Source organism: Ranitomeya imitator, chromosome 5, assembly GCF_032444005.1.
Source record: "Ranitomeya imitator isolate aRanImi1 chromosome 5, aRanImi1.pri, whole genome shotgun sequence".
NCBI classification, from domain to species: Eukaryota; Metazoa; Chordata; class Amphibia; order Anura; family Dendrobatidae; genus Ranitomeya; species Ranitomeya imitator.
In genome coordinates this window covers 682194856-682266944 of record NC_091286.1, presented here as the reverse complement: position 1 = coordinate 682266944, position 72089 = coordinate 682194856, and the positions used below count along the sequence as shown (strand labels likewise).

Below are 72089 nucleotides of genomic sequence, written 5' to 3'. Positions count from 1 at the left end.
AGCTGAGGAATCGTGTTGTCAGCTGCTTTTTATCGCACAAAGAATGCCATAAAAAAAAAAGTGGGATTTTTTTTTTCCACCTTTCTTGGAATTTTTTCGGTATATTATTTGGTAAAATGAATGATGTCAATTAAAACCACAACTCGTTCCGCAAAAAAATGAGCCATCGTATGGCTATGGGGACGAAAAAATATAAAAGTTATGGCTGGGCCCTGGGCTCTTGGAAGATAAAAAATGAAAAAGAAAAAAAAAAAAAACCCCAAAAGTAGCCCGGTCATGAAGGGGTTAAAAATCCAAGTGTGAACTGTGACTATGATGAGCAGTTACCATAGTCATCTGCTATCTACACTTCCCACTAACCAGCGCCACCTGCTGGCAGCAGACGGTGTCTAACGAAAATAAATAAGGAACTTGATACAGTGTATCCACCATACGCATGCGCAGTCTGGCTTCTTACGCTTCGCTGTGATGTCCATGCGCACGCGCAGTGCAGCGTGATACACTGTATAGCCACTGGTGAGAAGTGTGCGCAGGCGCAGTTAGGGCGGGGAAGGAGAGAGGAGCGGACAGTGACAGCGGCTGAGGCTGTGGCCTGGTGCTGCCCCCGGGGATGAGCACCGCTGCCCGTGTGTAGGGAGGAGCCGCTCTGCCCGCAGCATGGAGTTCGCTGAGCTCATCAAGACGCCCAGGGTGGACAAGGTGCTGCTGCACAGACCCTTCCACCCGACAGTGGGCGGCACCCTGTGTCTGACGGGTCACCACCTGATCCTGAGCTCCCGGCAGGACAACAGTGAGGAGCTGTGGCTGCTGCACTCCAACATCGACTCCATAGAGAAGAGGTCCACTCATTATTAGCTGCCATCTGTGGCTGTATTCATTTCTTTCCCTCCGTCCTTCTTTATTTCCGTCTGTCATTCTTTCCGTCCGTCCGTCCGTCCTTTTCTTTCCATCCGTCCTTTTCTTTCTGTCCGTCCGTCCTTTTCTTTCCGTCCGTCCGTCCGTCCTTTTCTTTCCGTCCGTCCGTCCGTCCTTTTCTTTCCGTCCGTCTGTCCTTCTTTCTTTATGTCCGTCTGTCCTTTCTTTACAACCGTCTGTCCTTCTTTCTTTACGCCTGTCTGTCCGCCTTTATTTCTGTCTTTCTGTCCGTCCATCCATCCGTCTTTCTTTCCGTCCATCCTTCTATCTGTCCGCCTTTCTGTCCGTCTTTCTTTCTTCCTGTCGGTCCTTCTTTCTATCCATTGTTCCATCCTGTCCGGTCTATACAGTACATACATCTTATATATTTGGCTACAACTTAGGGCAGAGAAACTGCAGCCGTATCTTCCAGTCATTCCAGAAAACACAATATTCAGTCTCAAAGGTGGGATCCCGAGCACCTTACTCCGCACCACCACGTCCATATACCCTCATGGGACCTATATACCCCGTCCCCCAGTATATGAGGCTATGTGTGCGCCCTGTTAGTGGCTCATCACCCACTGCTGAGATAAGTTTGTCTTAATAGGAAGCTCTGGTTTTCTAATGGATTCTGGTTGTGGCTGCTCTCCAGGGCTGCAATATGGTCACATCGTACATCCATCCATGTTGGACATCGGGGGCTGGCACTCCATACTTTATCCACTACCACTCCCATCATTCTGGATCCACTGATATGGTGTCTGGTATAGTAAAGCTGATTTTATTTTATTTTTTTCCATTTTCAGGTTTATTGGGTCTTCTGGAACCATAACTATAAAATGTAAGGACCTGCGTATAATCCAGCTGGAGATCACGGGCATGGACGAGAGCCTGAACGTCGCCAGCTCCATAGAGGTGAGTCCTCCATCCTCCCTCATTATTGCGTCAATCATCGTTTTAATGGGTGATAACTAGTGATAAGTGAAGGTGCTCGGTTAAGGTGTTATCTGAGCATGCTCGGGTGCTCGAATAGTATGTTGGAATCCCCGCGGCTGCATTATCAGCCACCGCGCATGCAAGGATGGCCTGTTTGTTAGTCTCCCTGCATGTGTTGCAGCTGTCGGTCTCGAGACCTGCAGCCGCGGGGACTCGATCCCGCTATTTGAGCATTCCGAAGATATTTGGTTAGCACCAGCACATGCTCGCCTCTCGCTCCTCTCTCCTCAGGCCTTATCCACGCTGGACTCCATCACGCTGATGTATCCTTTCTTCTACCGTCCGATGTTCGAGGTCACCGAGGACGGCTGGAGCTCCTTCCGTCCTGAACAGGAGTTCGAGCTCCTCGCTGTAGAGGTGAGCCTTCTCCTCTCTCCTCCATTTACCCTGTATGTGTCGCTCGTGTTACATTGTATCAGCCCGGAATCTTCATGTTTAGACTGGATACAATGGGACAAACCCTCCGCTGTGAGAAGTACTAGGTCTGTACGGGGTCTACAGCTTCTGGGTGTCAATGATTTGTTCCAATTCAGATATATTGAAGATGTGAGACTTGGAAAATTCGTTAACTTCCTAATTTTATTTTTCGAAGATACAACAATTAAAGGGATATTTCCCTCCTGGAAGAAAAAAAATGGTTGTGATTTGCCATCAGTACAAGATCGTTCTGTTTCTGACACCAGGGACCCCGTCGATCAGATATTAGCAGCTTCCAGGTTATGTACGGTGTATGGCGCCAAAACAGGACAGCGCCGTACACTGTGTAGTGGCTGCGATCGAGTACTGCAGCTCAGCTTCTCTTGAAGTCAATAGGAGCTGAGCTGCGGTGCCTGAGAACGGCCACTGCCCAGTGTACAGAGATGCAATGTTCTGGCTCCTACATCTGGTCTCCAGGAGCTGAGCCCGTTCCATACACGTCAGTTTCCGCTGTGCTATACAGCCAGCACCTGCCTCTAACTTCAGCGATCGGAACAATTTAACCACTTAAATGCCACTGTCAATCCCTGACAGCGGCACGTTCTGGCCCCCCCGTAGCTTTGGTCCCGCTTTCTAAGTGATCAAAGGGTGCCAATAGCTTACAATGGTAGTTGGGGCTTACTTGAATTTGTCACGTACCCACGTCTCAGCACATGACTTGGGGTTGTGCCTGCAAAGGTTAATCTATCTCCTCTCACTCAGTCCAGCATTCAACCTCTGTCCTATGCTGTAATGGGAGCATAAATCACACACCGACACAGGCCACACACCCCGCTCATACTCGCTGCCACCACTCACCGAACACACGGGCGATGAGTCCCGGAAATATTACTGCTACTATATGCCAATCATAAGGATCACACACTTTAAGGCTACGGATTCTTTTAGAGCATACAAGGTTCAGACTTATTAAAGTTTTAAGCTTTAATAGAAAAGGTACAGTGCTTACAATAAAAAGGGTATAAAAATATGGGAATAAAAAGTGACATACAAATATGCAAAAACAGTGATAAAATAAAGGGATAAACTTACAGAAATGTCGAACTTTGCATTCTGGTATTCTGCCCCCTGAGGGTGGGGAAAATATGGAATGGCTCACATCAGCTTTCCAGGCTGCCCTCACATGCGAACATCTTTCTTTGTGTGTAGGCCTAATTTATGGAGTCAACCTGGAGGTCAAATTTCTAGACCAGCCACTCATGTTAATATTATAATTGGTGGTTTGTGACTGGACCATGTCCACTCCACCAATGAATATATTATTTTCTCTGAAACTTTGTGTAACTTTTCTCATAGATCGATAGTGTCAGGCTGTAATTGGCATTTCTCTTCAAAAGAGCCAGAAGGTGTGAAATGTTTCCACTTCGTGGTTCTTAGCAAGATCCCCTGGAGAGATTGGAGACAGGAGACTGCCTTCTCAGGATAACATATGCTGTGACCCCTGTGAGAACTGCAGTCTCAGGACAGATGTTAAATTACTTCTAGTCATACATCCATACATATACATATTTCACTACTCTTGTCCCTATTACTGCCATTTTGGTACTCCCATGAAGCTGGGCTTCATAGCACATCATCATTTTCTTTTCTATGTAGGATCTCTATTGGAGGTTGTTCCAAACATCTTGGAGACCTGACCCCAGATCTTCTGTGTGTGAGGCTTGTGCGGATCCTTCTGTCTCTGTGATGTGATCCCAGACAGACTGGACGATGTGAGGTCAGGGCTCTGCGGGACATTAAATGTAGACATCGAATTTCCCAGTAAAAACATGGCAATAGGTTAATTGGAATTCTGCCTGATCAGCTCGTTTCTAGTCACAATTCTTCCAATAAGGCGACTTCTCTGAACAGTCGATGTGTGTAGTTGGTCCCATTGATTACTGCCAGTCCTGAACTGATGGCACTGCTGGACATCTTCTGATTTAGAAGGGAAGTAACATTGTGTCTTTCATCTGCTGCACTAAGTTTACTTATGCCTCTTTCACACTTCCGTCTTTGAGCTCCCGTCGAAATACGTAGTTGAGAAAACAGGATCCCGCAAAAAGATTTGCAGAGAGAGATCCTGCGGAATTTGACGGCCCGTCGTTTGGAAAAAAACATTCAAAGAAACGTTTTTAGTCTGCAGTGGAAGTCTCTCCCTCTCCCTCTCTCTCGCCAAGTGACAAGAAGTGATGAATGCGACTTTGAACCCTCAAGTGTTTCACTAAAATTTATAACGCAGAGCCGTGAAAATAAAAATTAACGGAGTAGTACACACCGTTGTAGGAAATCTCCAGTTTTTTTTGGTAATTTCTCACATGGAATAGCCTTTATTTCTAAGAACAAGAATAGACTGTCGAGTGTCATATGAAAGTTCTATTTTTCTGGCCATTTTAATGGTTTAACGGAACCAACAAGTGTAATGCTCCAGATTTTCAACTAGCTCAAAAGAAGGTCAGGTTTATAGGTTCTCTAATCAGCCAAACTGTTTTCAGCTGTGCTAACATACTTACACAAGGGTTTCCAAGGGTATTCTAACCATCCATTAGCCTTCTTACACAGTTAGCAAACACAAAGTACCATAAGAACATAAGAATTTTTTTACTATAATTCAATTTATTCAGAACATTCAAGAAAATGACATAAAAAGGTTAGAAGCATACAGAGGAAAATGGTGAAAAACCTTTAACCCCTTCATGACCAGAGTTTTTTTTTTTTTTGTTTTGCGTTTTCGTTTTCCCCTCCCCTCCTTCCCAGAGCCATAACTTTTTTATTTTTCCGTCAATATGGCCATGTGAGGGCTTATTTTTTTTTTTGTGGGATGAGTTGTACTTTTGAACGACACCATTGGTTTTACCAAGTCGTGTACTAGAAAGCGGGAAAAAAATTCCAAGTGCGGTGAAATTGCAAAAAAAGTGCAATCCCACACTAGTTTTTTTTTGTTGTGTTTTTTTTTTTTTTTTTTTATTACCGTATATACTCGAGTATAAGCTGAGATTTTCAGCCCAAATTTTTGGGCTGAAAGTGCCCCTCTCGGCTTATACTCGAGTCAAGGTGGGTGGCAGGGTCGGCGGGTGAGGGCGCTGAGGCATACTTACCTGCTTCCAGCGATCCTGACGCTCCCCCTGCCGTCCCACGGTCTTCGGTGCTGCAGTTCTTCCTCTATCAGCGGTCACGTGGGACCGCTCATTAGAGAAATGAATAGGCGGCTCCACCTGCCATAGGGGTGGAGCCACATAGTCATTTCTCTAGTCAGCGGTGCCGGTGACCGCTGACAGGAAGAGCTGCGGCACCGAAGACCGTGTGACAGGCAGAGGGAGCCGGACGCCGGGACCAGGTAAGTATCACATATTTACCTGTCCCCGTTCCAGCCGCCGGGCGCCGCTCCATCTTCCTGGTGTCTCTGCGCTCTGACTGTTCAGGTCAGAGGGCGCGATGACGCATACAGTGTGCGCGGCGCCCTCTGCCTGATCAGTCAGTGCAGAGACGCCGGGACCGGACGCTGGGAGCTACAAGCAAGAGAGGTGAGTATGTGGTTTTTTGTTTTTTTTTACTGTAGCAGCAGCAGCGACAATGGCAGAGCTTTCTATAGGGCAATAATGAACGTGCAGAGCACTATATGGGGCAGAGCTATAGGGCAATAATGAACGGTACAGAGCACTGTATGGGGCACAGCTATAGGGCAATAATGAACGGTGCAGAGCACTATATGGGGCAGAGCTATAGGGCAATAATGAACGTGCAGAGCACTATATGGGGCAGAGCTATAGGGCAATAATGAACGGTGCAGAGCACTATATGGGGCACAGCTATAGGGCAATATGAACGGTGCAGAGCACTATATGGGGCAGAGCTATAGGGCAATAATGAACGGTGCAGAGCACTATATGGGGCACAGCTATAGGGCAATAATGAACGGTGCAGAGCACTATATGGGGCAGAGCTATAGGGCAATAATGAACGGTACAGAGCACTGTATGGGGCAGAGCTATAGGGCAATAATGAACAGTGCAGAGCACTATATGGGGCAGAGCTATAGGGCAATAATGAACGGTACAGAGCACTGTATGGGGCACAGCTATAGGGCAATAATGAACGGTACAGAGCACTATATGGGGCAGAGCTATAGGGCAATAATGAACAGTGCAGAGCACTATATGGCACAGCTATGGGGAAATAATGAACGGTGCAGAGCACTGTATGGGGCACAGCTATAGGGCAATAATGAACGGTACAGAGCACTATATGGGGCAGAGCTATAGGGCAATAATGAACGGTGCAGAGCACTATATGGCACAGCTATGGGGAAATAATGAACGGTGCAGAGCACTATATGGGGCACAGCTATAGGGCAATAATGAACAGTGCAGAGCACTATATGGCACAGCTATGGGGAAATAATGAACGGTACAGAGCACTGTATGGGACACAGCTATAGGGCAATAATGAACGGTACAGAGCACTATATGGCACAGCTATTGGGAAATAATGAACGGTACAGGGCACTATATGGGGCAGAGCTATAGGGCAATAATGAACAGTGCAGAGCACTATATGGCACAGCTATGGGGAAATAATGAACGGTGCAGAGCACTATATGGGGCAGAGCTATAGGGCAATAATGAACGGTACAGAGCACTATATGGCACAGCTATGGGGAAATAATGAACGGTACAGGGCACTATATGGGGCAGAGCTATAGGGCAATAATGAACGGTACAGAGCACTATATGGCACAGCTATGGGGAAATAATGAACGGTGCAGAGCACTATATGGCACAGCTATGGGGAAATAATGAACGGTGCAGAGCACTATATGGCACAGCTATGGGGAAATAATGAACGGTGCAGAGCACTATATGGCACAGCTATGGGGAAATAATGAGCGGTGCAGAGCACTATATGGGGCAGAGCTATAGGGCAATAATAAACGGTGCAGAGCACTATATGGCACAGCTATGGGGAAATAATGAACGGTGTAGAGCACTATATGGGGCACAGCTATGGAGAAATAATGAGCGGTGCAGAGCACTATATGGGGCAGAGCTATAGGGCAATAATAAACGGTGCAGAGCACTATATGGCACAGCTATGGGGAAATAATGAACGGTGTAGAGCACTATATGGGGCACAGCTATGGGGAAATAATGAACGGTGTAGAGCACTATATGGGGCACAGCTATGGAGAAATAATGAGCGGTGCAGAGCACTATATGGGGCAGAGCTATAGGGCAATAATAAACGGTGCAGAGCACTATATGGCACAGCTATGGGGAAATAATGAACGGTGTAGAGCACTATATGGGGCACAGCTATGGGGAAATAATGAACGGTGTAGAGCACTATATGGGGCACAGCTATAGGGCAATAATGAACGGTGCAGAGCACTATATGGCACAGCTATAGGGCAATAATGAACGGTGCAGAGCACTATATGGCACAGCTATAGGGCAATAATGAACGGTGCAGAGCACTATATGGGGCACAGCTATGGGGAAATAATGAACGGTGCAGAGCACTATATGGGGCACAGCTATAGGGCAATAATGAACGGTACAGAGCACTATATGGGGCAGAGCTGTAGGGCAATAATGAACAGTGCAGAGCACTATATGGCACAGCTATGGGGAAATAATGAACGGTGCAGAGCACTATATGGCACAGCTATGGGGAAATAATGATCTATTTTTATTATTGAAATTCACCGTTAAATGCTGCATTTCCACCCTAGGCTTATACTCGAGTCAATACGTTTTCCCAGTTTTTTGTGGCAAAATTAGGGGGGTCGGCTTATACTCGGGTCGGCTTATACTCGAGTATATACGGTAGGTTCACTAAATGCTAAAACTGAGCTGCCATTATGATTCTCCAGGTCATTACGAGTTCATAGACACCAAACATGTCTTAGTTCTTTTTTATCTAAGTGGTGAAAAAAAAATTCCAAACTTTGGTAAAAAATTGAGGGCTAATTTTTTGCGTGCTGAGCTGACGTTTTTAATGATACCATTTTGGTGCAGATATGTTCTTTTGATCGCTCGTTATTGCATTTTAATGCAATGTTGCGGAGACCAATAAAACTTAATTCTGGCGTGTTGACTTTTTTATTGCTACGCCATTTAGCAATCAGGTTAATCCTATTTTTTTATTGATGTATGTAGGAGGTCCATGTATTATATATGTGTGTGTGTGTATATATATATATATATATATATATATATATATATATATATATATATACGGTGTATATATATATATATTACACACACTGTATATGATTCATTTTTTCACCATTTTCCTTTGTGATTCTCCCCATTTTTATTATCACTTTTTAAATGTTCTGAATAAATTGAATTATAGTGAAGTAAAAAAAAAAAAAAAAAAAAATTCTGAGTGGCTATTTATTCTTTGTAGGTTCCTTTTTAATTGATCTACTGTTTTTTCGGTGTGGTATTAAGGGGGCGGATTACAGCCCTGTCTGTATATTGGCGCTTACAGTTGTTTTACAGCAGGGTTACATTATGGGGAACACTTGGCATCCAGGACTCCTGGGAAGATGAGACGTTGGATATTAACCAATGTGATGGAGGCGGACCTCCCCTGTATTAATGGTGGGATGTCCTGGGTGTGTAGGACCCTGGGGGCGGCTTCTGTTACTTTACCGTGTTTCTTTCCCTTCTCTCTCTCATGTCACATTCATCCGTCAGACTGAAGATTGGAGACTGAGTGACGTGAACCAAGACTTTTCCGTCTGTCCGTCCTACCCCTCCGTTGTCATTGTACCGAAGTCCATTGACGATGAGTCTCTTCGTAAGGTGGCGGCGTTCCGTCAGGGCGGGAGATTCCCAGTGCTGAGCTATTATCACAGGAAGAATGGGATGGTGAGTACACCAGTCTGTATTACCCCTACAGAACTGTACTGATCCAGAGTGACATCCTGTATTATACCCCAGAGCTGCGCTCGCTATTCTGCAGTCACTGTGTACATACATTACATTACTGATCCTGAGTTACATCCTGTATTATACCCCAGAGCTGCACTCACTATTCTGCTGGTGCAGTCACTGTGTACATACATTACATTACTGATCCTGAGTTACCTCCTGTATTATACCCCAGAGCTGCACTCACTATTCTGCTGGTGCAGTCACTGTGCACATACATTACATTACTGATCCTGAGTTACATCCTGTATTATACCCCAGAGCTGCACTCACTATTCTGCTGGTGCAGTCACTGTGTACATACATTATATTACTGATCCTGAGTTACATCCTGTATTATACCCCAGAGCTGCACTCACTATTCTGCTGGTGGGGTCATTATCTGTTCTCCAGGAGACAGGGGTCTCTGTTATCTGTGGGGGGCTCCTGTACATATAATGTGCCCACATTCTGACATTATGAGCAGATCTTTTCAGGTGTCAGTCATGCATCGAGCACCTGTCAATCAGTGACATCTTGTACTTGCGCCGTCCAATGAGAAGACCCAAGAGAACGAGTCTCCCCATCAGTCCGTCAGGATGAGGGTTACGTAGTGGAAGGAGCAGGGTTCCCATCAGCACAGAGTATTTCAGGAGAGGAGAGCGCTGATCTTTTGGGCGCTGTCCGGTTATTAAATTACATAGTAGACGATGCGGGGTCCCCAGCAGAACAGAGTATTTTAGCAGAGTAGTGCACAGATCTTGCGAGCAGTCACTGCAGCGCAGAGTATTTCAGCAGAGGAGTATTTTGGTTTTTGTGGAAGTATTGACTTACGCTGGTGAGGACTAGGAACGTATGACTTGATGCCTGGAAAGGTCCTCCTGCAGCACAGAGTATTTCAGCACCGAGGTGGGTGTGGTCAGTGATATGTGAGGACTGGGCTGCATGTGACAGGGTCTTCCAGCAGCACAGAGTATTTCAGGATAAGCGTGTGCTGATTGAGTAGGTCACTGACCTGTCCCCTAAGCAGGGGGCAGAGTCTTGGAATAGGGGGCTGATCCTCTGCTGGCACTCGTCCCCGGCTGTGTATGTGGGGCGCCCCGACCCTGACGAGTGCTGCCGTCCCCTCCCCCGACCCTGACGAGTGCTGTCGTCCCCGACCCTGACGAGTGCTGTCGTCCCCCCCCCCCGACCCTGACGAGTGCTGTCGTCCCCTCCCCCGACCCTGACGAGTGCTGCCGTCCCCTCCCCTGACGAGTGCTGCCGTCCCCTCCCCCGACCCTGACGAGTGCTGCCGTCCCCTCCCCTGACGAGTGCTGCCGTCCCCTCCCCCGACGAGTGCTGCCGTCCCCGACCCTGACGAGTGCTGCCGTCCCCTCCCCCGACCCTGACGAGTGCTGTCGTCCCCGCCCCTGACGAGTGCTGTCGTCCCCTCCCCCGCCCCTGACGAGTGCTGTCGTCCCCTCCCCGACCCTGACGAGTGCTGTCGTCCCCTCCCCCGACCCTGACGAGTGCTGCCGTCCCCTCCCCTGACGAGTGCTGCCGTCCCCTCCCCTGACGAGTGCTGCCGTCCCCTCCCCCGACCCTGACGAGTGCTGTCGTCCCCTCCCCCGCCCCTGACGAGTGCTGTCGTCCCCTCCCCCGCCCCTGACGAGTGCTGTCGTCCCCTCCCCCGACCCTGACGAGTGCTGTCGTCCCCTACCCCGACCCTGACGAGTGCTGCCGTCCCCTCCCCTGACGAGTGCTGCCGTCCCCTCCCCTGACGAGTGCTGCCGTCCCCTCCCCCGACGAGTGCTGCCGTCCCCTCCCCCGCGGCGGTTGTCAGCCGGGCTCCTTGTGAATGCACTGATTGTGGAGTGAACTGTCCCCGCCACAGATCAGACCATCAATCCCTGCCCCCGCCCGCACCGCTCCGTCGGCTCTGCTGCACAGCGGCCTTTTTCTGCTGTCTCCCTCACCAGACAATGGCCGACCGCTCCATGTGGCCGAGACTAAATCTTTTCTCGGTGGACTGAGATTTTACATTTTCTTTTACTAATTTATTGGAAAATGTTATCTCTTCCTGGTAAATTTTTTGGGGCGACAGCCATCTGGTCCCACGCCCCTCTGCCGTCCTGGGAATAGAGATCCCTACAAACCAGGCAGAACGATGCTTCTACTCCAGTCACATCCAGAGCTGCATTTCTCTCCCGTCTGGTGCTATAGCAGGTGTTATACGTAGAGAATAATGCAGCACCATTAACCCCTTCCTGCTGTGGCCAATTTAGATTTTTGCGATGGGAAGAAATTTTCACGTGGGATCAAATGGCGAAAAAAAAGGAGTTCAGTTGGGTTTGTTTTGCAACTTTCATTGTGCAGTAAAAGTGACCGGGCGACTTTAGTTATTTATTAATATTTTGAGTTATAATTTTTTTTTAAGTTCAGTAGGTGCCTTGGTGCCATGAGAACCTGTTGCAAAGGGGGATGTGGGGTGACAGCTTCCCTCCCCCCTTCCAATTTCTTAAACAGAATCCGTCAGCAGGGTTTTTGTAATCTGACAGTGATGTATCACTTATATGGCTGCTTGATATAGGTTAATCTGCTGCAGATCTAGCAGTGCTCAGAATGCTGAGCTGTGTATAACCCCGCCCACATCACTGATTGGCAGCTTTCAGCTTAGTGTATACAGAGAGCTGCCAATCGGTGCTGGGGGCGTGGTTGGACCATGAGGCAGGAGACAACTAGTCCTGCAGTGATAATCTCTTGATGATAAAACACTGATTCTATCAAAACTACAGCAAGTAGCATAGTAAGTTGTAAATCGCTGGAATCAGGGTCTTTGTTTTTCCATTATGCTGCTCTCATATTAGGTGGCAAAAATCTGTTGACAGATTCCCTTTAAATGCCCGTGTCCCAATTAACAGCGGCATCTAAGCGGTTCATGTTTAGAGACTGGAGCTGGCTCTGATCGCAGCAGTTGCTCTCGGGTGACTGCTGTACTTAGTGTGTGCAAACTTCAGCATATATACGCGGTGTGTTAATGCAGCTTTGGATGTGATTGGAGTAGTGTCCCAGTAGGTGACTTACAGACAGGGTGCTCGGAGTGTAAGCTCGGCAGGTCAGGGTTCTGTGTCCTGTGTTGCAGGTGATGATGCGCAGCAGTCAGCCGCTCACCAGCACCAATGGCCGACGCTGTAAGGAGGACGAGAAGCTCATCAACGCCACGTTACGACCCGGAAAACGAGGATACATCATAGATACCCGCTCGCTGAACGTGGCCCAGCAGGCGAGGGCCAGGGGGGGCGGCTTTGAGCAGGAGGCCTACTACCCGCAGTGGAGGAGGATCCACAAAGCCATCGAACGGTAACGGGATGGGATCCGGTGCTGGGGTAATACCACATTATAGGACCACCAGTGAGGTTACACACCCACACATATGTGACACAGAGGAGTTGTCATGGGGGCACTCATCACATTGAAGAATACTGTCGTCAGCTAGAATGGCTGATAACAGGGAACAACAAACTGAAACATTTGATTTTGACCCTTTAAGGCCCAAACCTTTTTTTTTTTTTTTTTCTTCCAAGAACCACAACTTTATTATTTTTCCATCCACAACGACATTCGAGGTCTTGGGGAGATATGGGCGTCTTAAGGTTGCTTAATCGTCTTCATTTAACAAAAAAACAAAAAAACCCTGTCTTTGCTGCCCGTAGCAACCAATCGTAGATCAGCGTTTATAGATTTCAAATTTGAAAAATGACAGCTGCACTGTTATTAGTTGCTATGGGCAACAACGACAGTTTGCTTTCAAAACAGTTCCATGAATCTATGTACGTGTGTTTCCATAGTGACCGGATTATTATGTTCAGGCTTGTAATCCGTAACATGCTGCCATTACATGACCTTTGATATATATATATATATATATATATATATATATATATATATATATATATATATATATATATATATATATATATATATATATATATACATACACACACACACACACACACACACACACACACACACACACACACACACACACACACACACACACACACACACACACATACAGGTCCTTCTCAAAAAATTAGCATATAGTGTTAAATTTCATTATTTACCATAATGTAATGATTACAATTAAACTTTCATATATTATAGATTCATTATCCACCAACTGAAATTTGTCAGGTCTTTTATTGTTTTAATACTGATGATTTTGGCATACAACTCCTGATAACCCAAAAAACCTGTCTCAATAAATTAGCATATCAAGAAAAGGTTCTCTAAACGACCTATTACCCTAATCTTCTGAATCAACTAATTAACTCTAAACACATGCAAAAGATACCTGAGGCTTTTATAAACTCCCTGCCTGGTTCATTACTCAAAACCCCCATCATGGGTAAGACTAGCGACCTGACAGATGTCAAGAAGGCCATCATTGACACCCTCAAGCAAGAGGGTAAGACCCAGAAAGAAATTTCTCAACAAATAGGCTGTTCCCAGAGTGCTGTATCAAGGCACCTCAATGGTAAGTCTGTTGGAAGGAAACAATGTGGCAGAAAACGCTGTACAACGAGAAGAGGAGACCGGACCCTGAGGAAGATTGTGGAGAAGGACCGATTCCAGACCTTGGGGAACCTGAGGAAGCAGTGGACTGAGTCTGGTGTGGAAACATCCAGAGCCACCGTGCACAGGCGTGTGCAGGAAATGGGCTACAGGTGCCGCATTCCCCAGGTAAAGCCACTTTTGAGCTACAGAGAAGCAGCACTGGACTGTTGCTAAGTGGTCCCAAGTACTTTTTTCTGATGAAAGCAAATTTTGCATGTCATTCGGAAATCAAGGTGCCAGAGTCTGGAGGAAGACTGGGGAGAAGGAAATGCCAAAATGCCTGAAGTCCAGTGTCAAGTACCCACAGTCAGTGATGGTGTGGGGGGCCATGTCAGCTGCTGGTGTTGGTCCACTGTGTTTCATCAAGGGCAGGGTCAATGCAGCTAGCTATCAGGAGATTTTGGAGCACTTCATGCTTCCATCGGCTGAAATGCTTTATGAAGATGAAGATTTCATTTTTCAGCACGACCTGGCACCTGCTCACAGTGCCAAAACCACTGGTAAATGGTTTACTGACCATGGTATTACTGTGCTCAATTGGCCTGCCAACTCTCCTGACCTGAACCCCATAGAGAATCTGTGGGATATTGTGAAGAGAAAGTTGAGAGACGCAAGACCCAACACTCTGGATGAGCTTAAGGCCGCTATTGAAGCATCCTGGGCCTCCATAACATCTCAGCAGTGTCACAGGCTGATTGCCTCCATGCCACGCCGCATTGAAGCAGTCATTTCTGCCAAAGGATTCCCCACCAAGTATTGAGTGCATAACTGAACATTATTATTTGATGGTTTTTTTGTTTGTTATTAAAAAACACTTTTATTTGATTGGATGGGTGAAATATGCTAATTTATTGAGACAGGTTTTTTGGGTTATCAGGAGTTGTATGCCAAAATCATCAGTATTAAAACAATAAAAGACCTGACAAATTTCAGTTGGTGGATAATGAATCTATAATATATGAAAGTTTAATTGTAATCATTACATTATGGTAAATAATGAAATTTAACACTATATGCTAATTTTTTGAGAAGGACCTGTATATATGTAATTTTTTTTATTTTTTTTTCTTTACCTGCGTTTGAGCCAGAGATTTGCATGAAAAGATTGGGGTGCATATACAATAATACCCTTGTGTTTAAAAGGGTGCAAATTATGGTGCATATCCTACATATGCCGTAATTTGTGACCTTTTAATTTTTCTCTGTCGCCACATTTTTCCTTAAAAGTGGGCGGAGCTTAGCAAAACCAGGCGTGGCCATGCACAGCTCAATCATGCGAGTCGCAGATTGTGATTTTTAAGCTTCCTCCTAGTATCGCATAACAAATACACTGAAATTGCAATTTTTTTTTCTTTGCCCCTGAATGAAAAAATGAAACACACTGTCTGATAAAAGTACAAGCCTTGTTGCATGATGTTGTTTGATCAGTACGAACCCCCTTAACCTCCAAAAACATTGGGGGTGCCTCTTTTTGGGGGGACTTTCCTCGATGAGCTGCATTGTTGGCGTGGATGGGTTTCTCTTGGTCTGATATGAACGTCCATTCAGCTGTTTTGGCCTTGGTTTGGCCTTGGTTTTTCCTATCTAAAATCGCCAGGATCAACTAAAGAGGGAGCTGTTTTTCACCCAGTAAAGGGAGTTTTCACTGATTAAAACATTGCCTTTTAAAGAGGACCTTTCACTGGAAGGAGTATCTCCTCCTGGTGGCGCTCCGCTGATTCTGGAACAGTTTTTCTTATTCTTCTGTGCGCTTCGATTCCAGTGTTATACCCCATAGAAATATAAATGTAAGAATTCCCTGCAACTAAATGGGTGTGTCCAACAGGACCTCTCTAGGGGTGTGGCTTTATTTTAATTGGCCAGCATCAGAGGAGAAAAAGGCGGACTCCCACAGAGTAGTTCTATGGTGGTCACCCAGTTGGCTGAAGGGAAAATTTACAACACTTTTATCAGGGGCATAACTTTGGAACGGAGGGGCACAGAAAAGAAAGAAAAACTGTTCCAGAATCGGTGGAGCTTCGGTAATTGGAAAATGACATGACAGCCCACCAACATTCTTCGACCCCCCCCCCACCGCCACCCCACTACTCAGTGTCAGGGTGTGTTATTATAACAACTGGGGGCCTGCTGTAGGGGGCTACATGCTGTGCTCCAAATGAGACTGCAATTTACACAATATACCACAATACTGTGGTGCTGTAGTTTGTTTAGGAGGAAAAAGACGGACTTTACCTGGTATGGCTGCGTGCATAAAAATCAGATCTGTTAAAATATAAAATGAATTTTCCCCATCAGTAAAGAGGGGGAAAAATTATTATTTTTTTTTTTTGTCACCACACCTATCTGATTAAAAAAAAAAAAAAAAAAAAAACAATGAATGATCAAAATGTCAGAGGTACTCCGAAATTGTGTTACTGAAAATATCAGCTCACCATACAACAAAAAAAACAAGACCTCACACAATTGTATTGATGGGGAAAGGTATAAATTTACGGGTTTCGGAAAATGGCGACACAAATTTTATTTATTTTTTTATTTCATTTACAAACATCAGGCTTTTTTTTTTTTCACCACTTAAATGTAAAAAAAAAAAAAATGGTATTGCTGTAATAGTACTGACCTGGAGGAGAGTCGTGTTAGACTACGTTCACATTTGCGTTCTGCCGGGCTGCGTCGGGCGCAGCCGCAGCGACGCATGCGTCATGCACCCCTATATTTAACATGGGGGCGCATGGACATGCGTTGCATTGCGTTTTGTGACGCATGCGTCTTTTTTGGCGCACGCGTCAGAGCGCAGAGGACGCAGCAAGTTGCATTTTTTTTTGCGTCCAAAATCATGCCAAAAAAGGACGCCAGCGTCACAAAACAATGCGTTTTGGTTTGCGTTGTGCGTTGCGTCGCCGACGCAGCACCGCACAACGCAAATGTGAACATAGCCTTACCGGGTCATTTTTTTACCATACAATGAGCATCATAAAAACAAAAATCAATGGTGGCGTTGCATATTTTTCACCACTTGGAATTCTTTTCCCGCTTCTCAGTGCATTATATGGTAAAGTGAATGGTTCCATTAAAACAACTCGTCACGTATTGCTGTGTGGATGGAAAAATTAAAAAAAAGTAGTAGTAGACGGGGGATGGGGAGAAACTAAAACGAAAAAATTAAAAATTGCCCTGTCCTGAAGGAGTTAAAGCAATAATAAATATCCTCTTCAATATTTGCCTCCAGACTGGAAATGGGGACCTGAACACTGATCTTGCACCCCCAAAAAAATCAAGTATTTTTTTTTTTTTTTTTTTCCCTGGACTTGTAGGTTTAACATTCTGCAGGAGAGTCTGATAAAACTGGTGGAGGCCTGTAACGATCAGTCCCACAACATGGACCGCTGGCTCAGCAAACTGGAGGCCTCCAACTGGCTGAGCCACATCAAGGAGATCCTGACCACCGCCTGCCTGGCAGCCCAGTGCATCGACCGGTGAGCACCTACCCCCGGCGGACTGTCCCATCACATAAGTGTCGCCGGTAGAGATGAGTGAATGTGGTCGGAGTTGGTCGCCGAATCTGACATATTAGTAGCCTATTTGTGCCGGATTTATGTTTGATCGTTTCCGAACATATTATGTTTTACTCGTTGACAAGAAGGGGGCGGTAGAGAGTCCATTCTATGCCGAGAGTGGTACTGTAGCATGCACTATAAGGGGTTAATGCGTATGCCTCTCGCATAGGGAGGGGGCGTCCGTCTTGGTGCACGGATCGGAGGGCATGGACTCCACGTTACAAGTGACCTCGCTGGCGCAGATCATTCTGGAACCCAAGTGCAGAAGCATCCGGGGGTTTGAGGCTCTGGTGGAGAAGGAATGGCTACAGGTGAGTACAGGAAGCCTGGCCAAGTGCTGGACTTCATAGATGGCGATTACCTCTATAAATATGTATATGATCATAAGTTCAAGGCAAATTAAAAAAAATTACAACATCTTACAAAAATATACAATTTTGACAATAAATAATAAAAAAAAAATTGGCTTTGTGTATAAAAGTCCAGTGTATGAAAATGGTAAAAATCAAAGCGCCGTCATTGTCTTTTTTTTTTTTTTTTTTTTCTTTTTTACCCACTAATATAAATATAAACCCTCGAAGTTTGATATCACCGTGCTCGTACGGAGAATCCTTTGTGTCAGGTCTCCATTAAGGTATTTTAGAGAGTTTAGAACCTGTTCAGACTATTGGTAGACTGTTTAGTTGCTGGAAACCTTCCCTCACCCCCCTGCTCCCCGATTCCTGGGGATGTTTGGCCGGTACACGCTGATATCTATCCTCTTCCCAGGCCGGTCATCCATTTCAGCACCGCTGTGCTCAGTCCGCCTACTCCAACAGCAAGCAGAGGTGGGAAGCCCCGACGTTCCTGCTGTTCCTGGACTGCGTCTGGCAGATCCTGCGCCAGTTCCCCTGCTCCTTTGAGTTTAATGAACGGTTCCTGGTCACGCTGTTCGAGCACGCCTACGCCTCTCAATTCGGCACCTTCCTGGGCAACAATGACTTTGAGAGGTTAGTGCAGCCCCAGCCTGTGGGTACAGGGGGCTCCACCCTACTAGAGGGTCCCTGGTTGGTAGTCGTTGGGCTCAGACGCTTTTCTGGCCATAACCTCCCATTATTTGTAGCCGCCATATAGCACAGACCGTACGGTAGGAAAGTGAGCGCCTCCAATATGGCCGTCCCCTGGGGGGATAGATGGGGTGAATGTGTCACTGGCTGTATCATCTCTGCAGGAATAAGCTGAAGCTGAGGCAGAAGACGCTGTCGCTCTGGTCCTGGGTGAACCAACCCGACGAGCTCCACAGATTCACCAACCCTTTGTATGAAGCCAATGGACTGGTCATCTGGCCCTCCGTGGCCCCCCAGAGTCTGCTGCTGTGGGAAGGTGAGTCCGTCATCTGTTCCTGTACTCTGCTTATATGGCCATAATGTACAGCTCTCTAATATCTACTGCCTGCTCTCCATCCTCCATATACCGCCATCTACTGTCCACTCTCCATCCTCCATATACCGTCATCTACTGTCCGCTCTCCGTCCTCCATATACCGCCATCTACTGTCCGCTCTCCATCCTCCATATACCGTCATCTACTGTCCGCTCTCCATCCTCCATATACCGTCATCTACTGTCCGCTCTCCATCCTCCATATACCGCCATCTACTGTCCGCTCTCCATCCTCCATATACCGTCATCTACTGTCCGCTCTCCATCCTCCATATACCGCCATCTACTGTCCGCTCTCCATCCTCCATATACCGCCATCTACTGTCCGCTCTCCATCCTCCATATACCGTCATCTACTGTCCGCTCTCCATCCTCCATATACCGTCATCTACTGTCCGCTCTCCATCCTCCATATACCGCCATCTACTGTCCGCTCTCCATCCTCCATATACCGTCATCTACTGTCCGCTCTCCATCCTCCATATACCGCCATCTACTGTCCGCTCTCCATCCTCCATATACCGCCATCTACTGTCCGCTCTCCATCCTCCATATACCGTCATCTACTGTCCGCTCTCCGTCCTCCATATACCGCCATCTACTGTCCGCTCTCCATCCTCCATATACCGTCATCTACTGTCCGCTCTCCATCCTCCATATACCGCCATCTACTGTCCGCTCTCCATCCTCCATATACCGTCATCTACTGTCCGCTCTCCGTCCTCCATATACCGTCATCTACTGTCCGCTCTCCATCCTCCATATACCGCCATCTACTGTCCGCTCTCCATCCTCCATATACCGTCATCTACTGTCCGCTCTCCATCCTCCATATACCGTCATCTACTGTCCGCTCTCCGTCCTCCATATACCGTCATCTACTGTCCGCTCTCCATCCTCCATATACTGTCATCTACTGTCCGCTCTCCATCCTCCATATACCGCCATCTACTGTCCTCTCTCCATCCTCCATATACCGTCATCTACTGTCCGCTCTATATCCTCCATATACCGCCATCTACTGTCCGCTCTCCATCCTCCATATACCGTCATCTACTGCCCGCTCTCCGTCCTCCATATACCGTCATCTACTGTCCGCTCTCCATCCTCCATATACCGTCATCTACTGTCCGCTCTCCGTCCTCCATATACCGTCATCTACTGTCCGCTCTCCATCCTCCATATACTGTCATCTACTGTCCGCTCTCCATCCTCCATATACTCGTCATCCACTGTCCGCTCTCCGTCCTCCATATACCGCCATCTACTGTCCGCTCTCCGTCCTCCATATACCGTCATCTACTGTCCTCTCTCCGTCCTCCATATACCGCCATCTACTGTCCACTCTCCATCCTCCATATACCGTCATCTACTGTCCTCTCTCCGTCCTCCATATACCGTCATCTACTGTCCTCTCTCCGTCCTCCATATACCGTCATCCACTGTCCGCTCTCCGTCCTCCATATACCGCCATCTACTGTCCGCTCTCCGTCCTCCATATACCGTCATCTACTGTCCGCTCTCCGTCCTCCATATACCGTCATCTACTGTCCGCTCTATATCCTCCATATACCGTCATCTACTGTCCGCTCTCCATCCTCCATATACCGCCATCTACTGTCCGCTCTCCATCCTCCATATACCGCCATCTACTGTCCGCTCTCCATCCTCCATATACCGCCTTCCACTGTCCGCTCTCCATCCTCCATATACCGTCATCTACTGTCCGCTCTCCATCCTCCATATACCGTCATCTACTGTCCGCTCTATATCCTCCATATACCGTCATCTACTGTCCGCTCTCCGTCCTCCATATACCGCCATCCACTGTCCTCTCCCCATTCTTCATACATCTTGACGCTTTGCTTTAATCCTCAGGGGTCTTCCTGCGCTGGAACAGATCTTCTAAGTACCTGGAGGACGCCTACGAGGAGATGATCCACATCATCGAATACAACAAGGACTTGCAGGTCCGAGTCAATGCTTTAAGGCGGCAGCTGGCCGAGCTGGAGACAGAAGATGGGATGCTAGAGACCCCTTAATGTGAACATTCCCCTCCCCCGCCCCGGGCTGGGCTACATGTTTACACTATCCGTCGTGCATGCACTACAACTTTCTCTGGTGCAATCCGTATATAACTCTCGTGACTGGGGACCAAGGAGCGCGCAACATGGGAGCCAAACTTAACCCTTCATGGGGACTGCAGGGCTAAGCTGCCTGTGTTATGGCCAGTGCATCCCAGTGACATCCATAAAATACCGCCTGGCATTCGTTAGGTGGTATGGGACCGCTGCGGCCATACCAAGACCACCCGTCTTCATGCAAATTACTTTCCTATTGTTCTGAAAATCTCTGCTTGCTGTCAGTTAGTGGATGCATTTACATATCATGGAGGAAAATCCTCCCCGGCTGAAGCGTGGCACTAGGCACGGTTTATCATAGCCTGCATTGGTGTCATGGCTGCAGACGTGAATGAGCATGCTCCCATTCACTGACAGCAATCAGATCTAGCGCTGCAGATCCTCAAGTCTTCATCCTGCAGATGTAAAAAGCTGTTTTACGTTCACTGACAGCAATTACAGATCTTGATAAGGTATTGATTGAAGAAGCAGAGCATTAAACTTTTTACTTGCGTGGCAGTGCATCCACCACCAGGTGGCGCCATGGGATCACTCAGTCGCTGCCCCGTGTGAATTTTTGCACTAAAGTTTGAGCTCGTCCGTCCGCTCACTGGTTCTCGTTTTTTTTTTTTTTCTCTGTACGTGTAAGCGTGAAGTGTACGGTGGTCCGCACACACTAAGACCCTTTAAGCGGTCGGCGATTCTCCTGTGTAAAGTGAGATAGAAATTATTAAAAGACGACTACATTCCTGATTGGATGTTGTTATTTTTTTTAGGCGTAGCTCCAGGGTAGTACAGTAAGGGGGCGCCGCGGAGTACGGCCGCCGCGCATGTGCTGTGAATGTTAGCCAGCAGACACGGAGCCGCTGTCACATGGCAGGATGCAGTCGGCGTTTTCTGTAGAAACTGCTGCGTCAGCGCTGACACCACCGGATCTGCTGTGCGGTAATGTTTATGGGCAAAGCAAAGTGCAGACGGCATGCAAAAAAAAACAAAAAAACAGGAAAGACCGGTAGCGAACATATGCATATGGCCAGCTTAAAGGGGTTGTCAATAGGATAGAGGATCACTTGGCCCTTCATCAGTATGGGGATCGCCCAGGAAGAACTGCATGAACCATAGCGGAGGAGCGAGCGATCCGGATCCACCGCAGTGACCCATAACAAGGTCACATTCTGATTTTTTTCAGTTTTCTGGGGATTTTATTTTTTCATTGCTAACGGGAATTTCTCTTGAATATTGAGTAATGTTTCTTCATCGTTTTTGCAATCGACTTGGCATCACAACAACTGTTTCTCGTCAGTGTCCTCCAGTTCTATAAGGTCAGAATGTGGCAAGTCTTCCTAATATTTGGTTTCTAGATAGTGACACAGAATAATGTGATTTTCCTGAAAACCTCCCCACACATCCAATATATGGAGAAAAGTATGTACCTCCTGGAGCTTCCATGACCTCCCCCCATTCTACGCCCATAGACATTAATATGGGGTCGCTCCTCAGATATAACGGCTCCCACTCTACAAGGTTTTGGGGGTGTCTGTGGGATTTTTTGCCCTTTCATCCCAAAGAGCCTTTGTGAGGTCAGACCCTGATGTTGGGAGAAGTGGGTTGGGGGTCCGGGCTCAACAATCTCCATTATTGGTGTCTGATGGGGCTGAGGTCTGGGCATTGTGCAGCCGCCCATGTTCTCCCCGCCTCCATGTCTGTATGGACCTTGTGCACTGGGCTCAGTCATGGGAAACGGAGAAGGGTCTTTCCCAAACTGATCTCACGAAGCTGAAGCTACAATTGTCTGCAATGTCTTGTGCTCAAGATTAAGATTTCCCAACATTGAAGCTAAAGGGCCCAATGCCGACCCCTGATAATGGCCCAATGCCGACCCCTGAATACGGTCCATAGTATTATCCTCCTCCTCCACCATCTGTACAGTGGCACAATGTAGTCAGGGGGTAACGTCCTCCTGGAATTGCCAAACCCAGACCCCCCCATCAGATGCAGATAGAGAAGTGCGATCCGTCACTGCACAGAACACGTCTCCTCCAGTGGTGGCGGCTTTACACCATTCCATCTGACGCTCGGCATTGTGCTTGGTGATGTACATCTTCATGCAGCTGCTCGGCCACAAAGCTCCCGGCTGATGCACAGTGTTTGTGCTGATGTTATTACCAGAGGTGGTCTGGACTCTGCAGTTATAGGGTCAGCAAAACAGTGTTGACTTTTCTGCTCCTCAGCACTCGGCCCCCCCGCTCTCTAACATTCTGGGGTCTCCACTTTGTGGTTGAGTTGCTGCTGCTGCTCCTTCCACTACTCAGTAATATCACCGACAGGTGACTGGGGAAGATTCAGGAGGAGACATGTCATGAATGGACTTGTTACCCCGTGGCTCCAATTACAGGACCGTGCTAGTATCAGTGAGCTCTGCACCACTGGCCGATCTGTCGTGTATTAGTAAAGGCAGACGATATGGTGGGGGAAGAAATAAAAACACCTTGGGCGAGGGGCTGGATGTTATACACCAGGTGGTGAGGAGCAGGTGTTCTTTTTTTCATGTGTATGGGGTGTTTGGGTGGACATGGGGAGGCTATGGAGGTGTCATGCAGTATATGGGGAGGCTGTGGGGGGCTTACGCTATACAGTGGGGAAAAAAAGTATTTAGTCAGCCCCCAATTGTGCAAGTTCTCCCACTCAAAAAGATGAGAGCGGCCTGTAATTGACATCATAGGTAGACCACAACTATGAGAGTCACAATGAGAAAACAAATCCAGAAAATCACCGCGTCTGATTTATTTTGCAAATTATGGTGATAAATAAGTATTTGGTCATTAACAAAAGTTCATCTCAATATTTTGTTCCACATCCTTTGTTGGCAATGACAGAGGTGAAACGTTTTCTGTAAGTGTTCACAAGGTTGCCACACACTGTTGTTGGTATGTTGGCCCATTCCCCCATGCAGATCTCCTCTAGAGCAGTGATGTTTTTGGCTTTTCACTTGGCAACACGGACTTTCAACTCCCTCCAAAGGTTTTCTATGGGGTTGAGATCTGGAGACTGGCTAGGCCTCTCCAGCACCTTCATATGTATCTTATGAAGCCACTCCTTCGTTGCCCTGGCGGTGTGCTTGGGATCATTATCATGCTGAAAGACCCATCCATGTTTCCTCTTCAATGCCCTTGCTGATTGAAGGAGGTTTGCACTCAAAATCTCACGATATATGGCCCCATTCATTCTTTCATGTACACAGATCAGTCGTCCTGGTCTCTTTGCAGAGACTCAGCCCCAAAGCATGATGTTTCCACCACCATACTTCACAGTAGGTATGGTGTTCTTTGGATACAACTCGGCATTCTGTCTCCTCCAAACACGACGAGTTTTGTTTCTACCAAACAGTTCTACTTTGGTTTCATCAGACCATAGGACATTCTCCCAAAACTCCTCTGGATAATCCAAATGCTCTCTAGCAAACTTCAGACAGGCCCGGACATGCACTGGCTTAAGCAGGGGGACACGTCTGGCACTGCAGGATCTGAGTCCCTGGCAGCGTAGTGTGTTACTGATGGGAGCCTTTGTTACGGTGGTCCGAGCTCTATGCAGGTCATTCACTAGGTCCCCCGTGTAGTTCTGGGATTTTTGCTCACCGTTCTTGTGATCATTCTGACCCCATGGGATGAGATCTTGCTTGGAGCCCTGGAACCGGGGGGGGGGGGGGGGGGGGGGGGTTGGGAGAATATCAGTGGTCTTGTATGTCTTCGATTTTCTTATTATTGCTCCCACAGTTGATTTCATCACACCAAACTGCTTGCTTATTGCAGATTCAGTCTTCCCAGCCTGGTGCAGGGCTACAATTTTGTTTCTGGTGTCCTTCACGGCTATTTGGTCTTCACCATAGTGGAGTTTGGAGTCAGACTGTTTGAGGGTGTGCACAGGTGTCTTTTTATACTGATAACAAGTTTAAACAGGTGCCATTACTACAGGTAATGAGTGGAGGAAAGAGGAGACTCTTAAAGAAGAAGTTACAGGTCTGTGAGAGACAGAAATCTTGATTGTTTGTTTCTGACCAAATACTTATTTTCCATCATAATATGCAAATAAATTGTTAAAAAAACAGACAATGAGATTTTCTGGATTTTTTTTCTCAGTTTGTCTCCCATAGTTGAGGTCTACCTATGATGTTAATTACAGACGCCTCTCATCTTTGTAAGTGGGAGAACTTGCTCAAATGATGGCTGACTAAATACTTTTGTTTCCCCACTGTATATGGGGAGGCTGTGTGGGGCTCATGCAGTATATGGGGAGGCTGTGTGGGGCTCATGCAGTATATAGGGAGGCTGTGTGGGGCTCAAGCAGTGTGTATAGGGATGTTGTGGGACTCATGCCACATATAAGGGGCTGTTGGGGGACTCATACGATATACAGAAGGGGCTGTATTCGGGTTCAAACGATATATCGGGGGATGTCAGGATACTTAATTCTGCTCAATATTAAGTAAAACAATATTAATATAATAATAAAAAATAATTATAATATACTGATTAATATTGAGTAGAATTCATTTCGGCCTATTGGTTCGGCCCTCCATAACAGTCACGGTCTCTCATGTAGCCCCTCGGGAAAATTAATTGCCCAACCCTGCTCTAGGTGTTAAGGAGCCGGATGTTATGCTCAAGGAGGCAAGGGGCTAGATGTTAGACACCGAGGGGCTGAGGAGGCGGATGTTATACACTGAGGGGCTGAGGAGGCGGATATTATACACTGAGGGGCTGAGGAGGCGGATGTTATACACTGAGGGGCTGAGGAGGCGGATGTTATACACTGAGGGGCTGAGGAGGCGGATATTATACACTGAGGGGCTGAGGAGGCGGATGTTATACACTGAGGGGCTGAGGAGGCGGATGTTATACACTGAGGGGCTGAGGAGGCGGATGTTATACACTGAGGGGCTGAGGAGGTGGATGTTATACACTGAGGGGCTGAGGAGGCGGATGTTATACACTGAGGGGCTGAGGAGGCGGATATTATACACTGAGGGGCTGAGGAGGCGGATGTTAGACACTGAGGGGCTGAGGAGGCGAATGTTATACACTGAGGGGTGAGTTACTGGAGGTTATACACTGGGACCGAGGTTTTGGATGTTATACACTGAGGGAGGCATTGGGGCTGGATGTTATGCAACAGGGGGTGAGGAGCTGGATGTTATACACCGGGGGAAGGTGAGGGGGCTGGATGTTATACACGGGGGGGGGGGGGAGGGGAGGAGCCAGATGTTATACACCTAGGGAAGGTGAGGGAGCTGGATGTTATATACTGGGTCTAAGATAAAAACTGGCAAGGTAGAAAAATAAAAAAAACTATAAACTGTGATTGAAAAAAATGCCAGTGACCCAAGAATACAACAAAATTGAATAAAAACATCAACCTAATAAAATGAAAGCTGCGCTGTCATTAGTTGCTATGGGTAACAGACATGTTTTCTTTTAGACCGCCTTGATAAATGTGTCCTCCTCCTATAGTGTGTTCACTAAATCCTTGGTTTTTTTTTTTCCTCTTTTTTTCATGTGTTTTCCCACAATCTTCTTTATATAGCAGGAAAAAAAATAAATCTACCAGGATTTGTGACTTAGAAATCATTAATAAATTACCGTCATGGTGTCTTGACAAGGCCCCCAGAAAAGCTGAAAACAAATGTGTGACGGAAGCCTTAGGCTATGTTCACACGTTGCGGTTTTTACCGCGGAACCGCGGCGATTTTGATGCTGCGGGTCCGCAGCAGTTTCCATAGCGTTTACAGTAACATGTAAACCCTATGGAAACCGCAAACCGCTGTGCACATGCTGCGGGAAAAAACGCGCGGGAACGCAGCGGTTTACAACCCGCAGCATGTCACTTCTTTGTGCAGAATCGCTGCGATTCTGCACCCATCGGAATGCATTGATCCGCTTACTTCCCGCATGGGGCTGTGCCCACCATGCGGGAAGTAAGCGGATAATGTGCGGGTTATACCCGGGGTGGAGGAGAGGAGACTCTCCTCCAGGCCCCCGGGAACCATATTTGAGTAAAAAAAAAAGAATTAAAATAAAAAATCATGATATACTCACCTCTGAAGTCTCAGCGCTGCACGCGGCCGTCCGGTCTCAGGTTTGCTATGCGACCAGGACCTGCGGTGACGTCGCGGTCACATGACCGTGACGTCACGAAGGTCCTGGTCGCACAGCATCTTTGGAACCGGACCGCCGCCTGCAGCGCCGAGGAGATCGGGACGTCAGAGGGTGAGTATATCATTATTTTATTATTTTTAACAGTACTATTGATGCTGCATATTGCTGCATATGCAGCATCAAAAGTATAGGCGGAAACCCGCAGGACAAAACGTGATAAATCTGCAGGGATAACCGCAGCGGCTTTGCCCTGCAGATTTATCAAATCCGCTGCGGGAGAACCCGCAGGGACAAGACGCTATGTGTGAACATAGCCTTAAGGTACCGTCACATTTAGCGACGCTGCAGCGATCTAGACAACGATGCCGATCGCTGCAGCGTCGCTGTGTGGTCGCTGGAGAGCTGTCACACAGACCGCTCTCCAGCGACCAACTATGCAAAGTCTCCTGGTAACCAGGGTAAACATTGGGTTACTAAGCGCAGGGCCACGCTTAGTAACCCGATGTTTACCCTGGTTACCAGTGTAAATGTAAAAAAACAAACACTACATACTTACATTCCGGTGTCTGTCCCCCGACGCTCTGCTTCCTGCACTGTCAGCGCCAGCCAGCCGTAAAGCACAGCGGTGACGTCACCGCTGTAATCTGCTTTACGGCCGGCCGGCGCTGACGGTGCAGGGAAGCAGAACGCCGAGGGACGCGACAGACACCGGAATGTAAGTATGTAGTGTTTTTTTTTTTTTACATTTACACTGGTAACCAGGGTAAACATCGGGTTACTAAGCGCGGCCCTGCGCTTAGTAACCCGATGTTTACCCTGGTTACCAGTGAAGACATCGCTGGATCGGCGTCACACACGCCGATTCAGCGATGTCAGCGGGAGATCCAGCAACTTAAAGTTCTGGCCTTTCTGCTCCGACCAACGATGGCACAGCAGGATCCTGATCGCTGCTGCCTGTCAAACACAACGATATCGCTATCGAGGACGCTGCAGCGTCACGGATCGCTAGCGATATCGTTGCTAAATTGTTCAGTGTGAAGGTACCTTTATAGCAGTATTTGGTCAGTATTTTACATCAGTATTTGTAGCCAAAACCAGGAGTGGGTGATAGATGCAGAAGTGGTGCATATGTTTCTATTATACTTTTCCTCTAATTGTTCCACTCCTGGTTTTGGCTACAAATACTGATGTAAAATACTGACCAAATACTGCTAGTGTGACGGCAGCCTCAGGCTACGTTCACACGGTGAGTGTTTGATGCGGCAGGTTTTGTGAAGCTATTAGGCCGGCCTCACACTCAGCGTATCAAAATACGGTCTGTTATTTACGGCCATAATACGCAGAAAAATCCCCAAAATAGTGATCCGTATGTCATCCGTACGCAGGTTGTGTCAGCGTATTTTGCGCATGGCATCCTCCGCATGTAATCCGTATGGCATCCGTACTGCGAGATTTTCTCTCAGGCTTGAAAAACCGACATACGGACATACATCGTAAAAACATATATACTGTGTGTGTATATATATATATATATATATATATATATATATATATATATATATATATATATATACACATATATATATATCATACAGTGCTGGATACAGTAAACCATCTCATATCCCTTTTTTTTTTGCATATTCCACAATACTAATGTTAGTAGTGTGTATGTGCAAAATTTGGGCTGTCTAGCTATTAAATTAAAGGGTTAAATTGCGGAAAAAATTGGTGTGGGCTCTCGCACAATTTTCTCCGCCACAATGGTAAAGCCAGTGACTGAGGGCAGATATTAATAGCCTGGAGAGGGTCCACGGTTATTGGCCCCCCCCTGGCTAAAAATATCTGCCCCCAGCCACCCCAGAACAGGCACATCTGGAAGATGCGCCTATTCTGGCACTTGGCCACTCTCTTCCCACTCCCGTGTAGCGGTGGGATATGGGGTAATGAAGGGTTAATGTCACCTTGCTATTGTAAGGTGACATTAAGCCAGATTAATAATGGAGAGGCGTCAATTATGACACCTATCCATTATTAATCCTATAGTATGAAATGGTTAAAAACACACACACACATTATTAGGCCAGTCTCACACGTCCAGATAATTCCGGTACCGGAATTATCCGTGTCCGTGTGCTCCCGTGGTACATCAGTGTGGCACACGTGTGCCGACTGGGTACCACACGGAGCGTGCAGGAGACAGCGCTAGAGATAAGTGCTGTCCCCTGCATCTGGTGCTGAAGCGGCCATTCATATCTTCTCTCCAGCAGCGTTCGCTGGAATGAAGATATGAAAAATCCTTTTTTTTTTTTTTCTAGTACTCGTGTTTAAAATAAAGATCCCGGTCCCCAGTGCGCCCGGCCGCTGTTACTAAAATACCCGGCTCCCTCGCAGCGTCCTGTCCTCGCCGCACCTTCTCCTGTATGCGGTCACGTGGGGCCGCTTATTACAGTGATGAATATGCGGCTCCACCCCTATGGGAGGTGGAGCCGCATATTCATGACTGTAATCGGCGGCCCCACGTGACCGCATACAGGAGAAGGTGCGGCGAGGACAGGATGCTGCGAGGGAGCCGGGTGAGTATTTTAGTAACAGCGGCCGGGCGCACTGGGGACTGGGATCTTTATTTTAAACACGAGTACTAAAAAAAAAAAAAAAAAAAGGATTTTTCATATCTTCATTCCAGCGAACGCTGCTGGAGAGAAGATATGAATGGCCACCTCAGCACCACGTGCGGGGGACAGCGCTTACAGTAGCGCTGTCTCCTGCACGGCACACAGACTGCACAAGGACAGCATCCGTGTGCGGTACGTGTTTTACACGGACCCATTGACTTTAATGGGTCTGTGTGATCCGTGCGCTCCCACGAACACTGACATGTCTCCCTGTTTTGCACACAGACACACGGTCCGTGAAAACACGCTGACATGTGCAGTGACACATTGCTTTCAATGTGTCTGCTTGAGTCAGTGTCTCCGGTACGTGAGGAAACTGTCACCTCACGTACCGGAGCCACTGACATGTGAAACCGGCCTTACAAAGTATTTTAATGAAATACACAGGTTGTTGTAATATTTTATTATACTGGTAATCCACCTGAAGACCCTTGTCACCTGTAACAAATGTAAAAAAAACAAACAACAATATTCCATACCTTCCGACGATCAGTCTCGTCCCACACTGTAAATCCATCTGAAAGGGTTAACTAATTTTACAAGCAGAAGCCTGCTAATGCAGCCGCCCCTGCCTGTAAAAACCCAGTGAATGAATGGAATGTAGGTGAATGACCTGTAGTTACCTCGAGTTGCGGTGATGCGCCCTCTGCTGGATGTCCTCATAAGAACTCGAGCCTGGGAAAATATTCTGAAAAGTTCCCATTAATAATGGATAGGTGTCATAATTGACGCCTCTCCATTATTAATCTGGCTTATTGTCACCTTACAATAGCAAGGTGACATTAACCCTTCATTACCCCATATCCCCCCGCTACACGGGAGTGGGAAAAGTGGCCAAGTGCCAGAATAGGCGCATTTTCCAGATGTGCCTTTTCTGGGGTGGCTGGGGGCAGATGTTTTTAGCCAGGGGGGGCCAATAACCGTGGACCCTCTCCAGGCTATTAATATCTGCCTTCAGTCACTGGCTTTACTACTCTGGCGGAGAAAATTGCGCGGGAGCCCACGCCAATTTTTTCCGCGATTTAACCCTTTAATTTAATAGAGCACCCAAATTTTGCACATACACACTACTAACATTGGTAGTGTGGAATATGCAAAAAAATGGTGATATGAGATGGTTTACTGTATGTAAACCAGGTCTCATATCATGTCGGGTTTAGGAAGGAGAAAGCAAAAGCCGGTAATTGAATTACTAAATTAATATATATACGGTACATATATGTGTCTCACTAATAAATATATATATATATATATATATATATATATATATATATATACCCTTATACTATGTGAAGACATTTATTCTACCTATTCTATTGTAAGCTGTCAGTGTGATTTTACTGTACACCGCACTGAATTTCCGGCTTTTCTCTCTAACACCGCTGCGTATTTCTCACAACTCACACTGCTGGTCCGTGTGTGATCCGTAATTTTCTCGCCCCCATAGATTTTCATTGGTGATTTTTTGTGCAATACGGTGACAAACGCAGTATGCTGCGATTTTCTACGGCCGTAGAAAGCCGTATAATACAGATCAGTAAAATACGGCAGATAGGAGCTGGGCCATAGAGAATCATTGTACCGTATGCAATCCGTATTTTCAGCACCTCCCTTACGTCCGTAAAACTCGCTAGTGTGACGCCGGCCTTAGGTGTGTTTTTTTTTTTTTTTTTTTTTCAAATTGTGTTTTTGACGCTGCGGTTTTTTTTATATCAGGTTTTACATAAAGCGGCTTAGTTTTTGACACTTCCTGGTACTAGGCTTTGATAAAACTTTATTGATACAGCGATGTGTGGATTAAATGTGTTTTTTTTTGTTTGCGTTTCTGAAGCTGAAAAAACGCCCTATTATATATAATTTTTTATTACCTGCAAATTTTCCACCTTTACTGTGATTCTATGGGGAAAATGTGCACGTACAACTCATCGCACCCGCAGAGAAATTGATATGTTGCGGTCACTGCAGGTCAGTTTAAGGGGTCGTCCGGTCTAAATTGATAAGTCTGCAGTGTGTGAATCCCCCCAGCACACACATCTGTGCGCTGCGGGGATTCGGTGGTTTCTGAGTCGGGAGCGGCGGGTTCGTATGCGTCATACATACTTCCGGCCACAGCCAGACTAGTAGGCTCAGCCTCGCTCCATACCTTCGTACAAGGCTGCACCTTCTAGTCGGGCTGTGGCTGGAAGTATGCATTTCCTGCAAGTTTCAAGATTCACCGGCCGCCATTTTTTTTTTTTTATTCTTTTGAGGGCCAGTAAGAGGATAAAAACAAATAATAAAAGTGTTCACTCTCCTGTCCTAGGCCTGCACCGCACCTTACGGCGCTGACTGAGCCTCGCGTGGTCATGTCGGACATGATGTACGTCATTGATGTCGCGATCGCGGGGAGGCTTAGTCGGCGCCGGAAGATCCGAAAACAGAATCAACGACTGGAGGGAGGCAACGGAGGATCCGTCGGAGAGCTGCGATGGCAGCACAGGGGAGTACAAACTTTCATTACTTTTAACCCCTTTCCTCCCATGTGTTTCCAATTCTTTATGGGTCTGGAGAAACCTCAGGGCATCGCTAATCGGATGCGTACGTAGCGGTAATAATGGCAGCCATGCTGCTATCTGCTGTGTGTGTAGTCAGTAACCCGGCCACGCCAGCTCTGAGAATGCTGCCAGCAGCTCGGGGAATCAGCTGGCGGGTTCTTAGAAATGCTGGAAGGTGACGTATAGGGGATTAATGCGCTGCTCCTACAGGCAGCGCCGACAGTATGCACGGGACACGTGTGGCCACATGTGCAGGCTTGCTGCCCCCTCTGGGCTGCCGGGGGTCTCTGGGGGCCCGAATATCACTAGTGTGACCTGTGCATTCTCCATGATGAGAAAAGGGACCAAAAAAGCGATTAATAATGTTACAAAAACTGCACGGTGTGTACTGTACAAATCAGGCAAACGGGAGGATATATCATAGGTGCAACCTGCGCAAGGGCCCAAGAGTTCGGGGGGCCACCATCACCTCCAAAGCATTACGAGGAGCTATTGGCTGGCAAAGGACCCCCATACTATCCTTGTACAGGGGCCTCTTCTGCCCGTGACCACCGCTGCAGGCGAATGCATGGAACTAAACACACGTGAAGGTCAACTGTATACAAATATCTTTAAAAAAAAAAAAAAAGCAAAATAGAAAAAGAACACAAAAACGTTGAACAAAAAGATGATCAGGACCCTGGTAAGGTTGCCTGCAGCACCCCCCTCCCCCGCCTTATCTGATCAGTGGGTCCCCCTGCAATGTCGTGTGTGCGGGGGGCCACAGCGATGATGTTACAACAAGCCTAGGATTCAGAAGAACCCCCGCAGGCCGGGGATTTACAGGGCTCCAGTCCAGGGGCCACAGATGACCAAAGTGGCCCTAGGACTAGAACCAGGGACTTACGAGTCAACAAAGACCCCTTAGATTAGAATAACCCCCTACAGGATTTAGGAAAAGCCCCCACCCAGGGACGGAACTGTAACAGGTGCAGGGGTTGGAGGACACTGGGCCCTAGAGACTGGGGCCCAGGGAAAAGACTGTTACTATTACCAGTGATAGTGGGGGGGCTGCCGGGGATTTTATATTGGGGCCACAAGCTCCACGTTAGGCTTCACAGATAGTGGCCCCTGTGCAGCCCAGTGGCTCCTCACAATGCACACTCCCGCCTGCTCTACTCTAGGGCCAATGTGCGTGTCCGCCGCTGACACTGCCCCTTCCTTATCCCCCCAAAAAAATCCTCAAAATAAATAAATCATTGCCTTACTGACTTTTTCTAATTCCCAACTCCATAAATAAATTTGAGATTTTCAAAGTCACATGTACCAAAAAAAAAAAAAATCCTGCAAAAAAAAAAATGACCCTCGTGCTTTTTTCCTGTAAGGTTCGCTCTGCGCCATATGTAGCTCACGCCCTGCGACAAAATCTCGCCAGACGACGATGAATCGCACGGTCACACTAAGCCCCGCCCCTGTATCGCCTATTGGCCAACACCAACACACCTCCGACGCTCCCCTCCGCAGGCGTCCTCCCCCTCATTCGTCACATTCCATTGAAACGTTCGGTGGTGGGCGTGATCTCTGCGGCGTTCTATTGTCTCCAGGATACCAGGGAAACGCCTCCGCCGCTCAGCCAATCAGCAGCATCGTGCTCTGCTGGGCTGAGGTCCACGTGGTTTGTGCCGGCAGATAGGTGATGTAACAGTGGAGGGGCTTCTCATCGCCGGGGGCGTATAGACAGTGGGGGGATTAACCGGATTGTGGCTGCATCGCAGAGGTAAGACCGTCAGTGCGGGGTCACAGGTGATCGTGCTGTAAGGTGGCACTACAAGTCCAAGCATGCTGCGCCACGGCTCAGGGGAGGTTACATGTGCCCTTTGCAGCAGCTGGATATGTAACAGTGCACACCATGTGGGCAGATGGAGGAGGTGCAGGCCTGGGTGAGGGCTGTGCTGTGGTATCAGCAGATGTATTAGTGCTGGTTTGTTACAGTGTGTCAGTGCAGGTCGGATCTGCAGCCAGGGCCCCTGATCACTGCTTACACTGGAGATTAATTGTCAGGTTTTCTGCCTCTGGATGGAATCAAGAATCTTGCCAGTCACTGACAGCAAGCAGAGGTCTTAGAAATGGTGGGGGATGGGATTGTGCCAGTAAATGTGAAGGTTGGAGACCTTTTTTTAAATAGGTAATTTTGCTTTATCGGATTGTGTCCTATGGCCGCTGGGAATTGTGCGTCTATGGGCTGATGCCGTGCTGAGATGTAGCAGAGCCGGGTTTGTCACGGTGAATTCAGGACTCTGCGTTATGTCTCCTATAGTTCCCAGCTCCAAGCCGATCCGGCGAATGACAAGCCTGGCTCTATGTGCTCCATTCATTATTACACTTGCGTACAAGTTTTTCGTGATCCCTATTTTTTTTTTTTTCCAATAATTTGACTTTTTAAAATTTGCAAGTGGCCCTCTCTGTATATGTGTGTGTATATAAATATATATATATATATAATCTCATGTGACATATCAAACGTATTGAGAATTTTACAAGAAAAACGATGGTGTGCTTGGTTTTAATATAACTTTATTCCTTTATGAGTTATTTCCAAGTTTATGACCTCTTATACAATGTGTTTATAGTGCTGCCCATTGTGTTGGATTGTCAATGCAACCCTCTTCTCCCGCTCTTGACACACTGATGGCAACACCGCAGAAGAAATGCGCGCACAGGCTTCCAGTGTCCGTTGTTTCAGATGCTGCACATCTCGCATCTTCACAGCATAGACAATTGCCTTCAGATGACCCCAAAGATAAAAGTGTAAGGGGGTCAGATCGGGAGACCTTGGTGGCCATTCAACTGGCCCACGACTGACGACCAATCCACTTTCCAGGAAACTGTTCATATAGGAATGCTCGGACCTGACACCCGAGATGGCGCTCCACCACATTATGGGTGTCAGGTCCGAGCATTCCTACAGGAACATGACCCTCTTCCCATTGAAAAAAATAAAGTTGGATCCAAAATGTCCGACTTCAAAATGGCCGCCATGGTCACCACCCAATCTTGAAAAGTTCCCCCCTCCCATATACTAATGTGCCACAAACAGGAAGTTGATATCACCAACCATTCCCATTTTATTTAGGTCCATCCATATAAATGGCCCACCCTGTGTGTGTGTGTGTGTATATACATACATACATACATGCATACATACACCCAATAGGCATTAGATTTTTCTTTCATTTTGGATGTTTTTCAATTCACAAATCATATTTTGTGGCTTTTTAGAACAAAAAATTGCCAGTTTTTCAAAATGGCACAAAAAAAAAAAGAAAAATTGCTTAACTAATTTCTGGGGGTAGGAATGTGAAACGTATTTGCAACTTTTTTTTTTAAGTTAGAAATAATGATTCAGCATAAATATGTAGAAACCCTAAATTCTGCCCTTAATGGCGAACTTTAAAAAAAAAAAAAAAACAATACCCAGGTGTAACTTCAATAGTGATTTGGGCCCTATGTTTGAGTCTTGCGTGACGTTGTGTGGAGGGGCCGCACCGGCTCTGGGGCACAGGGCGACCTGTTTTTGGTTTCAGCAGGTAGCAGTCGGTCTTATCTGGTCGTCCTGTCACCGGTTTGAGGCGGCCGCTCGCTTGTCCTATGTGATCGCATACAATATAGAATATATATATAATCCGGATCCTGGGAAATTTAGTTGCTATTGACATTCTTTGTTAAAAAAAAAAAAAAAAAAAAAACTATTTTCTGTCTGTGTCTCCATTGGTTAGTGTTGGCATTACCATGAAACCTGACCGGTCTGAACCCGGCCTTACCCTGCGCTACATAATCAGTAACTGAACATTCTCGCAGTTTTGTAATATTTCTATTCACTTTTTTAGCAGTCAACAAGCAGGCCAGCTAATAAAATCCCAGCACGTTCTCCTAAATAAAGACCTCTATTTCTGGTACGTGACAGATTCTAATACTATCATGTTTCTAGAGGGCAGGGAGGAGGTTAATAGAAATTATATGCGTGCTTTTACAATAAAGGCAAGAACAGGTAGAACAAGGTGTTAGTAACCTAGTCTGACACACAGGAATAAAAGATCAGTCAACAGCAGCCTGATGAATGTGTCCAGTGCCAAAGTCGATGGATGGGTTCCCTTTTTAATGGTCCTAAAAGAAACTGATGAAGACTGTGCTCCCTGTGGGATAATAATACATGAACTGGACACATAAAAGCTCAAACAGCAGCCTGATGGTTCACTTTTTTAGTAATCCTGAACTGATGAAGACCATGCACTCTGGATAGGTGGGATAATGTTATTACACTAATCGGACACATACAAATAGAAGATCAGTCAACAGCAGCCTGATAAAGGCATCCAGTAAGTAGAAGGTTGGGTGCACTATATATATATATATATATATATATATATATATATATTCATTCTCATAAAAGAACTGATATACTGTGCAGTCAGCGAGAGAATGCAGAAATTGGAGACTGTCACGATTCCTGGGGAAGATATCTTTATCATCCCCGCCACTCACACTAATTTGTCATGAACCGGAGTTGTTTCGTTGACCCTGGTTCTTTCTGAAGGAGATTTATCTATATCCCACTTCCCAGTTCTGGTTTGGAACTTGCAGCTCTCTGGCGCCCCCCATAACCTCAGGTCAGTCAGGGAACTGCACCTAGGATAATTAGTCGTCAGAAAGGCTGCCTTAGGCTGGTTTCCGACTTGCGTTCCTGTGCGCTGCAGACGGCAGCATGCTTCGTCCGTGAAGCTCCGCCTACTCCCGGCTGCGTCCTGCGTTTCCTGCGTACCTAGGTTTAACATTGAGTATGCAGGGACATGCGATGTATGCGGATGTCTCCACATGCGGCGATTTGAGGTGTGCGGTTGGAGCTTCACAGAGGAAGCAAGGAGGAAGTACGCTGCCATCCGCAGCGCACAGGAATGCAAGGCTGAAACTTTGTACTGGCTAATGGGCACGCTGCAGCGAGAGCGATATAACTACTCACACTCAAGCAGGAGCAATAATTATCAACGCCGCCAGTTGCTACAAAGCCTCCCAAACGCACAGGACAAATCCACTGCCACCAGCTCCGATTTCTTACTTAGTAACTGTTCCAGAGCCAAAGCAGATTAGTAGCGTAATTCACTTCAGAGGACGTGACCGTTTGTTATAGAGCAAGGAGAGACAAAGCTAGTAATTTTATATTTTACTCCAAAAAAGGTAGGCAGTGTTTACAGAAATATGAAAAGGTATTATAAAAGTAGACAAGTAGTGTATGTACAGTTACAAATAAAATGGGATTAAAGTTCAAAAAACACTTACATTTTGTTCATATCATATCATCTCATGGCTGACCGTGTGCTGTGGAGGAGGGGCCTACATCTAGATGCATATCACACATTTGTCTTGCAGCTAGGCCCCGGACAAAAGACACTGAAGACTGCTGCTTCACTCACTTATTCCCCAGTCTAAAACCAAGGCATTACCCCTGTGGTGACCTCACTCAGAGCCTGAATCCTCCCCTTTCTTAGAGCTAGGACAAACCATTTTTATACATAGCTCGCTGTATGAACCTCGTATACGAACGAGACAATGATCAGGATGTGCACCACATTGGGAGGGTTCTTTTAAGTGTAAACACGGCGTAGTTACATGACCGCTTACGGAGAAATCCATTCCTTGCAACTCGTTGGGTTTAGCTCCTAGCGATTTCAGTGAGCTATAGATCTCTTGATTGACATCTGGAATATATAATCCTTATATCTGTAGCCCGGATCGATACCAATATACATAACCTTAAAAGAACAATAGAATCCCATGCTTGCTGTACCAGTTTTAGCCAGTATCAGGTGGGAGAGTGGAATGAGAAGTTTAAGGCTATGTTCACACTTTGCGGATTTTGCTGCGGATCCACAGTGGATTTGACCGCTGCGGATCCGCAGCAGTTTCCCATGAGTTTACATTACAATGTAAACCTATGGGAAACAAAAAGCGCTGTGCACATGCTGCAGAAAAATCCGCGCGGAAACGCTGCGGATTACATTCCGCAGCATGTCACTTCTTTTCTGCGGATTTTCACCTGCTCCAATAGAAAACTGCAGATGAAAATCCGCAGAAGAAAACGCAGTAAAAACCGCGATAAATCCGCAGTAAAAACTGCACCGGGTTTTCACTGCGGATTTTGGAATTCTGCTGCGGAAAAATCCGCAGTGGAATCCGCAAAGTGTGAACATAGCCTAAGGAGTTTGTTTTTTGCAGCATCAAGCCATAAAAATTCTTCAGGCTGACACACTGGTCTCCCATTTCAACTATACAGGAAGGGGTGGGGGGGGATGGAGAAAGAGTGGCTTACAATTCCAGCCTTCTGCTGGCAGGCACAGGAAACTGCAGCTGAGAGCTCTGTATGTGTAATTGAAGTAATCAGAACTTTTTCCTATTTCCTGACAGAGACATATAGTGATATTAAGATCTGGCAACAGCAGCCTGATGATGGTTATTGGAAGGAGTAGAAGGCTTGGTGCACTATTGTAATAATCATAAAGGAACTGATGTAGACCATTCCCTCCGGATAGGTGGGATTATATGTTGATGCACTAATCAGACACACACAAAGAGATCAGTCAACAGCAGCCTGATGATGGTTTCCTGGAAGCAAGCAGAGGGCTGGGTTCATAGTTTTTAAAGATCATAAAAACACTAACGTAGATCGTGTACTGTGCAGGACTATCAGTGGGTAACATGCTAATCTGGGGCACTGAGTAATATTAGATGATCAGTCAACAGTAGCTTGATGGTGGTCTTCAGGAAGCAGAAATGACCATGCACACTTCGGAAAAGGGACCTGATAGGATCAAGTGCAATGTAGATGCCATTTTGGTGGTAACTGCTTGCACTGGTCCAGTTATTTGCCCCCTAGTCCTGCCTAACGTTGGGCGATAGTGCGTCATGACGTCACGGTCTACCCACATCTAATGGCTCCGTCAAAAGCAGCTTGACAAAGGTTTCCGGAAAGGAAGTTGATGATAATCCACTAAATAGACACACATGGCCCAATTCATCATTTTGCAAGTTTTTTTTTTTTTTTAGCGCCAGTTTCATCAATATGGTGCGCACTATTCATACATTTTTACACACAGCCCAAAAAATGAAAACATTTTTTTTTTCAGTCTTTAACCGGTTTTGCAACTTTTCAACCCCAAAAGTCACCCGTTCACAAAATGTTGCAAAATAACTAGTGTAAATAAATTTCGTGCATTGGTGGTGGGAGGTCTGGAGTGGAGTTGCGCCACATTTTGAGATTTTAAAAAAAAAAAAACTTATTTCATGAAACATCTGGAAAAGCCACAGGGACATAAAAATTAATAAAAAACAAAGTAAAGCACAAAAGACAACTTGGTGTTAAAAAAAAAAAAAAAAAAAAAGTTTTAAAAAAAAGGGGCAAATTGTTTAAATATGTAACAAATCGTCACTGATTGAGAAGGATTCACGCCGAAAAACTGGTGGAAATGCAATGATGAATTGGGTGCATTATATTAAGCTCAGTCAACAGCAGCTTGGAGGTTTCCTAGAAGTTTATGGCTATGTTCACATATTGCGGTTTTACTGCGTTTTTTTTTTTCCGCTCTCATGGCACTTAAGAAGCTGTTTACAAAAAAACAGGTTTTGCTGCATTTTTTTTTTTTTTTTGCTGTTTTTATTGTCTCTTGCGTTGCTAAAGTTTTTAGTGGCCCCCAAAAAGCCTTACGTTTTTGCACCAAAAAAAAAGCGCAGCAAAAACTGCTGAGTGTTCCTATGGATGAGAAAACGCTAAAAGAAGTGAAATGTTGCGCTTTGCAAAAATGCAGCAGTTTTTCAAATTGGTCAGGGAAAAAAAAAACCCCAATATGTGCGCATGAGATTTCTGACATCTCCTAGACTTTGCTGGTAATGGAAAGCGCAGCACTTAAAAATTTGCATTACAAAATGCAGCAAAGATGCCATGTGTGAACAGAGTCTTCCTCTTCCTCCGCACATTCCTGTTTATCTGGTTGTCTCTCCCGTCTTTGCTTCGAAACCTTTAATCTGCCAGGTTATTACAGGTTAATTATATTCAAGTTTCTGGAATGCAGACTGTTCTAGGAGTGGTGGGAACACGCTTTCCTTATGGAGCGCAAGCTCTAAACTTTCTTCTCCTATTATATTTATTTATTTTTATTTTTTATTTTTTGGTCATTTAGCAGACACTTGAGTTTCCTGCAGGACGGATCCTGTGCGCTCCCCACCGGTCGTGAAATGGACCACTGAGAAATATTCATCCACCTAGAGTACGGAGGCTGCAGACAGCGCAGGGTTTCCATTTAACAGTGTATATATAGATATATACATATATACATATATATATATATATATATATATATATATATATATATATATATATATATATATGGATCTGATCGATCAGTACACATAAGTTACCATTGTTCTTGGTGACGTGAGTCCTGTTTACACAGGATGACGCGCTGCCGAGAACCATAATCTTTTGTGCAGCAGAAAATATTATTTCTCCCAACGAAGGAACGTTTTGCTAGTTATCGAGTGTGATATTTCAATGAAAATGCACCTTCAACTCTTTGTAATCAATCTTATCAGGGAAATATCCTTTCTCCGCTTTTGAGCCACTTCCCTTTTGAGCCACTTCTTCTCTCCTTGAACTCGCCATTCGATCTATCAAAAATAAATCCATGAATGGACTTCCAGCTCAAGGAGGGATCAGATTGTAGATGCTATTGAGCTCTATGAAGAGGAGAGGAACGGTGAGGCAGAGAACTTTCTAGTAAAGGTTATTTCACCCCAGATCTGGATGCACAGCTACACTGCTCAGTCCTTCTGTATAATGTCCTCCTTGCTGCTTCTGAACATGAGCTACATACAGTCAGGAGAGCAGGAATCCCCCTATGTTTTCGTACTGTATATAGGAGTAGCTGGTCTCCACCCCACTAGCTCAGAGAAAATTGAAAATGATAGATGCAACCTACAAAGGGGAGAATTGGTGAAAAATGCAGAATAAAAATCTTATAATGGTCAGAAATCGCAGACGGCGTTATCTGAAAAGTTGCTTGTAAGGAAATGTTGTGTAGCGTATTCCTACTGTTTTCCAGGGCTTAATTCAGACATTGTCATTCAGCAGATTATAGCTACTGTAAAATCTTATGAAAATATAGAAGTTTGGCTGTGATTTTAAAAAAACAAACAAAAAAAAACAATGCTGAGTCCTATGACAAGACTTCCAATATTTATTATAAAGCATGGTGTTTTCTATTTTGAAGGCACTGTACATGTTGGCAGATCAGTGGGGTCTGGTCACGGAGACCTCCACCATGCCTTAGCTTGTGCGTGTGCACACACTGGAGAACAGATACAGTAGAATACATATGGCATCCATACTCCGGATCTGCAGCCATGTAGAGTCCCTGCAAGATAGTGAAAAATCCCTAAAACTCCAGTTACTCTAGATTTTGTCACACCTTTCATTAGGTGAATAGAACTTCATTCTTTATAAATTCCCCCCTTATCTGCCGCCTTCCACCTATATCCACCGGCTCATTTCATTATAGTCCTATTGTCTCCCAATAAGCCAGTGGAGTAATTAAGTAATTATAGGATTTGTGCTAAGCTGGTGTAACATACAGGTACTTGCAGTTCCATAGTTAAAGGGGTTGTCCAGGACCAACACTGATGGCCTACTGCCAGCACAAGAACCAATGCAACACCTAATAGTGGCAGACTATGGCCTCTATGGGGCCCATTAGCCTGGGGGGCCCGACATGGATGCAAATACAGTTTTAAGCAGTCAGCTCCTCGTTCCATCAATCTCCCTGTGCATCTCAGCTCTGATGTCTCAGCACAGCGGACTGTAGGGGCCATCATACTGTGCATGAGGGGTCTGTGGGGTCATCTTACTGTACATGTGGGGGTATCATACTGTGCATGGGGAGGACTGTGGGGTCATCTTACTGTACATGTGGGGGTATCATACTGTGCATGGGGAGGACTGTGGGGTCATCTTACTGTACATGTGGGGGTATCATACTGTGCATGGGGAGGACTGTGGGGTCATCTTACTGTACATGTGGGGGTATCATACTGTGCATGGTGAGGACTGTGGGGTCATCTTACTGTACATGTGGGGGTATCATACTGTGCATGGTGAGGACTGTGGGGTCATCTTACTGTATGTGTGGGGAGTATCATACTGTGTATGGGGGTCTGTGGGGTCATCTTACTGTACATGTGGGGGGTATCCTACTGGGCTTGGGGGACTGGGGTCATACTATATGTGTGGGGAGTATCATACTGTGCATGGGGGGTCTGTGGGGTCATCTTACTGTACGTGTGGGGGTATCATACTGTGCATGGGGGGTGTGTGGGGTCATCTTATTGTATGTGTGGGGGTATCATACTGTGCATGGGGGGTCTGTGGGGTCATCTTATTGTATGTGTGGGGGTATCATACTGTGCTTGGGGGGCAGTGGGGTCATCTTACTGTATGTGTGGGGAGTATCATACTGTGCATGGGGGGGTCTGTGGGGTCATCTTACTGTACGTGTGGGGGTATCATTCTGGGCATGGGGGTACTGTGGGGTCATCTTACTGTACGTGTGGGGAGTATCATCCTGTCCATAGGGGGAATGTGGGGTCATCTTGCTGTACGTGTGGGGGGTATCATACTGTGCATGGGGGGGATTGTGGGGTCATCTTACTGTACATGTGGGGGGTATCCTACTGTGCATGGGGGGGATTGTGGGGTCATCTTACTGTACATGTGGGGGGTATCATGTTGTGCATGGGGGACTGGAGTCATCTTATTACATGTATGGGGGGTATCATGCTGTGCTTGGGGGGGGACTGTGGGGTCATCTTACTGTATGTGTGGGGGGTATCGTACTGTGCATGGGGGGTCTGCGGGGTCATCTTACTGTACGTGTGTGGGGTGTCATACTGTGTATGGGGAGGACTGTGGGGTCATCTTACTGTGCTTGAGGGGGGGGACTGTGGGGTGATCTTACCGTATGTGTGGGGAGTATTATACTGTGCATGGGGGGTCTGTGGGGTCATCTTACTGTACGTGTGGGGGTATCATACTGGGCATGAGGGCACTGTGGGGTCATCTTAATGTACGTGTGGGGAGTATCATCCTGTCCATGGTGGGACTATGGGGTCATCTTGCTGTACGTGTGGGGGGGTATCATACTGTTCATGGAGGGACTGTGGGGTCATCCTTCTGTACGTGTGGGGGGTCATCTTACTGTACTTGTGGGGGGTATCATACTGTGCATGGGGGGTGGGGGGACTGTGGGGTCATCTTACTGTACGTGTGGGGGATATCATGCTGTGCTTGGGGGGGACTGTGGGGTCATCTTACTGTACATGTGGGGGTATCATACTGTGCATGAGGGGACTGGGGTCATCTTATTGCATGTATGGGGGGTATCATGCTGTGCTGGGGGGGGGGACTGTGGGGTCATTTTGCTGTGCATGGGGGGACTGGGGTCATCTTATTGCATATGTGGGGTATCATGCTGTGTTTGGGGGCATTTTTGTTGGCATCATACTTTTATGGGGGCTATGAACAGGGTATTATTGAGAATGTAACCACTTTGGGGGTTAATATGGCCGAAATGAGTAAGTGCCACAATATGTCCCTCTCCGTGTGGCTTTAATGTTGGGCAATATGCCCCTGTGTGATTACACCTATGAGCTGTGACCCCAATGTATTTATTGACTTTTCTTATGTCCGCCCCTGGATCCCAGATGATTCAGGGGCCCCGGGTGTCACAGGAGTCATCAGCTGATGGTTGTGATGTGCGGCTCCTCTCCTCTCCACCCTGCTCTAGTGACGTGGGGGACAACTCCTACCCCCTCTCCTCTCCCCATTGGTCACATTTAGAGGATGTGTCCTATAAAAGGCCGACCTGCTCATCTGGGGAGGCAGCAGACACCAGTGAGGTAAGAGGAGGACTGTGCTGCAGCCTTTACTTCTTGCACGTCACTTTTTATTTTTCGTCTTCTATTGTATGACAATGCAATGTGTATCTAAGCCTGCTCGGATACTTGGAATGTAGTGATCCGTCCCTTTAATTACTGCTGCAACCTAATTTGGGGCTGCACAGAACCTCAAACTTACTTATCCCACCCCTGAGATATAAGGGGCTGTTCGCCAGGTTATTTGCAAATCTCTACTTTCTGGAGTGCGTTTTTTTGGGGGGGGGTGTAGGGCGCGTTCACACCTACATCTCTTCCAGCCTTAAAATACAGAATGGTTGATGTACAAGACTGCAGACTCAGCTCTGCTACATTTACTAAGGATTTCCTGCAATGATGTGCAGTCATGGTCCCGCTCCTGGCTCCTATGGAAGTAGCTGGTTGTTGCTTTTGGGTATGGACGTGTGCTGGTCCCATTGACGCAGATGGAGTTGCCCTTTAACATTGCTCCTCCTATAGTTCTTCCTGTACAGAAATAGCTGGGACACGTTCCTCTTATAGACCCTGCTGTCACAGAGACCATCCATGGTCTATTCCTAGAAAGCCCTATGGAGTCACGGGGGTCTTCTTGGAATTTGTTTTCTTAGATCTGAGATGATTGACGTGGAACTTTCGTGTGGGATCTATAAATTTTACTAGCCATCTAGAAGATTCAGTTGCCCGATCATCCATACCCTGGAAACTCCTAGTAATCACATCCAGGATGTGTCACTTATTACTATATAATTGTTGTCTAATTCTAAAGGTTTCCGGTCTTGCGCAAAAAAAAAAACGGAAAGAAGAAATTCTGAAACTTAGATTCTCTTCTTCCTTCTTGTCGGTGAATGGAACCCTTCCTGTTTACACCCAGCGAATCCTTCTTCTCACAGCTGAGTATTTGGTACAATTGTATCCAGTCTGGACCCTCTTGTTCCATTTTGGCTGCACTGATACATTGTAGCAAACTAATCCTGCAGAGCGAATACATCTCACAGCTGAGTATTTGGTACAATTGTATCCAGTCTGACAGTTTAGTTGCACCGATTGATACATTGTAACAAGCCAACCTGGGCGGAGAGTGATCTGTGTTCCTTGTAGCAGCTCTTCCCTGTGAGATATTTGGGGTCTGTACAGATTTTCAATTTCTATTCACTGACGACAAGCGGGGCTTTATAAAATGAAAGTTGTAGAATGTTTCATTTTGTTTATTACTACTTGTAAACCTAAATCTGTAGCGCGTGATTCTCTCGCTCCGCGTCCCGGGTTCCCACAGTAAACAGAATAAGTACTCCTAACATAGTGACGGCTTGTAGGTCATGCTGGCACCTGTAGTTCTAGAACAGCTGAGAACCCAAACCAGCCCGTGTAATGCACTGCAGGATTGCCAGCTGTCCAGAAGACATAAAAAGGGCACTTTCATGTTTGAGCTGATGGTGCAAGGACCGTGAAATGGGTCTTTGTGGGCTGCTTGGGGATTAGGTAATGCCCCTACGTGTCCACTTTCCAATTGCCAGGCTAGCAAGCTGAGACCGAGAGAGGAGCTTCCTAATTAGCACATTAACTATTCGGCTGCCAAGTGCATGCATTCCGCACATACCATGTATACTCCCATCCTGCAAATATAACGTGCATCATCACCGCTGCTAAAATGAAGTGGGGGGACCCCCAAATTAGAGGCCTCTGATATCAGATCATCTTCAGGTCCAGATCCTAAACACTTGTGTTAAACATAAAACCGTTCCTCGTGCCATTAACCCCTTGTGTCTGTCTCTTTCCTCTCTTCCAGAGATGCCTGTCGTGCGGACGTTAACGAGGACGGTGAAGCAGGTGCTGCGGAGCCCTGTGTGCGGATGTCAGACTGTCAACTCTGTCCGCTTCATTGGCTTTTCACCCCGGCAGGTGACATCCGATGCCAGCTTCCACTCTGTGTCCTTCTCGGAGGCTGACCACCCTCGGGTGCTGATCACTGGTAAGGTGCCTCATCCTCATCACGTCTCCTGTCCTTCTTCTCTGCATCTGCATGTTTCACTTGTCTCTCCTTTTTGTCCCCCCCTGCCTTTCTCCTTTTTGTCCCCCCACCTTTCTCCTTATTGTCTCCTCTGCCTTTCTCCTTATTGTCCTCCCCCTGCCTTTCTCCTTATTGTCTCCCTCTGCCTTTCTCCTTATTGTCTCCCTCTGCCTTTCTCCTTATTGTCTCCCTCTGCCTTTCTCCTTATTGTCCTCCCCCTGCCTTTCTCCTTATTGTCTCCCCCTGCCTTTCTCCTTATTGTCTCCCTCTGCCTTTCTCCTTATTGTCCTCCCCCTGCCTTTCTCCTTATTGTCTCCCCCTGCCTTTCTCCTTATTGTCTCCCCCTGCCTTTCTCCTTATTGTCTCCCTCTGCCTTTCTCCTTATTGTCTCCCCCTGCTTTTCTCCTTATTGTCCTCCCCCTGCCTTTCTCCTTATTGTCTCCCCCTGCCTTTCTCCTTATTGTCTCCTCTGCCTTTCTCCTTATTGTCCTCCCCCTGCCTTTCTCCTTATTGTCTCCCTCTGCCTTTCTCCTTATTGTCTCCCTCTGCCTTTCTCCTTATTGTCTCCCTCTGCCTTTCTCCTTATTGTCCTCCCCCTGCCTTTCTCCTTATTGTCTCCCCCTGCCTTTCTCCTTATTGTCTCCCTCTGCCTTTCTCCTTATTGTCCTCCCCCTGCCTTTCTCCTTATTGTCTCCCCCTGCCTTTCTCCTTATTGTCTCCCCCTGCCTTTCTCCTTATTGTCTCCCCCTGCCTTTCTCCTTATTGTCTCCCTCTGCCTTTCTCCTTATTGTCCTCCCCCTGCCTTTCTCCTTATTGTCTCCCCCTGCCTTTCTCCTTATTGTCTCCCTCTGCCTTTCTCCTTATTGTCTCCCCCTGCTTTTCTCCTTATTGTCTCCCCCTGCCTTTCTCCTTATTGTCTCCCCCTGCCTTTCTCCTTATTGTCCCCCCCTGCCTTTTACTTGCATACTGTATTGACCACTTTTGCCTTTTCTTTTTTTTTCTCCTCCCCCCCCCCAAAAAAAAAAGAAAATGTTAACCTCTTCATTTTTTGTTTTGAATCATTCCTGCTTTAACATATTGCAGTCTTCTGTCTCTTGTTGTTGCATTTTTTTTAAGGAACCTGCTCAGTGTACCTGTATATCTAAGTTTAATCTGCAAGTAAATAGTATCAAAATTCTTCCTGGCTCCCTATACTGTGAGCACGGCTGTAGTCAGCCCCTGGCACTTTGATCATTTTCTCCCTGTAGGCGCTGCTGTTCCAGTAAAACAACAAGTTGTTAGTTATTTACCTGCAGACTAAAGGAAATCTGACTGCAGCATGATGTAGGAGCAGAGACCCTGATTCCAGTGATGTCACTTATTTTACTGAATGCAGCAGTTGTTATAGCCACAGTGTTTTCTGCTGTAAATGTAGCAAAGCTCGGAATACTGAGCTGTGTATAACCCCGCCCACAACACTCATTGGCTGTTTTCTGTGTACAGTGTTAGGGGCGTGGTTGGACCAGGATCCACGAAACGCCTAGTCCTGCAGTGATAATCTATTGCTGATCAAACACTGTTTTATATTGAAAGTTCAAAACGCAGCACAGTAAGTGACACATCGCTGGAATTAGGATCTCTGCCTCTACATTATGCTGCTGTCAGAATATATAGCAAAAACCTACTGACAAATTCACTTTCCTCTCTAATATATCTTTTCTCTCTCCAACACTATTTTTTTTTTTCCAATTGATTGTCTCCTGCCATTCCTTTTCAGTTGCCTTTTGATTGTCTGTGCTGTTTTGTGCCATCTTGGGTCATACGTCTAAAATCCATTGGGGGTGGGGTTCAAATATTTAATGCTTGTTTTTTGTTTTGTTTTTTTTTACAGGAGGATTAGGTCAACTGGGAGTTGGACTTGCTAAACTACTGAGGTACGATCATTGTAGTCCGGCCGCTGCCGCCCTGCATTATATGGCAGCCAATTGGGTTTACAGCGATGCCATAATTATAGGCTGGTTTATAGCTCCGCACATTTTAGAACATTCGGAGACCAGCCCTACGTGGCATCATTTTTAGTCTGAACTGGTGAGAGAAATCTTAAGGGTTTCCCAAAAGTCCAAGATCAAAAAAAAAAAAATCGCAAATTTTTTTTTTTTTTTAACCCCTTTACCCCCAAGGGTGGTTTGCACGTTAATGACCGGGCCAATTTTTACAATTCTGACCACTGTCCCTTTATGAGGTTATAACTCTGGAACGCTTCAACGGATCCCAGTGAATCTGACATTGTTTTCTCGTGACATATTGTACTTCATGACAATGGTAAAAATTCTTTGATAGTACCTGCGTTTATTTGTGAAAAAAACGGAAATTTGGCGAAAATTATGAAAATTTCGCAATTTTCCAACTTTGAATTTTTATGCAATTAAATCACAGAGATATGTCACACAAAATACTTAATAAGTAACATTTCCCACATGTCTACTTTACATCAGCACAATTTTGGAACCAAAATTTTTTTTTGTTAGGGAGTTATAAGGGTGAAAAGTTGACCAGCAATTTCTCATTTCTACAACACCATTTTTTTTTAGGGACCACATCTCATTTGAAGTCATTTTGAGGGGTCTATATGATAGAAAATACCCAAGTGTGACACCATTCTAAAAACTACACCCCTCAAGGTGCTTAAAACCACATTCAAGAAGTTTATTAACCCTTCTGGTGCTTCACAGGAATTTTTTGAATGTTTAAATAAAAATGAACATTTAACTTTTTTTCACAAAAAATTTAATTCAGCTCCAATTTGTTTTATTTTACCAAGGGTAACAGGAGAAAATGGACCGCAATCATTGTTGTACAATTTGTCCTGAGTACGCCAATACCCCACATGTGGGGGTAAACCACTGTTTGGGCGCATGGCACAGCTCGGAAGCGAAGGAGCGCCATTTGACTTTTCAATGCAAAATTGACTGGAATTGAGATGGGACGCCATGTTTCGTTTGGAGAGCCCCTGATGTGCCTAAACATTGAAACCCCCCACAAGTGACACCATTTTGGAAAGTAGACCCCCTAAGGAACTTATCTAGAGGTGTGGTGAGCACTTTGACCCACCCAGTGCTTCACAGAAGTTTATAATGCAGAACCGTAAAAATAAAAAAATCATATTTTTTCACAAAAATTATCTTTTCGCCCCCAATTTTTTATTTTTCCAAGGGTAAGAGAAGAAATTGGACCCCAAAAGTTGTTGTACAATTTGTCCTGAGTGCGCTGATACCCCATATGTGGGGGTAAACCACTGTTTGGGCGGATGGGAGAGCTCGGAAAGGAAGGAGCGCCGTTTGACTTTTCAATGCAAAATTGACAGGAATTGAGATGAGACGCCATGTTGCGTTTGCAGAGCCCCTAATGTACCTAAATAGTAGAAACCACTCACAAGTGACACCATTTTGGAAAGTAGACCCCCTAAGGAACTTATCTAGATGTGTGGTGAGCGCTTTGACCCACCAAGGGCTTCACAGAGGTTTATAATGGAGAGCCGTAAAAATAAAACAAAATTTTTTTCCCACAAAAATTATTTTTTAGCCCCCAGTTTTGTATTTTCCCGAGGGTAACAGGAGAAATTGGACCCAAAAATGTGTTGTCCAATTTGTCCTGAGTGCGCTGATACCCCATATGTGGGGGGAAACCACTGTTTGGGCGCATGGGAGGGCTCGGAAGGGAAGGAGTGCCATTTGAATGCAGACTTAGATGGAATGGTCTGCAGGCGTCACAGTGCGTTTGCAGAGCCCCTAATGTACCTAAACAGTAGAAACCCCCCACAAGTGACACCATTTTGGAAAGTATACCCCCTAAGGAACTTATCTAGATGTGTGGTGAGCGCTTTGACCCACCAAGGGCTTCACAGAGGTTTATAATGGAGAGCCGTAAAAATAAAACAAAATTTTTTTCCCACAAAAATTATTTTTTAGCCCCCAGTTTTGTATTTTCCCGAGGGTAACGGGAGAAATTGGACCCAAAAATGTGTTGTCCAATTTGTCCTGAGTGCGCTGATACCCCATATGTGGGGGGAAACCACTGTTTGGGCGCATGGGAGGGCTCGGAAGGGAAGGAGTGCCATTTGAATGCAGACTTAGATGGAATGGTCTGCAGGCGTCACATTGCGTTTGCAGAGCCCCTAATGTACCTAAACAGTAGAAACCCCCCACAAGTGACCCCATATTGGAAACTAGACCCCCCCGGGAACTTATCTAGATGTGTTGTGAGAACTTTGAACCCCAAGTGTTTCACTACAGTTTATAACGCAGAGCCGTAAAAATAAAAAATCTTTTTTTTCCCACAAAAATTATTTTTTAGCCCCCAGTTTTGTATTTTCCCTAGGCTAACAGGAGAAATTGGACCCCAACAGTTGTTGTCCTATTTGTCCTGAGTACGCTGATACCCCATATGTTGGGGTAAACCCCTGTTTGGGCACACGGGGGAGCTCGGAAGGAAAGAAGCACTGTTTTACTTTTTCAACGCAGAATTGGCTGGAATTGAGATCGGACGCCATGTCGCTTTTGGAGAGCCCCTGATGTGCCTAAACAGTGGAAACCCCCCAATTATAACTGAAACCCTAATCCAAACACTCCCCTAACCCTAATTCCAACGGTAACCCTAACCACACCTCTAACCCTGACACACCCCTAACCCTAATCCCAACCCTATTCCCAACTGTAAATGTAATCTAAACCCTAACTGTAACTTTAGCCCCAACCCTAACTGTAGCCCTAACCCTAGCCCTAGCCCTAACCCTAACCCTAGCCCTAACCCTAACCCTAGCCCTAACCCTAGCCCTAACCCTAGCCCTAACCCTAGCCCTAACCCTAGCCCTAACCCTAGCCCTAACCCTAACCCTAACCCTAGCCCTAACCCTAACCCTAGCCCTAACCCTAGCCCTAACCCTAGCCCTAGCCCTAACCCTAGCCCTAACCCTAACCCTAGCCCTAACCCTAGCCCTAATGGGAAAATGGAAATAAATACATTTTTTTATTTTTCCCTAACTAAGGGGGTGATGAAGGGGGGTTTGATTTACTTTTATAGCGGGTTTTTTAGCGGATTTTTATGATTGGCAGCCGTCACACACTGAAAGACGCTTTTTATTGCAAAAAATATTTTTTGCGTTACCACATTTTGAGAGCTATAATTTTTCCATATTTTGGTCCACACAGTCATGTGAGGTCTTGTTTTTTGCGCGACGAGTTGATGTTTTTATTGGTAACATTTTCGGGCACGTGACATTTTTTGATCGCTTTTTATTCCGATTTTTGTGAGACAGAATGACCAAAAACCAGCTATTCATGAATTTCTTTTGGGGGAGGCGTTTATACCGTTCCGCGTTTGGTAAAATTGATAAAGCAGTTTTATTCTTCGGGTCAGTACGATTACAGCGACACCTCATTTATATCATTTTTTTATGTTTTGGCGCTTTTATACGATAAAAACTATTTTATAGAAAAAATAATTATTTTGGCATCGCTTTATTCTCAGGACTATAACTTTTTCATTTTTTTGCTGATGATGCTGTATGGTGGCTCGTTTTTTGCGGGACAAGATGACGCTTTCAGCGGTACCATGGTTATTTATATCTGTCTTTTTGATCACGTGTTATTCCACTTTTTGTTCGGCGGTATGATAATAAAGCGTCGTTTTTTGCCTCGTTTTTTTTTTTTTTTTCTTACGGTGTTTACTGAAGGGGTTAACTAGTGTGCCAGTTTTATAGGGCGAGTCGATACGGACGCGGCGATACTAAATATGTGTACTTTTATTGTTTTTTTGTTTTTTTATTTAGATGAAGAAATGTATTTATGGGAATATTTTTTTTTTTTTTTCATTATTTAGGAATATTTTTTTTTAATTTTTTTTACACATTTGGAAATTTTTTTTTTTACTTTTTTACTTTGTCCCAGGGGGGGACATCACAGATCAGTGATCTGACAGTTTGCACAGCACTCTGTCAGATCACTGATCTGACATGCAGCAGTGCAGGCTTCACAGTGCCTGCTCTGAGCAGGCTCTGTGAAGCCACCTCCCTCCCTGCAGGACCCGGATCCGCGGCCATCTTGGATCCGGGACCTGGAGCAGGGAGGGAGGGCGGCAAGACCCTCGCAGCAACGCGATTACATCGCGTTGCTGCGGGGGGCTCAGGGAAGCCCGCAGGGAGCCCCCCTCCCTGCGCGATGCTTCCCTGCACCGCCGGCACATCGCGATCATCTTTGATCGCGGTGTGCCGGGGGTTAATGTGCCGGGAGCGGTCCGTGACCGCTCCTGGCACATAGTGCCGGATGTCAGCTGCGATAGGCAGCTGACACCCGGCCGCGATCGGCGCCGCTCCCCCCGTGAGCGCTGCCGATCGCATATGACGTACTATTGCGTCCTTGGGAAGTAGGGCCCACCCCCCATGGACGCAATAGTACGTCTGATGGCAGAAAGGGGTTATGAGACAGCGCCACACCTGTCATCAGGCTATATGTGGTATTGCAGCTGAAAGTTAATAGGGCTGAGCTGCAATACCAGACATAACCTGTAGACGGTGCTGGTGCTCCAATGTTTAGAGAAATCACGTTTTTAATTTTTTGCAATCCTCTTTAAAGTCCCTGTGACTTAAAATAGTACCATAGGCGATGATGCATTTCTTGTATTGCAGTCTCAGTCAGTAGCTGAGCTTTTCTTTTTTTGGTCACAGGAAACGTTTTGGCAAAAGCAATGTGATCCTCTCCGACATCCGAAAACCTCCGGACAATGTTTTTCATAGTGGTAAGTGTCCATCATTTGTGTAAGAATATAATAAAAGCTGTTCAGTACAGAACCGTGTGGAGCACAAATGGATCATGGGTTGGTATTACAGGATGGCCAGCTTTGCATAATCCCTTTTTGTTAGGAGGGTCTCTGAAAATAAAAATTGCAAGAGAAAAATTGGAAAAGGAGTGAATACATGGGGAATGAATGCGTGATGGCTGTTTCGCATAAACCAGGCTTCTTCTGGCGGCTCTTCTTCCAGAAAAAGCATAGTTTATGCGAAACAGCTGTCACTCATTCATTCCTTTAATCCGTTGTTATATCAGGAATGAATACATAGGGAATGAATACATAGGGAATGAATGAGTGATAGCTGTTTCGCATAAACTAGGCTTCTTCTGGCGGCTCTTCTTCCAGAAAAAGCATAGTTTATGCGAAACAGCTGTCACTCATTCATCCCTTTAATCCGTTGTTATATCCGGAATGAATACATAAGGAATGAATGAGTGATGGCTGTTTCGCATAAACTAGGCTTCTTCTGGCAGCTGCTCTTCTTTCAGAAAAAGCATGGTTTACGTGAAACTGCTGTCACTCATTCATTCCTTTAATCCATTGTTATATGAGGAATGAATACATAGGGAATGAATGAGTGATGGCCGTTTCGCGTAAACTAGGCTTCTTCTAGTTCTTCTTCTTCCAGAAGAAGCCTAGTTTACGCGAAACAGCTGTCACTCAGTCGAATAAAGCGTGGCTCCTTTTCCATTTTTTCTATCTTAACATTTTTAATACTTGGCCTTCCCTTTTGGGCTCAGCACTACCAGATTTAATTGTCCGCTTATTCTTTTTGCCACATGTTGCTTCCTGATTAAATGCCACATAGTTTTCAGTTGCTCTGGGTAATTTAAAGGGGGCTTAAATTAAGAGATTGCCCCCTCTATTACAGTGCCCACTAATCACCTTAGATATTTTCCTGAATCCACTGAAGATCGGGGCTGAAATGTACCTTTTTTTTTTTTTTCTTTTTTTAGGACCTTTCATTTATTCCGATATATTGGACTACAAAAATCTCCGTGAGATTGTGGTGAACAATCGGATCACCTGGTTGATACACTACAGCGCCCTGCTCAGTGCAGTCGGTGAAGCAAACGTTCCTTTGGCCCGAGCGGTCAATATAACGGGTAAGATGGGTGCAGAAGTCGGTCCCGAATTTAGGGACGTAGCCTCCCTGCATAGATGGGGCTAATGTAAAGTCGTCCTGTCCTCAGGTCTGCACAATATCCTGGACATAGCTGCGGAGCATGGGCTACGTCTGTTTGTGCCCAGCACCATTGGGGCATTTGGACCAACCTCGCCAAGAAACCCAACTCCTGACCTCTGTATTCAGAGGCCGAGGACCATCTATGGGGTCTCGAAAGTCCATGCGGAGTTAATGGGAGAGGTAAGAAACCTTGCTTTATTTTAAAGGGGCAAATGGTATTTTGCCCATGTTGCTTTTTTTTTTTTAAATCCATGCACAAGGAATCTATCATGGAGGTCTCTTCTCGTAGAGGTAATGGTTTGGAATATTTTTGTTAAAAAGTCCTGGAGATATTGCCAGACCCAGCCAAATTCCTACCGTATCGCAAAAGACTCTGGTCAGTGTGAGTGCCTCTAAGAGATCTTCACCAATATCCACCATGTTAGATCTATGGCTGGTGAATGGCACCTACACTTGATGTATGCTCTCTCCGAGCCAACTCTGTGCCCTCGGCAAGTTTGAGGTTATGAAACACGGGGTAAAGAAGCTTAATGGGGGCTTTCTTCCCAAATAAAATCGGTATATCACATTCCTGTCCATGGGACCCCAATAAGGCCTATTTAGATTCCTTCACGTACAGCGTCGCTTTTGGCCAATCCTGAGAACGCGTTGATGGCATTGTTAATTAATCAACACGTCACCTTAAATCTCGGGATGATTCCAAGATGAAACAAACCTTCAGCACTTGAAAGGTCACTAAGGTGATGGACGCCTGAACTTGCCGCCTGAGGCCATGGCCCTGATAACCTCTTTCCCTAATAGGTCATCTCTAATTACATAGATTGTCACCAGTGACGGTAAACTGTTGATTACTCATTTACGTTCGTGAAGGTCATGCCGATTTTCCCCCCCCCCCCCCCCCCCCGGTACGATGACTTCCCATTGATTGCACGGGCATCAATTCAAGTCTGGCCGGCAGTCCATCTTGTGAAATCTCTCTGGTGATGCTCAGATGGAACTGGCACCATATTTTCAGGCCGGGGAAAGTGTCGATTTTCACCTTCCTCCGTGTCGACCATCTTTCTGCTGATTTGGCAGATTTCTAATGTTAGCATAAACCTGTTAATCCAGGGAAGAACCCCGTCTAAAAAAAAATAAGTCCAGCTTAGAGCAAAGACTGTGACTCAGGCCAAGAAGAGGTGATTGAAGTCCATACTGGACGGGGATGACTTTTTTTTTTTTTTTCTTTTTTTTTAATCCAACAGTACTATCACTACCGGTATGGCTTGGACTTCCGATGTCTCCGCTATCCTGGCATAATTTCTGCTGATTCCCAACCTGGAGGAGGAACGACGGGTAATGACTGATCTAAGAATAGTCAATGCTGTAGTGTAATCCAGAGGACGTTTGACATATTATATAGACATGTTGGCAGGTTTTGATTGGTGGAGATCGCTGAATAGGCGTAGAAGGGTTCAGCCATAACGGTGGTTCTTTCCGATCGTAGACTGGTTCAGTGTAAAGCCTATAAGCTCATCATCTGCTATCCATGCCTTCCCGAGAAGATCAGTTACTGACTGTGTGATCCAGAGCTTTCCTGTCTGCTATCAGTTGTGGTCTCTGTACCTCCCACCCTTCAAAACTTGAGTTGTGAATTTTCTGAAAGTGTCTTTACACTTTAAGTATGGATCATCTTAACTTTTATCTTGACTTCTGATCTTTGCATTCATCATGTGGCAGTGGGGTCAACTCTTTTAAGAAGAGTAGTTTTTCTTCACAAAATCAATCTTTGTCCTGCTGGTGTCTGGTGGTTTCTGCTGGACCCTTATAGGCTCAATCTTTCCTCACCAAAGGACTCTCTGGTCATTAGTAGGGTAATTTAAACCCACTTGATGAGTGTGAAAGATTGGAAAACTTGGAGGTGATCTCAATCCAGTAGCGAGACCTCATCCATGTGTATTTTTCTCCATGTAGACTATGCGGTCCAGATATTCCACGATGCCATGAAAACCGGTCGATTTGTCTGTAACTTGAAACCGGACACTCGTCTGCCAATGATGTACATTGATGACTGTCTGAGGGCAACGATGGAGGTGCTGGAGGCACCGGCGGAGTCCCTCACCATGAGGACATACAACATCAATGCCATGAGCTTCAGCCCCGAAGAGTTGGCCCAAGAAGTGCGGAAACACCTGCCTGAATTGGAGGTCGTGTACAATATGGATGCGATCCGACAGGCCATTGGTGAGTACGTTGTCTAGACCACTGGTCTCCAACTTGTTGTGACCTAATGAGGGTGGTCTTTGTAGAAGGGTATAACTCCAAAGACTGAAAGCCTTGTACCTAGAAGCCATAACCTAGTGGATCTCCAGCTCTAATATTTCCTCCTTGTCTCTCAGCTGATAGTTGGCCGATGAACTTTGACGACAGCAACGCTCGCAATGACTGGGGCTGGAAACACGAATACGACTTGCCAGAACTGGTCACCGCCATGCTGGGCTACTTGAACCCTGAACGTCTTGCTGCCCAGGCCAGCTGATTTAATCTTGGGGAAACCTTATTTCTCAATGCGTCATTGTGTCTGTCCTACCATCTGGTGTACGATGCCGATACAAGTGTTCATGACTCTCAACATCTACTGTTACCACTTGTAGTCATCCAGTTCATGGAGGAAATCTTTAAAATTCTTCATCATAAGTCTTCCCGTGAGGCCAGTGTACGGAACCATGTTTTATTACTTGAAGATGTGGATTTTTGGGGTCAGTGTAGGGTTATCGGACTTGCACCTCCTTCAGTTGTCGCATCCTAAATTCTATCCCCTTGGTAGACTTCTTGTACAACTGTTGGGTGGCTGCAGGTTACGTTCTGCCGAGTTGCGGAAACCAGGTGCTAAACTGTAACATGAGTAGGTATGTAGTTTGTTGCTAGTCAAAACAATGGGGGCAAGAAACAGGTCAGTGGCCAAAATGACCCAACGAATGGACCCCAAGAACGGAGTTAACCAAACATCTCCATTAAAATCCATATTGGGGTCCCACTGGTTTTGGTTCTAGCCCTGCTCAAAAACATATATATAATTTTTTTTTTTCTCCCCAACCAAAAAATAAGTTTTTTTCAAAAAACTTTTTCTTTAAGAGGGAAGAGTCATGTGTGGCATGTGTTTTTTTTTTTTTTTTATTATTTTTTTATTTTATTTTGACTTGTTATAAATTTGCTTTTTTAGAAAACCCTTTTAGCTCTTGACTGATACACACTTGAGGCTTTTTGCTATGAGCATGAAAAATTGATCCATGCAGCGGCTTCATGTGCTAGATTTAAGTTGCATTTTTTTTTTTTAATGCACAATTCAACTATTTCATGAGTTCCCATTACATATAAATGACCATTCAAAGTGAATGATCCGGTATTGAAAAACGTTTCTTTGTTTTATCCTTTATTGATCCGATGTTCGGCTTTATAGCAGTCACAGCACCAGACCCGAGTGGCAACTCCATGTGCCTGCGCGCCCCCGGGTGGTGCCTTGGAGTGCCTGCGCTCCCCCGGGTGATGCCTCCGAGTGCCTGCGCTCACCCGAGTGGCAACTCCGTGTGTCTGCGTGCCCCCGGGTGGCAGCTCCGAGTGCCTGCGCGCCCCCAGGTGGCGGCTCCGAGTGCCTGCGCGCCCCGAGTGCTTGCGCTCCCCCGAGTGGCGGCTCCGAGTGCCTGCGCGCCCCCGAGTGGCGGCTCCTAGTGCCTGCGCGCCCCCAGGTGGCAGCTCCGAGTGCCTGCGCGCTCCGAGTGCCTGCGCTCCCCCGAGTGGCGGCTCCGAGTGCCTGCGCTCCCCCGAGTGGCGCCTCCGAGTGCCTGCGCGCCCCCAGGTGGCGACTCCGAGTGCCTGCGCTCCCCCGCAGTTTTTTTTTTTTTGTCCTACATATATTCCATTTATTTCTGATACGTGATTATTTATGAACCAACTGATGTATATGTAAAAAAAACAAACAGTGAAAAACGTACAAACCTAATGAACATATTGTATCGGGCATTTGCTTTGCATTTTATCTCCATAAGTTCATGTTCGCCCATAGTTAGTGATGTTGTAAATAGTAAAACATGCCAAGAGCTTGTGCCGATCCATCTCCGGGGTTCAGGACTTGATTCCCTACAGCAACAACGACCAATGAGTGTGATGATGATTATAATCACTATTTTTGTAAATGGGACATGGATGTATTTTTTTTTCATTGTTTGGTTGTAACATAGCAGGAATGTGTTTAATAAAAAATGTTAAGTGTTCACTGTTTAGGTTTTTTTTTTTATAAAAATGATATGGGGGGAGAAAAAAGTTCTCAAATGTTTTAAAATACCAGTAACGCGAAAATCTGATGATTGCGGATTTATGTGGCTCATGGGATCAGTGGAGGTTTATTTCCACACCCCACCGCTCGCTGCACCACACGGCACAGCAGGCTTACACCAAGCATCAGCCGTCCTCGTATTTCTGGCTGCTGGAGCAGAGGATATTATTTCTGGAGGAACACTTTGCTATTGACGAGGCGTTATGTGAGCACACAGTATGTGCACAGCGCGTTTCACATGTTTGGTTTACCACCGTGTCCCGGTGTGACCTTCTGGCGGAAGTAGATGCCACGCTGTACTGAGGAATGGAGATGAAGGAGGTCATTTTAGGTGACAAAAAAATGAAACCTAACAATCTGGATACTTTTAGTGTTGCTCTAAAAGATTTTTACTTGGCAAAATATCAACTAGACTGAAGCCATCTCAGGCGTAGGAAAAAAAAAAACGAAATAAAAAAAAAATATATACGGTATATAAAATTTTATATATATATATATATATATATATATATATATATATATATTCTGGACAATATTGATATGAAATGATAAAAAAAAAAATACTGGACGTTAACAAGATATACGTGCTGTATATTGTAAGGGACAATCTGCAAAGAAAGCAACAAATGTGTGTAAAAAAAAAAAAAAAAAAAATTGTGATATACTCAAAAGTAACTGGTATAAAATCAGTGAAACAATTACAATGTTACTTTCCAGGGATGAGGAAAATCAACTCTATAAAAATTAATTTTACAATGTTTGCAAATCTAGAGTTTTTGCTGGCTTTATTTGGGCCAAGAAGGGGTTAACCCCCTTCTAAAAAAAAAAAAAAAAAAAAAACTGTGGTACTTACCTGCCCTGGTCCCCCATCCGGTGCTTTGCTTCTTTCCCAGTACACCCACTCTGCTCCAGTGCCAGTCACTCCTTCCCTGATGTTTGTGGGGCCAGCTCGGCCTCCATGCACGTTCTGGCATTAGTGTAAAGTGACCAAGCGTGATAGTCGTGGGTGAGTTGAAGATCCCACTTGCTTTGGCACCCTACAGTCAATACGTGTCTCCGTCCCGGTGTGTGGGGTGCATCACTTATTCTGGCCTTATAGACCTCCATTGGCTCCAGGTTTTCCTCTTCTGGAACTTTGGCAGCAATTAATCCAGGGGAAACAGGTTTTATAAAAACCAAAACGTTTACTTGAGATTTGGCAGTCTTTACAAACCGGTATATAGGATAAGGCCCAATGGGTTGTCGTCTTTCCCACAGGTACCGGACACAAGTTTTTCCCCTGGTTCTCGGTATGGGTGGGTTGTCCCTCTTACTATCTTCTCTAGCACTAGGAATGTGTCTCCACTAGCAGTATACCTGGATTGTAATACCTTCACCCCATGTAGTCTGAGTCCATCTTACCCTGTAGCTTCACAGGCTGAGCACACCCAAAGGTCCCGACTTCCATCTCTAGGTTTCCCCAGGCCGGTAGACGGCGGAGCCACATGGAAGGGTATTTTTGGCAATCCACTGCCCCGAATATTAGGCCCACGTTGTCCCTTGCAGACCAATCTGTGAGTCTGCTGCTGCCTCTTCACACTACTGCCTCTGAACTAATTGTCATTTCCTGAACCTTAGTTCCTCCTCCCCAAACTGGGAAGGCTATTACAGTTCAGCCTGTCTAGACTAGACTGCAGCCATTACAGTTCAGCCTGTCTAGGCTAGACTGCAGCCCTAGTGAATGTTATCCTGCTGACAAAATGGACAAATATTGAATAGATTCGCCCCTCTCGAGTGTCAGGGAGCAGATCATCAGGTCCACCACTCCTACATGAGTCCTCCACTGACTTTCTAATACACCCACTCAGCTATGGTGCCGGTCCACTCTTCACTGTTTGCCGCTGCGTGTAGCCCTACCTAGTCCTCGTTGCACTTTCTGATGTCAGACCTCTGACATCCTAAAGTGCCTGCTCCGCTGTTCCATCGGTATCCTCTTCGCCAACACTTCTCATGACGGCTAGGCCTTAATCCATATTCCAGAGGCAGTTCTCCACTGTCTTCCTAAGGCATCCATCCACTCCCGGTCTGGGACCGGTCTTCTCTACACTCTTTGACACTATGCTGACATCCGCTTGCTTGTAGTGATGGTTTCCTCTCCACTGACTCTTCTGGCATTGGGTAGGCCTCAAAGCATATTTTGATGTTAGGAATCAGTGGCTTAAGTAGGCTGATAAGGGCCCCAGTGCAAAACTTGGCCCTGAGCCACCACCAACAGGTTGGTCGGATGTATCAGCCCCGGTAGCGTTCTAAAGCCTATAAGCCCCCCACACGATTAATGCAGTAGTGTCAACTATCCTGGGCCCCTTCCCGGTATAATGTCCTCCATTCTGGGCCTGGTATAATGTCCCAGCTCCTGGGCCCATCCTGTAATAATGCTCCCCATTCTGCTTTGTTCTCTAACATGTAAAAGACAAATGATTCTTCTCACCTTACCCGGTTCCACGACGCGCGGTGTCCTCTTCTATAGCAGCTGACTTCGACGTGCCTGCTGTGCACGATGCTATATGCCACCTGTGAACGGGATGCCAACGTCCGATGCCGGACTCTGGCAGGCGGCATCTATTGGTCATGGTCGTACTCTCTACGACTGCGATCATTATGCCCCTGTCAGGAAGCTAGAGATGACTGCAGGTATTGGTGAGGGGTCAGGTGAGTATGAGTATTTTTTTTTAATGGCAATTAGGGCTCATTCAATGTGCATCAAATAAATTGGATCTAAAAATAATTTCTTGGACGAATTTGAGCGAATCTGCAGCACATCTTCAGAAACGAAATACACCAGCTTTGCCAAATTTTTCCCCCCAAAAAATAATTTTGTGGTGAATTGCAGATGTTGGGAGAGCCTCCAATCGCACTGCAAAGTCTAATGTAAGACCATGAGTTCTCCTAGGACTGTTATCAACCACTTTCAAGTTCTTAAACACAAGTCACCTCCTAAATATAATACATATATAAATGTAAACAAATGGTGGTAGCCAGCAACTCGTTCAATAACCGTGCGCACACAGACTTTGGCTGCTTTCTAAAATTAAAAAAGGTCCAAAAATTATCCCTTTTATTCTTTTGTGATCAAGTAGACCATTTTGTTGCTGCCTATAAGTCCAGGAGAATGATAAAAATTTCCTCTGCTAAGAATTTCCCTCTTTCAGTGTAAATGTAGCTTTATTGGCAGGGAGATGATTGGAGTAATACTTTTGTTTTCAAAAGAAACTCCCTTATTATGTAAAAACTCCATTCTTTAGTATATATAGTCTTCTTTTGTTATGTTCAGCGCTGTAAATACATTTTTCCATTCTTCCATAGCATCCCCTCGTTATGTATAGCCCCGTCCCTTATTACATGGTATCGTTTGTTATGTTTAGCGCTGTGGGTAAGGGAACAAAAATTTGGCATCTACAGATGTGCACCAGAGCACCTGTGTGTTCATCATGTTACCTGTCACATGACCTGTCAAAAATATCATTTGACATGTCACGTGATACTTCGGGTGCTGGGGTCCAATGCACCCTAAGAGACTCAATATCCCTGCACTGCCGCTATTGGGCCCGGAAGTTGGAGAGGGGGGCCTGGTGCTTTATACTATATATTGTCTAGCTATGGGGGTGCATTATACTATACAGAGTCTGCTTAGGGGGTGCATTATACTATAGAGGCCTATGGGGGTGCATTATACTATATAGAGTCTGCCTGTGGCAGTAGATTATACTATATAGTCTCCCTATTGGGGTGCATTATACTATATAGATTCTGCCTATGGGGAGTGCATTATACTATATAGAGTCTGTCGGGGAGTGCAGTATACTATATAGGGTCTGGCTATGGGGATTAAATTATACTATATAGTGTCTGCCTATGGGGAGTACATTATACTATATAGAGTCTGCCCATCATCTACAGCACACAGAATCACACAGCAGGGGCAGTAATAGGGACACATACGGCAGCAGCGGCTCAGTATTGGGGTATCAGGGGCAGTAATAGGGACACATACGGCAGCAGCGGCTCAGTATTGGGGTATCAGGGGCAGTAATAGGGACACATACAGCAGCAGCGGCTCAGTATTGGGTATCAGGGGCAGTAATAGGGACACATACAGCAGCAGCGGCTCAGTATTGGGGTATCAGGGGCAGTAATAGGGACACATACGGCAGCAGCGGCTCAGTATTGGGGTATCAGGGGCAGTAATAGGGACACATATGGCAGCAGCGGCTCAGTATTGGGGTATCAGGGGCAGTAATAGGGACACATACGGCAGCAGCGGTTCAGTATTGGGGTATCAGGTGCAGTAATAGGGACACATACGGCAGCAGCGGCTCAGTATTGGGGTATCAGGGGCTGTAATAGGGACACATACGGCAGCAGCGGCTCAGTATTGGGGTATCAGGGGCAGTAATAGGGACACATACGGCAGCAGCGGCTCAGTATTGAGGTATCAGGGGCAGTAATAGGGACACATACGGCAGCAGAGGCTCAGTATTGGGGTATCAGGGGCAGTAATAGGGACACATACGGCAGCAGTGGCTCAGTATTGGGGTATCAGGGGCAGTAATAGGGACACATACGGCAGCAGCGGCTCAGTATTGGGGTATCAGGTGCAGTAATAGGGACACATACGGCAGCAGCGGCTCAGTATTGGGGTATCAGGTGCAGTAATAGGGACACATACGGCAGCAGTGGCTCAGTATTGGGGTATCAGGTGCAGTAATAGGGACACATACGGCAGCAGCGGCTCAGTATTGGGGTATCAGGTGCAGTAATAGGGACGCATACGGCAGCAGCGGCTCAGTATTGGGGTATCAGCAGGATGAAGGTTTTGTGCAGGTTTGGAATAGATGGGGACGGTGCAGGAGATGTGAAAAGTGAAACGTTTCTTTGTTGTATTCTCTGCAGACAGTACTGGCTTGAGAAGTTGATATGTCGGTCTGGGCCAGATGGGAAAAGTGAACGATTCCATCAGAGAATGTCAGCAGTAAGACATTATCTGTAACTGTGCAGTGATCTGTTATATGTTCTGTAGGACTGGTATCTACCACTGACCATATGGCGGTAATATCAGTGCTGGTCTTTGTATAGAGATTTTTATTAGTAACAGCGCGGTCATCTGCTGAGGTTCTCTTACAGCCACCAGAGTTGTAATCAGGGTAACAGGATTAGGGGCCACCCAGAAGTTTCGCCCTCTTGAACCAAAACTCTAGCTACGCCTTTTGGTGGGAGCCAACATCATTTTTACACAGGATGTATACAGCGGGTGCTGAATGCAGTGCCCATTATTGTCGCTTTGGGGCGCTGATCACAAGGAGACCAGGCGCCAATGATGAGAGCTGCCGACGCCTAGGAACAGCGCGAACTGTACTGCTTTTCCCAGGCAGCGGTTCGTGTCACATGGACAGTTATTGGCTCCAAATTCCTGCTATGTCGTACTTACTCATGGATGTACATGTCCTCTCCCAGTCATGTGTTTCTGGACGCTTCTGCTTTTGAAACATGATCCAGCGATGAATCGTATTTCCCTCATGAACATTCTGTGCACAGCATCTCACAGGTCGATAATTGCAGAGAGAAGGAGCTATTATTGGACAGTCAACTGCTACCAGTATGACAGATTACTATGTGTATTTCGTGATGAAAAAGCAAAGTAAATTCTTAAAGGGAATCTAAAATTTGAAAATGAACTTAAATCAGATTTTTGTGTTACATGTATATACACTGCTCAAAAAAAAAATACAGGGAACACTTAAACAACAGAATCGAACTCCAAGTAAATCAAACTTCTGTGAAATCAAACTGTCCACTTAGGAAACAACACTGATTGACAATCAATTTCACATGCTGTTGTGCAAATGGAATAGATAACAGATGGAAATTATTGGCAATTATCAAGACACCCTCAATAAAGGAGTGGTTCTGCAGGTGGGGACCACATATCATATCTCAGTACCAATGCTTTCTGACTGATGTTTTGGTCACTTTTGAATGTTGGTTGTGCTTTAACACTCATGGTAGCAACGACTCTACAACCCACACAAGTGGTTCAGGTAGTGCAGCTCATCCAGGATGGCACATCAATGCGAGCTGTGGCAAGAAGGTTTGCTGTGTCTGTCAGCGTAGTGTCCGGAGGCGCTACCAGGAGACAGGCCAGTACACCAGGAGATGTGGAGGGGGCCGTAGGAGGGCAGCAACCCAGCAGCAGGACCGCTACCTCCTCCTTTGTGCAAGGAGAAACAGGAGGAGCGCTGCCAGAGCCCTGCAAAATGACCTCCAGCAGGCCACAAATGTGCATGTATCTGCACAAACGGTTAGAAACCGACTCCATGACAATGGTCTGAGTGCCCGATCTCCACAGATGGGGGTTGTGCTCACAGTTCAACACCGTGCAGGACGCTTGGCATTTTCCACAGAACATCAGGATTGGCAAATTCACCACTGGTGCCCTGTGCTCTTCACAGATGAAAGAAGGTTCACACTGAGCACATGTGACAGACGTGACAGAGTCTGGAGACGCCGTGGGGAGCGATCTGCTGCCTGCAACATCCTTCAGCATGACTGCTTTGGCAGTGGGTCAGTAATGGTGTGGGGTGGCATTTCTTTGGAAGGCTTCAGAGCCCTCCATGTGCTCGCCAGAGGAAGCGTGACTGCCATTAGGTACCGAGATGAGATCCTCAGACCCCTTGTGAGACCATATGCTGGTGCGGTTGGCCCTGGGTTCCTCCTAATGCAGGACAATGCCAGACCTCATGTGGCTGGAGTGTGTCAGCAGTTCCTGCAAGATGAAGGCATTGAAGCTATGGACTGGCCCACCCGTTCCCAAGACCTGAATCCGATTGAGCACATCTGGGACATCATGTCTCGTTCCATCCACCAACGTCATGTTGCACCACATACTGTCCAGGAGTTGGTGGATGCTTTAGTCCAGGTCTGGGAGGAGATCCCTCAGGAAACCATCTGCCGCCTCATCAGGAGCATGCCCAGGCGTTGTAGGCAGGTCATACAGACATGTGGAGGCCACACACAATACTGAGCATCATTTCCTTGTCACGAGGCATTTCCACTGAAGTTGGATCAACCTGCAATTTGATTTTCCACTTTGATTTTGAGTATCATTCCAAATCCAGACCTCCATGGGATATTCAGTTTGATTTACATTGATAATTGTTATGCTTTATTGTTATGAACACATTCCACTATGCAATGAATAAAAATTTGCAACTGGAATATTTCATTCAGAGATATCTGGGATGTGGGATTTTAGTGTTCCCTTTATTTTTTTGAGCAGTGTATTTTTTTATTTTGACAATGTACTTTTTTGATATTAGACTGTTTCTAAATAAAAAAAGAAAAACTCACAAAATTAGTCGTCTCCAAATTTTCACGTTGTCCTCTGCCTTTTTTTTGACAAATACATCTTGTCTTCTCAGAATGAGTTTTCAGCAGTTTCTTTATTATTATTATTTTTATTTATTTTTAGAGCACCATTGATTCCCTGGTGTTGCGCTTGTGAGGAGGGGTTACATACAAAATGTGTATACCAATTACAACAAACTAGCAATGACAGACCGGTACAGAGGAGGAGAGGGCACCGCCATGGGGGCTTACAGTCTACCGTGTAATTAGGAAATGCACAGTACATCGGGGGGGGGGGGGTAGCAGCAGCTCTGGTGGTGGTGAGGTGGCAGAGGGTGAGTGCAGGCTGTAAGCTTTCCTGAAGAGATGAGTTGTTAGGTTCCGTCTGAAGGTTCCAAATGTGGGAGAAGACTTTTTTAGGTGATTGGATGAGGAACCCCTTTCCGACATAGTACATTTTGTACAATCAAATTAAATCAGTGTACCCTCAATTCCTTTGTCTAAATCATTGATAAAGATGTTGAACAATACAGGGCCCAGGACAGGACCCTGTGGTACCCTACTTGAAACATTCTTCCAACTAATCCAGTTATGAATCCACCTAACAGTTGCTTTGTCCATTCCATCTCTGCTGCTGGGACAACAGTGTGAATATCTTCTCTGTATTCTGCTAACGAAGTTAAGATAATAACAGTATACAGTTTGGTCTTCGTTATAACTATGTGACAGGAGCTGTGCAGTCATCATAAGTGTTTGTGATATGAGTTTTGGTTTGCCTATGTGGAGAACTTGTTTAGTCTATGCAGTTTCATTACACTGCAAATTCCAATGTCCCAAGGGGTCACCATGATATCTTCAGATACAACGAATAAACTAAATATTTTATATTTAGGGATTAAACTGTATCCATTGGGAGATTGGAAGACAATTAAGAGATTTGTGCAGCGCCCCAGAGATCTGGTCGTTGCAGGATGACGCTCTGCCACTAAGGGGAGTGATGGTACGTCTGATGGCACTGAAGGAATTCTCCTGACCAGGTATCACCAGAACACATTACACTTCACACTCCGGCCACTAGGGGGAGCAAAGGGCTTTATTTATTGGGCCACTCCTCACGCTGGTAAAACTAGGGGTCGGGGAGGAAGTTAGTTAGAAGCTGACTGGGTTGGATTCAGGCAACATCCCGTGGCAGGGGGTGTTGCAGGGAGAAGACACAGGGGGGTCCCTGTCAGGCGTGGGAACCTGGCAGGTGCCTAGCGAACAGAACAGAACGTAACGGAACCGCGCCTGCACACCCCGCGGCGGTATCCAAGAGAGAGACACGAAGGGAAGGATATTGTGGAACAGTGTAAACGAGATCAAGCACAAAGGAGAGCCAGTAGGAGTCATGCCGTGTAACCGAGGCAACATCCTACTGAGGCGCGTGGCCGGAACACCGCGGGAGTAACTGACTCTAGGCCTTACTTTGAACTCCGCAGGACAGTTAATTATAGGTTGGCTGTCTACCTTACTACACCTACAGACACAAAAGAGAATAGTAAAACCAAAAACACTCAGTTTGAAAAAATGTTGCAGTAATCCGCAAGTGCTAGTAAAAGATGTAAAAAAAAAAAAACAGGGTATTTGGTTGATACGTTTTTTGCAAAAAATGTATACTAAGCTGCTCTACCAATCTTCACGGTATACCCTTATCAGAGCAGTCCTAACTAATGTATGCAATCCCTATCTGATGTATTTAAAAACCTGATCATCTGTATATTACCTGTGTGAACAGGGTTCAGAGAGGAAAAATCCATGTGTGCATACAGGGTAGAACAGCTTTTGTGCAGATAGCCCAAGAGGAGTGGTGGAACTCCCCAGTCTTGTAGACACAAGAGAACAATTATGGAAACAGGAACACATGGGCTACTTGCACAGTGAACAAGTCTGTAGGATCATGTTCACACACCACCAACGTATCAACCAAATACCCTGTTTTTTTTTTTTTTTACATCTTTTACTAGCACTTGCGGATTACTGCAACATTTTTTCAAACTGAGTGTTTTTGGTTTTACTATTCTCTTTTGTGTCTTCAGGTTTCTTGGTGGTGTGTGAACATGATCCTACAGACTTGTTCACTGTGCAAGTAGCCCATGTGTTCCTGTTTCCTTACTACACCTACGAAGACATAGGGGGCAACGCGTGGAGAGGGGCGTCTCTAGGGTCCCGGAAGAGCTCCGAGCCTTCCCGTCATACGGGTGGCGTCCTAGCCATAACATACCTGGGGGACGTTGAAACTAGTAACATCTGGAACCAAAGAATGAGAGAGCTGTAGAGAATGGACGAACGAGAACAGCAGTTGTGAGGACTATCCCGAATGCTCAGCAGGGTAGGACTACAACACACAGGCGCTAGTGGTAGGCAACGGTTTCCATCTGCGAAGGAAACTCTGGATGTGCCCATCAGACCGGCCGGTCTCTGATAGCCCTGTTAACTGTGCTCTGGATTGAGGATCCTGAAGTCTTCAGTAAAGAGGTAAAGAGACTGCAACCTTGTGTCCTCGTTAGTGACTGCACCTTACACCATCACCATCTACCTTACTGGGAAGCCCTGGGGACACACTTTACCTGTGGGAAGTTATACCATCCAGCTGCCATTCCATCACCCCAGCGGACCCCACAGGAGCGTCGGTCACCCTGACCGAACACCACAGGTGGCGTCACGAACCCTTGACAGACTGTACCACCTTTATTGGACGCCCCTTAGCAGGGTCACGGACCGGGTCTAGCCACCGTGACAGCCTCAGAACCGAACCAGAGAGGCCCGGTACCGAGAACTCGTGGCCCTGTGTCTGGGGGTGATCCAACTTGGCGTCATGAACAGGATCCTACTTAAGCCTGAGAAGCAGGTCATGTGTGCCTTGGAACTGTGATTGAAACGTGTTGAACTGTGACTTATTGCAAAGAACTGTGTATTGCTATTTGCCGCCAAAAGATTCCCGCCCAAACCGCCGCCATGGCCGTGCCACGAGGAGCGCAGGAGAAGAAGGAGGGCGTGCCATGGGAGGAGACTATCAAAGTGGCGCCAGAAGTGCTGACCGCCCCTCCGATTACTGTTGCGGGAGGACGATCTGCCCCAAAGCAGAGGAGAACCGCCCCCTGATTTGCAACGGCGGGAACCAAGACAAGAAGGAGCCACACCCCCAGGAAATGGAGGAGCAGCGTGTGAGTGTCATCGCAGATCCCAGAGTGGGAATGACGATCAGCGGGTGCCCGAACGACGAAGGAGTGATCCTGGCCTGTCCCCGTCAGCTGGAGGGGGACGCGGACTCGAATCTGCCGCGGGCGGAGGAGCCGGGTCAGCCTATCCCAAACGTGGAGCCAGCCGATGTGAAGCAATGGAGGTCGGAGCCATCACCGAGAGCCGCCTCGGGAGAACCGCAGTCCGAGACGCAGCCGACTACAGTGTCCTTATCAACGGAACCGATCGGCATAGGTGGAACCACATCAGACGGAGGTATGGAAAATGCCCCTGCCCTCCTGACCGATCCAGTTCCCGTGACCGCTCCCCGTCCTGACAGTGACCGATTCCCTGCTCCCGAGCTGGTGGCTATCGTCCCTGGCACTATGGAGAAGCTGGTGCCTCCGCTACCGATGACTATGGGGATACCACTGTGGTTAAGCTCCGAGGGGGTGATCTTCCAATGGGATAACCCGAGGATTGAGCCAGACGGGACCAGACAGGAGGGACTCAGCATCGCTGCGCTAACTTGGGAACAATATAAACAATGCCTGATTTTACACTGGAAAGACCGAAAAGAGACAGAACAAAGTGACCCACCGAAAGTACAAGGACCAAAGACAGGACGCAGTAAAGGAAGTCCGGTAAAGCGGGGAACTGTGCTAGCCTTTCACCCGAAGCGAGGTTGGGGCTATATACAGGAACCGGGGCTACCGACGGAAATCTTCTTTACTAGCTACAACGTGAAGACCCCGCGCCGTGATAGATGGGATAATCAACTGCTGTATCAAGGGGACCAGGTGACATACACCCGCTATAGGAGTGCGCAAGGGTGGTGTGCTCGGAACGTCTACCGATGCGAGCCGGTAGTGGCGCCACCTGCTGTCCTGACTACGACTAACCCTGATTTGACAAATTCCACCCCTGTCACCACAGTGTGCATTATCACTGCTAATGAACTTGCAACCAAAGCTGACATTCAGATCCAGACACCGGGTGACCTGGCCGCACCTGAGAGACGAACCCATAACACTGACACCGCATCAGGCGAGAACACAGAACCAGAGCTTCCACGGCTGGGAAGTGTTCGTTACCGATGGATGCCTTGCAACCTACTATAGAAATAAACCTTGAAACCCCGACAAATGTAAATAGTTATTTAACTGACTTCTTGCTGTTGTGCTGCTTAAAACCAGTCTAGGGTTATTTCTTAAAGGGATCCCTTCGTTTACCCGGGATCCCTATTGTTTTGCATTTCTTTTTGCATTGTTTCAAAGACTGCCGGATCATGGACGGTGAATGATTCAAAACTGTTTTTGTATATAGTTTGCACCTTCTTAAAGGTGCTCCCTACTGGTTTTACAAGCAAAAGAAGACTTTGCGAAGATAATGCTTCTGGACATGACGCAGAAGGTCTTGCTTTCAGTGGACTTGCAGACAGAGAGAGAATCTGCACTACCTCCTAGAGACTTGGGTCCCTCTTAAAGGGAATGCTTACATGATTGCTTTAGTAAAAGTTGAAACGTTAACAATGTTGAAATTTAGAAGGTTTGATAATGTTGATAGAAACTGAGGACAGGAAAGCTTGAAAGTGAACCCGTAGGGGTTAGAGAGAGAGAGTCCTCCTGAGAACTGTAGAAAGATGGTCGGCACAATGACAGTAGGCCCAGCCAAGGAGCTAGGCGGTCCTGCATTGGGGAAGTTAGAACGGAAAGAAAAGTTGAGTTATTTATATAGTATTTTATAGTAGGCCTTTAGTGGGTTCAGCTTATACGCCCTTAAAGGAAAAAGTTAAATTATTGTTCAAAGTTTGCACTTGGTAGAATACCCGGTTGGGTACTGAGAGTTATTTATAGTCAACATGTTATTTAAAAATATTTAATTTTGTTTGTAACGTTCAAGTGTCCTCACCTCCCATAAAGGGAAGCATTGTTTTATTTAGTTGTTTTAGCATTTCAAAAATTTTGTATGTCTTTTGCTGCTATGTATTGTTGTTCTTCTTCCCAGTCCAGGAGTACTGGATTTAACCGGGGGGGAGTGCAGCGCCCCAGAGATCTGGTCGTTGCAGGATGACGCTCTGCCACTATGGGGAGTGATGGTACGTCTGATGGCACTGAGGAGTTCTCCTGACCAGGTATCACCAGAACACATTACACTTCACACTCCGGCCACTAGGGGGAGCAAAGGGCTTTATTTATTGGGCTACTCCTCACGCTGGTAAAACTAGGGGTCGGGGAGGAAGTTAGTTAGAAGCTGACTGGATTGGATTCAGGCAACATCCCGTGGCAGGGGGTGTTGCAGGGAGAAGACACAGGGGGGTCCCTGTCAGGCGTGGGAACCTGGCAGGTGTCTAGTGAACAGAACAGAACGTAATGGAACCGCACCTGCGCACCCCGCGGCGGTATCCAAGAGAGAGACACGAAGGGAAGGATATTATGGAACAGTGTAAACGAGATCAAGCACAAAGGAGAGCCAGTAGGAGTCGTGCCGTGTAACAGAGGCAACATCTTACTGAGGCGTGTGGCCGGTGGCCGGAACACCGCGGGAGTAACTGACTCTAGGCCTTACTTCGAACTCCGCAGGACAGTTAATTACAGGTTGGCTGTCTACCTTACTACACCTACGAAGACATAGAGGGCAACACGTGGAGAGGGGCGTCTCTAGGGTCCCGGAAGAGCTCCAAGCCTTCCCGTCATACGGGTGGCGTCCTAGCCATAACATACCTGGGGGACGTTGAAACTAGAAATTCATATACCTGCTTGGTGTGGATGCATCGGTGTGGCGGCGGGCTGCCGGTGTCTATGTATGAACGCTGTGTCGCGTGTTCATTATTGGGGCGCTAGG

General features: G+C 46.3%; 2 protein-coding genes across 3 annotated transcripts; both read left to right on the top strand.

Annotated features, from left to right (window-relative positions):
- Nucleotides 1–533: 533 nt before the first annotated feature.
- MTMR9 (myotubularin related protein 9) lies at nucleotides 534–21719 on the top strand. The gene is made up of 10 exons (XM_069728380.1): nucleotides 534–839; nucleotides 1704–1812; nucleotides 2125–2250; nucleotides 9054–9227; nucleotides 12394–12611; nucleotides 17183–17344; nucleotides 17595–17736; nucleotides 18194–18414; nucleotides 18636–18787; nucleotides 20725–21719. The coding sequence occupies exons 1-10, from the start codon at nucleotides 658–660 to the stop codon at nucleotides 20886–20888; spliced, it is 1650 nt and encodes a 549-aa protein (XP_069584481.1). The 5' UTR covers nucleotides 534–657; the 3' UTR covers nucleotides 20889–21719.
- A 12252-nt stretch (nucleotides 21720–33971) lies between these two features.
- On the top strand, nucleotides 33972–57426 carry LOC138638788 (L-threonine 3-dehydrogenase, mitochondrial-like). Of its 2 annotated transcripts, none has more exons than XM_069728378.1 (9): nucleotides 33972–34080; nucleotides 46102–46284; nucleotides 48194–48236; nucleotides 53024–53094; nucleotides 54105–54254; nucleotides 54342–54514; nucleotides 55579–55669; nucleotides 56288–56557; nucleotides 56713–56990. In XM_069728378.1, exons 2-9 carry the CDS (start codon nucleotides 46104–46106, stop codon nucleotides 56850–56852), a joined length of 1119 nt encoding a protein of 372 aa, XP_069584479.1. In that variant the 5' UTR covers nucleotides 33972–34080; nucleotides 46102–46103; the 3' UTR covers nucleotides 56853–56990. The 2 variants fall into 2 exon arrangements, with proteins under 2 accessions (XP_069584479.1, XP_069584480.1); XM_069728379.1 differs by lacking the exon at nucleotides 33972–34080 and adding an exon at nucleotides 44281–44300 and having other exon boundaries at nucleotides 56713–57426.
- The last annotated feature ends 14663 nt before the right edge of the window (nucleotides 57427–72089 follow it).

Excerpts from the sequence above, each read along its gene's own strand:
- MTMR9 (XM_069728380.1), top strand. The coding sequence starts at position 658 with ATGGAGTTCGCTGAGCTCATCAAGACGCCCAGGGTGGACAAGGTGCTG. Across the intron at positions 1,813-2,124 it reads ACGTCGCCAGCTCCATAGAG|GCCTTATCCACGCTGGACTC; the intron begins GTGAGTCCTCCA and ends CTCTCTCCTCAG. Across the intron at positions 2,251-9,053 it reads TCGAGCTCCTCGCTGTAGAG|ACTGAAGATTGGAGACTGAG; the intron begins GTGAGCCTTCTC and ends TTCATCCGTCAG.
- LOC138638788 (XM_069728379.1), top strand. The coding sequence starts at position 46,104 with ATGCCTGTCGTGCGGACGTTAACGAGGACGGTGAAGCAGGTGCTGCGG. Across the intron at positions 46,285-48,193 it reads CCCTCGGGTGCTGATCACTG|GAGGATTAGGTCAACTGGGA; the intron begins GTAAGGTGCCTC and ends TTTTTTTTACAG. Across the intron at positions 53,095-54,104 it reads GGACAATGTTTTTCATAGTG|GACCTTTCATTTATTCCGAT; the intron begins GTAAGTGTCCAT and ends TTCTTTTTTTAG.